The following is a 70679-nucleotide window of genomic DNA, read 5'->3' on the forward strand; positions in this document are numbered from 1 at the left end:
TGATATGTCTGAGCCTTCTACTCCTTTGTGTTTCTGCAAATCATTTGCAGATATGAGTTTTTTAAAGCAGGTATCCAATACTTAGGGAGTGGAAATAGTAATCATGTTGCTTATAACAACTGCAAACCTTGGGTGGAAAAGAGTTCACGACACTCCATCCTCCAAAACCCTTTAGCAATTCATGCAAATATCTTTCGTAATTCTTGACGGTCGAACCATTTTCCTATTTCCTTTACCCTCGCCCAGTAGGGCAATAGGAGTGCTTAAAACTCTTGCAGCAGCTGACTCTGCTCCATCCTTCTTCCTCTTCCAGCGTTCGGCACCCTTGCCTTTCGCTCTTAAGGTTGATGTCTCCCAATCTAATACCAATGCCCCATTATTTTCAATCTTTGCCTTGTATCATACTGACATGTTTATCAACTCATGAATGGATTTCTCAAACCTATTTAGAGTTCATGATAAAAGGTCGAATGAGGAATGAAGGGACTGAAGGATAACGTCAATGTGCATCTCTTTTTTCAAGATCAACATTGAGCTCCTTGAGCTTTCTCCACAGGGGATAGCATCTCAACCCCATATTTATGTACAGACGACCCTCAGTCATCTTGGCTCCGAAGAATGCCTCCATCATGGCATATCCAATATGCCGGTCCAGTGCTGCATAAGCTTGTTCTATGCGGAGTATTATCGAGCTAACAACGTCCAGCCTGTCATACTGCTCATTGGTCATGGAAGCAAGTATGATCCTGTCGATCTTGCGGGTGTCCTTATGCCTTTTTCCTAACGTCAAATGCTCTTTAGGAGAAGACTGCTTTTCCAAGTCCTATCAAAGTGGCTTATCCATGACATAAGTCAGGTTTCCAAAATCGAGGACAATCCTTAGATTTTGCAGCCAATTAATTTGTTAATATGTTCCATCAATTTAAACAAGTCTCAAAATAATAAAGGTAAGTGAATCTTAGACATATATTCAAAATGTAAAGCAGAAAGTACTAAGCAGATTATAGTAATATTGCGTTCAAATTAAGACTTAGTTTTTTAGTCATTAACCCCTCCCACTATTTCTACAAAAGCCCATCACTCTCAAGTGGGATTTCGAGAAACCATTTTCTAGAGAACTTGGGATCCACAAGCACAATCTACCATGCTCCACTTTTATGATTCACATGGCAAAAGACTCATGGGAGGTATCCAATACCATTCTCATCCCATGAGATTCCCAAGATATTTTGCCTCACATCTTCACAAGATCCCGAGGACTCCAAGCGAATTATGCTACTCAGTGTTATGCCCAACCCATCAACCAAATCACACTTCAACTATCGGTCTCCATGACTTGTGAGATAGGAAAACAGTGAGTGTGTTTCTTTGTTCACAATAACGGTGCAACTTGCCTCTATTCTAAGTATGCCACGACTAGTGAGACCATATTTGGGTAGCGATAGCTTCCTCATCACATTATTATGGATGGAAGGCCTGGACAAATTGAAAATCATTTCGATCCAAGTCTATTACGGGCCTAATATTTACTTATTGTTAGGCTTAATCCATCAATCAAATCACACCTCAATTGTTGCCCCCCACGACTCATGAGATAGAGAAATAATGAGCATGTTCCTTTATCACAATAATGGTACAGCTTGCCTGTATTCCAAATGTCCCATGACTTGTGAGACTACATTTGGGTAGTGATAGCTTTCTCACCATATTATTGCGAATAGAAAGCTAGACAAATCAAAACCATTTTGATCCAAGTCCAATGTGGGCCTAACACTTTAACTTGGTCCAACCAAGTGAGAGTTTGATTGTATATAGACCGAGACCTCATCACATTAGCGTTTTGCATGCATAAATATCAAATATTTAATACATTTAAATATACGCACCGCATGCAATGAAACATAGCATATCCCTATTGGATGATCACGAGCCCAACCTATGCGACCCCCTAAGCCCGTAGTGGGTATATGGCCTATCTAAGGTGATCCTATACTATTACAAAGATAATTACCTATTATCGTTCTAATGGACATTATAACTCCTCCTTTAGACTTCCTTCCACTGTAGGCCTTCTTGTCCATGGGTTTGCTATATTATATAAAATTAAAACCTCACCAAAAAATTATTCTACTCTCATTGCATTGGAAAGAGGCCCTGATCAAAGTCGGGCAGAGGACATAAGTGCGGAAAAAAGTAAGCCTTATTATTCCAAGATATAAAACGAGAGATAGAGCGATAAAATAAGGGACATATGGGCCCACCCAATAAAAATAAAATATTCACAATTGGTCAAGGGTCCGTGATCATCCGATGTCATTCAAGTAACATCCAAGTATAATAATTCTAAATAATCATGCTCAACACATATAACACATTGCATGCATTATACAACAATGATATCCAATTTATATGTAGAAAACACAAGTTTAAGATTGCAACTAAATGGATGACCAAGGCATATGCATCGAATGCACAAATATACACCAAATTAATTAAGTAATATAATTTTAGGAAAAAATCAATTTCATCCTAAAATTAAATCAGCAAATCAATAATTTTCAGAAAATATGCAGAATTCAAAAAATCTAATTTTTCGGACAAACATAGAAAAATGGCCTAGCCGTTCACCGTCAGGCTGCAGCACGCCTAGCTAGCCTTGCACGCTCGCGCGCCTACGCAGAGATCCTATATGGATACCACCTAGGTCCTTCATGGAGCCCATGTGGTGAACCTTTGCCTTTTAATTGGGTGATTTTAAGTCCTTAAGTTTCTTTATGGTCCTGTGAAACCTTATTAGAATTTGGTTTTTGGGGGTGCTTGTCGTCCCCCTAGGCCTCCTAACCCTTATGGGCCATCTCCTGAACTAACCCCTTTAGGGGCACCATGGGCTTGCATTTCTTTCTTTTTTTGGAATATTTAGGCCTCTTTGGGCTGATATATTTTTATGTACATCAATATTTATTTAATTTTTTTAAATATTTTTATTATTTTTTATTTTCAAAATTCAAGGGTGAAATGATTGTTACATTATAAAATAATAGAAAAATATCAATTGACTATCAAAATTATACTAATGGGTAACTTCAAATATCAATTCAGTTATTTGTATTACTCAAATATCAAAGTGATATTAATAAAAAAAATTGGGTACTAAAATAAAATTTACTTATTTTTTAAATTATAAATATAAAAAATAGTGAAATTAAATTCTTTAACTATTTAATGTATTTATTTAGCTTGTGAAGAATGAAAAAAAATAAAAATGAGTTGGAAAGAATAAAATTTTAAATAATAAGAGTGAGATGAGAGAGGAAACGTTAATGGAAAGAAGAGAGAGAGAGAGAGTCGTGGCTTCAATCCCCTACTCCCTAAAATCGCGTTCAGAAGTCGTGCTTCAATTCCAAAATCATTCCAAGTGTCTGTTCGACGACTGTGAGTCAGCCATCAACACCATGTTCCATCACCGGCAACTTCAATCCATCTGCCGCGTCGCCGCCACAAACCCTGGAATCTTGCACTCTATCACCACCGTCTCCTCAATAGGAACCGAATCCCAACTCCTCAATTCCTACACCGTCACACCACCAATCAAACCCTGGCCCCAAAAACTCACCCACAAACGCCTCTGCTCCATCATCACCAACCAGCAAAATCTCGATCTTGCTCTCCAAATTTTCCACTATGCCGGCAATTACCACCCTAATTTTCACCACAGTTACGAGACCTACCACGCCATTATCCACAAGCTCTCCCGCCAGCGCGCATTCGAACCCATATCCTCCCTTTTGAATGAATTGCGAAATTCGCGAATCAAATGCGGCGAAAATTTATTTATCACTCTTATTCGGTACTACGGTATTGCCAGTAGACCGAAAGAGGCGATCAAAATATTCCTTCGAATTAATGATTTTGGTGTTAAAAGGTCAGTTCGTTCATTAAACACTTTACTCAATGCTTTGGTTCAGAATAAGAAGTATGATTCTGTTTACTTTATGTTCAAGAATAGCCAGAAAAGGTTTGAAATTGTGCCCAATGTGTTTACGTGCAATATATTATTAAAAGCTTTGTGTAAAAAGGATGATGTGGAGGGTGCTGTTAAGGTGTTGGATGAAATGCCGGGCATGGGAATGATCCCGAATGTGGTGAGTTACACGACGATTATGGGAGGGTATGTGGATCGAGGAGATATGGTAGGAGCAAAGAGAGTTTTTTATCAGATTCTGGATCGAGGTTGGTTGCCGGATGCCACCACATACACGGTTCTGATGGATGGGTTTTGTAAGCTGGGGCGGTTTGTTGATGCAACTAAAGTGATGGATGAGATGGAGGAGAATGGGGTGGAGCCTAATGATGTTACATACAGTGTCATGATTGAGGCATTATGCAAAGAAAAGAAATCGGGAGAAGCAGTGAATATGGTTAGCGATATGCTTGACAAGAAGTACATTCCAAGCTCAGCATTATGCTGTAGGGTGATAGATGCCTTGTGCAGGGAAGGGAAGGTTGAGGAAGCATGTGAGTTGTGGAAGACGTTGTTGCTGAAGAACTGTACTCCAGACAACACGATATTAAGCACACTGATGCATTGGCTGTGCAAAGAAGGGAAGGTTTGGGAAGCAAGGAAGTTATTTGATGAGTTTGATAGGGGTTCTATTCCTAGTGTTTTGACATATAACACACTTATTGCCGGAATGTGCGACAGTGGGGAGTTGTGTGAGGCTGGGAGGTTGTGGGATGACATGGTAGAAAGGGGATGCCCTCCGAATTCTTTCACTTATAACATGCTGATCAAGGGGTTCTGCAAAGCAGGCCACGCAAAGGAAGGGGTCCGAGTCTTGGAGGAGATGCTGGATAGAGGGTGCTCGCCAAATGAATTCACTTACTCTGTCTTAATTGAAGCACTTTGTGACTCTGGATGTGAAGCAGATATTTCAAATGTGCTCGACATTGCTGCCTCTCATAAACTTGAAATCAATTATGATTCTTGGAGAGTTTTGGTAGAGAAATTTGTCACCAGTCATGCTAATGTATGTCCCAATTTGGATAGAATGTTGTCGGCAAATGCTGCATAGATGTTCCTGTTCAACTGAGTTCAGTTGACTTGAATGCTACCTAGAGGATGGTGATCTTGTTTCCTTCCCGATATAGATTTCTGCAACAACTTTCTCTGCCCATTCAATAACTGATCAAATTTTATAAAGATAATTAACTCCGTGCAATAATTGAAAACATTTCCCAATAGACAAAATATTTCACCTAACCAGACATTTATCCTTTCTCCACTGCACATATACAGTTGGGGTGCTTCTGCTGCTAATATCTTCACTTCTCCATCATCAATGGAGCCCAACAAGCAGGTTTCTCAATTCTCCCTCTATTCTTCTCTCACAGACACCCTCAAACACACACACACTCATACACAAATTATTTCAGTAGAAAAATGCCATGTCATGTTTCTATGTAACTAACATGGTTGTGGGATGGATACAACTGCAGAGGCATAGTCCAGTTGATTCTTCATCAGCTCCGAAACTTGTACTCTACTCTTACTGGCAGAGCTCTTGCTCTTGGCGTGTGCGCTTTGGGTTGAATCTTAAAGGTCCATTATATATCTTCCTTATCATCTGATATTTTTGCTATGCGGCGCCCCTAATTTGTTTTAGATTATAATTTCGATAATTTCTTGTTTATTTTATTTTTTTCCTGATAAAATATAGCTACATTTGATAAAGTGTGGCACTATTTCTGCCTTAGGACTTTCTTATGAGTACAGAGCTGTCAATCTTGCGAAAGGGGAACAGTTCACTTCAGGTGCCTTATTGTGTGTGTATTTTGTAATTTTTGGCCCTTGATTTACAATATATTTTGGTTTTTTCCCGTTTGTTATTTAATGTTCTTGAAAAGTAGATGATTTTATGTTGATCAATACTTAGAGGGCATGATGAATCTTGCGCCAGTAGTTATTATATTCTTGATCCTGAACTGGTGCTTTTGAAGTTGCAATTCTCAGAAACCAGATTAACAAGATTAAACTTGCACAATTACTGGAAATAGAAAACTCGGCATTTTGAGTTGCAAGTTGCTACCTTGCTCTCCTGGATTCGAAGACCTGTTTGTCTTAAGAATTACAGTTTTAAACTATGTTCAAGGATTTGAAACCATACTGTTATGTTTCTGTGGTTGTCTTGCTTTCATGATCTCGATGTCTTATAGTAATTGCGTTTGGCTTGCAGAGTTTGGGAAAGTAAATCCTCTTCGATACGTCCCAGTTTTGGTTGACGGGGATGTAGTTGTTTCAGACTCATATGCAATTCTACTGGTTGAGTACCTTTCTGTTCTGATAAAGTTGTTATGTTCTGTTTGTTTCTCAAATCAAAGATAATGCTGTCTAATAAGATGTGAATTCTTGTTCTTGTCCAGTGTTTAGAAGAGAAGTATCCTCAGAAACCACTTTTACCGGCTGATCCTCAACTAAGAGCAATCAATCTCCAGGTCAGGTTAGAGTTAACTAACCTCGAGAAATGTTCTGCTAATTATCTTCACTTACACTTACAGGACTTGGTTTGGTGTCATTTGAAGTACTCTGTCCCATATTTACGAGTTTGATACTTTTAAATGGATGTTTTTCTTGTTTGCTGGGGCATTCTTATTACGACATTGCATGACAGAATTGAAACGTGTGAAAAAAGAAAAATTTAAGAAAAGAACAAGAGTCAAATGCCAGAATACAGGAACTGTTACATGGTTTGGAGATGTATTATTCCTACTTCCCTGCTTATCCAATTTTTTTCTTAATTGGGTAGAATATCCCTACAACCATCAATTATATATAACTAGGCTCTTGTAAAACATTTGCAATTACTAGTTTGCCCATGAGAGTAACTTGCTCTACAGAAGAGCCAAAATGTAATGTTGGTCAGGCTGCACCGCTCCAACAAACTCGTCCGAGGTGCATGAGTATAAAAAATAATATCATTTCAGAGTGGGATGTTTCAGTTATGGATCGTTCTAGATCATGCCTTAGCTATATAGTTAGCTTTCTTTTGTCAAATTAGTTGAAATGAAAGATTGAACTGCATCCTTTTATGCCATCTTCTCATCATCATAGTAGTCCTTCTGAAAGTACAATTTATCACAGGCTGCTAGTATTGTGTCTTCCAGCATACAGCCTCTTCACATGTTATCGCTGCTGGTCAGTTTTTAATAGATATTTCTGCATTCTGACAATGACATCATAAATGTATCACTTGAGATCTAATGTTTGTTCATCGATGTGGCAGAAGTATGTCGAGGAAAAAGTGGGTCCTGAAGAGCAACAAGCATGGGCACATGTCCATATAGAAAAGGGCTTCCTTGGTGAAGTTCTTCAATGTTTCTTCTCATAAAATTATTTAATTTACTAATTTTCAGCCGCTTTTTCCATTTATTCTTCTATTAGGGTTGCCATTGTTGCATAGGCTGATTTGATAGGCTTTTGAAGTCCATAACATCTACCATTTATCTTCGAGCTACACTTGAGAGTTGAGTGAACTTCCACTAGGAGGATCAGGATATTATGCTGATACCCTTATGACCATTGTCCCATTTGTTTGCATAATTTACACGGACATGCAATGTTAGTGATGCTTTCATTACACTGTCTGGCTATTAGTGTACTGAAAGTATCACTAATCGAGATGTCAGTCTTATCAAACCATGGGACTCATTTCTTGTAATTTGGCCATAGTTGTGGTGTAATTGCAACTCTTCCTATTATAATTCATATGTAACATGCCCTCATTTTCGCAATATGTGATTCTTTTAAGAAGGTAAGACAAGAAGACATGATGATGAAACTATGGATCCATATTGGTTGAGGCTGATGTATAATATAGGACGGCCTGAGAGTTACAATGTGTTTGTTTATTCTGTTTCATAGACTTATATTGCTAATCATGTTAAGCATTTTTTGTCTCCATTCTATACTCTTTGGTTACTGAGGCTTTGAACTCTATCCAGCTCTTGAGAAGCTACTAAAAGATTGTGCCGGCCCATATGCTACAGGAGAAGAAGTTTTTTTGGTAATTTTCTTGCAGTTTCAACCTATTTGACGATGTGATATTAGAATTTTGTTTGAGAACTATGATTTCATGGTCCACTTCTAAGTATCCAAAACACTTAGAAAAATACTTGCAAAAAGATTATTGAACCAACTAACATCCTCGTTTATTCTGACTCATGCAAATATGTTGTAGCTGAAGTAAAAATCCTAGAAACCATGTTTTTTTTTCTTGGGGGAGGGGGGGGGGGGGGTTCACATGGAAACGTGACCTGCTGCTAAACAAAGACGATTTCGACTATCTGCAGGCTGACGTATTCTTGGCCCCTCAAATTGCGGTAGCTACAAAGCGGTTTAATGTCGATATGGTAAATCCTTTCCAGACACTCTCTTATCCATCTTATTCTTTTCATTGTTTTTGTGTTTCATGTTGTATGCTCGACAGCTGAAATATTTATAGTATCTGCTGCTTAATTCAATAATGTAAGAACAAAACTTCTCAAACGGCTATTTCTGCAGTCCAAGTTCCCGACTCTGCGTACGGTATACGAGTCGTGCAATGCATTGCCTGAATTCCAAGCTTCTTTGCCTGATAGACAACCTGATGCTGTGCAGTGAACTTGCGAACTGATACAGAGATGCAAACATAGAAGTTTTTTGCCTTCAGACATCCTATATCTATCAGAGTAAACTTGTATGAAAATTCCTGCTTCAAATTGGCAATGGCAGGTGCTTCCGGAAATGATTGTCATTTAAAGTATGTAGCCTTGAGAAAGTAATCTCCCTGAAATTGTGGATGCAAATATTAAGATAGACTGATTGAGAACTATATGTTTGATTTTTTATATGAAACATATATATTTATTATATATACTAGGAAGTATGGGCTGCGATGCACGAGTATAAATATATTTTATATTTTTAGAGGTAAATATATTATTTACAGTTAGCTGTAAAAATATTAAATTCATAATATTGTTAATGTTTCTGTCATTGAAATATTAGCATATACAATTATATTTTCAAACATTTGTTTGGGATAATTTCACTCATCTTTCCTGAGATTTGGTATAATTCTAAGTAGATCCCCAATGATTTGAGAAATTATATCTAGCAATCTTAAAGTTTGTTTCTGTTTAATAAATAAATACTTTCGTTAGTCAAAATTAATTGAATTTGTTGATATTAACAAAAAATCTGAATGAAATTTGATATTTATCTTTGATTTATTATTAATTTATTATAGGTCAAATAATTTTTTTTGATTAAACTATCCTTATAATGGTGATAATCTATCTCCTTATATGTATTAACTCGTAAAGATATATGTAGATATTTGATCATAAAAAGATTTATTTAGCCTGCAGTAAATCAATAATAAGTCAATTAGGAGGTAAATATAACTTTTTCCCCTATTTCTTTGTAATATTAGCTAATTCGGCAAATTTTGACTAATTGAGGGATTTATTTGTTTGATGGAATCAAATTTCAGGGTTGCTAGGTGTAATTTTTTAAACTAAGAGAAGTCTATGTGTAGTTACACCAAACTCATGAGTAGAAAGTGTAATTATCTCTAATTATTTTAATTGATAAGGAAATTATTTACTTCTATTATTTGCAAATCACTTTCTAATTTAATTGGTACGATTAAATAAAAAAGATATTCCCCAAAATTGAAATTTTACATTTTGAATTCACTAATAATTATATTTCATTTCTTGTATTAAATCAAATAAAAACAATAATATTAACAAATTGAATATTAAAATGAAATTGAATAGTCAAATTTCATATTTTGGATTGTTTTTATAAGAAATTTTAGTTTAATTTATGAACTATTATATTTTAAATGTTATTTATTTTTAATTTTATTAACATTGAATGATTTCAAATTAATAATTTACTTACTTTTGTTAATAAAAAATGTCATTTAATTGAAGTATGCTAATTATATTTCAATATAAACTTTTAAATATTGTCAAAGTGTTGGGCATATGTTTTATTAACTTTTAAATTTTGAAATATTAATGCATAATTTTTTTTTATCTTTATATTGCAATTTTTTATACTATTGCTACTTCATTTTGAAATATTTTAGGAAATTTATAGATTGGGTACTATTTATTTTTTTTTATAAGTCAATTTAAAGAAATAACTACGAAGTAAAAGAATAAAAAAAAATTATGAACATCTCATCTATATATATAATATAGTTCAATGAAAATTTTAATCTATTATAACAATTGAAATATTTTATTTGTGAAGAATGCAGTTATACAATTAAAATTTATTCTCCAATTAACATGTTAATGTGCCATTCTTTTATATATAAAAAAAACACTTATAAATATTATTTTGGGATAATTACATCCCCTTCTTCTGAGGTTTGGTGTAGTTGCACTTAGATCCTTTATGAATTGAGAAAATTACATCTAACATCTTTGAGATTTATTTTCTGTAAACAAATAAGTTCCTGAGTTGGTCAAAATTTACTGAATTTGTTATTATTAACAAAAAAATTGAATGAAAACTGATATTTACGTTGATTCACTTATTACCAACTTATTGCAAATCAAATATTTTTTTTTCAACTTAAACTACCCTTATAACGATGAAGATACACCTCCTAACATACATGAACGTTGAGACATATGAGGAAAATTCGGTGATAAAAAGATTTATGTGACACACAATAAGTAATAAGTCAATCATGGTAGATATAATTTTTTTATTAACATCAGCAAATTCGATGAATTTTAGCTAATAAATGAACATATTTGTTAGACGACAGCAAACCTCAGAAATGACAAGTAATCTCCCAAATCATAAAAAATTTAACTGTAATTACCTAAACTTTGGGGAGGGGAGCGAAGTTATCCCTATTATTTTTTGGTAGTTGTTCACTAATTTATCAACATATTGCGTATTTTGTAATATATTATGCAACGTTCTATTTCTCATTTTGTTACTTTTTATCAATATATTTTATTTTAATTTTTTTATGACTCATGATGTTATATTAATTGTTAGTTATTTTTTATAAAAATTAAATTTAAATTGACTAAACTCTTTTAAAACATCAAAATAATTATATATATTTTACTGCTCTATAAAATAAGGTTTTAAATTTAATTATTTATTATATTATTATTTACACTCCTCTTCAATATCAATGTCTTGAGATATGGTGAATAAAGTCGGTAAAAAGTGCAAGAACATATGATAATGTACTTGTAGAGTGCTTAGAGAATGTTTAAAGAATATTTAAAAAGTATTTAGAGAGTGAGAGAGATGATTTAAAGAGTAAGAGATGTGTGAGAGACGTTAGAGGATCTCATGAAGGTGTTTGGAAGTGCCCTGAGCATGAAAAAGTAAACTTGTAATTATAGGGGGGGTGCCCTCTTCCGATAGAACTGCACGTTTCCTCCATTTCCGGAAAAGTGGATGAATGTTGTTTGAATAAGTCATAATTTGATCTTATCTTCTACTAGAAGTGCTTTTAAATCCTATCTCCGAGTTTTGGGGAATTTTTCATCAGCAAGGACTCCTAACCGTCCAAGCTGCCAAGGAGTCCAGAGCTTTGGTGGCACCTTCCTTGTCTATGAGGAATCTCAGCCGCCAAGGGGATCCTCCTAGGGCTGATGTCTTCCAACGTGGCTATTGACGAGATGCCACGTAGGGAAGTAGGCTGTCATGTGTGTGGGCCTTTGGGCCGAATATTTGTCGGGCTTTGATCATGGTCCGAGTAGGGGGATGTCTTCAGCCTCCTCCTTTTTCCAATCTATTTTTTAGGGGGCACCCGGCAAGAACGCCCTCCTGTCTGCTTTCTAGGGGGCACCTGCCAAGACCACCCGTCTGTCTACTTTATAAGGGGCACCTGCCAAGACCGCCTATCAAGTGTTTTTTGACATTTCATTATTCGAGCCTCTCATGACTTGGACCTACTAAGATGCTACAGGCCTCTCGTTTCTTTCTTCTTTTTAAATCGTTTGAGCCACTTTAGGTTAATTTATTTTTATGCACATCAAGTAATACCTAAACAAAATATCTTAAATATTAATATAAAAAAAACATATCATATTTAGACAAACTTGTTTCTTGAAAGGCTTAACTTTCCAAGCTTAATATAAGGGGAAAAAAACTTATTACTATTTACAATATAATTAAGGCAAATTATAGGCACCTTACATGAGATTTGATAAAATTATAAATATTTTATTGTTATTTGAAGTATTATAAATACCTTCTTAATTTTAACGTCTGTCGAATAACGAGCTTATTTCGTTAATTTTCATTAGATTTCAATCTAATTTTTATGGTTAATCGATCAAAATATCTTTTTGAATTATCTATTATAATTTTATATATTCTTTAAAATTTTTAAAAATATTTTTATGAACTAATATATTCTATAAATTATTTATTTTATTCACCCTTAAGTTTAAAAAAAAAATTCAAATGTTTTCATTAAAAAAATCAATAAGATTAAAATAATAATTTTTACCTAACAATCTAGAAATTATATAAATATTTTTAATTTTAAAAAAAATCACAAATTTTTTAAATACTAAAAAGTATTTATTATTAATTTTCCCTATAATTAATTGATTGGTCAACTAAAAACATTTTCCAACAAACAAAACGATTCAGCTAAGCAGACATTTATCCTTCTTCCCCTGCACACAGTTGATGCTTCTCCATCATCCATGGAGCAGGTTTCTCAATTCTCACTCTACTCCTCTCTCTCTCTCTCACACACACACACACACACACACACACACACAGAGAGAGAGAGAGAGGAGGGAATTATTTCAGTAGAATAATGACATGTAATGTTTCTGTGTAATTTTTAACATGGGGTTGTTGGATGTGTACAAACTGCAGATGCATAGCTGCCCAGTTGATTCTTCGTCAGCTCCAAAGCTTGTTCTCTACTCTTACTGGCAGAGTTCTTGTTCTTGGCGTGTGCGTTTTGCCTTGAATCTTAAAGGTCCACTATATATCTTCCTTGTTATTTCATATTTTATTGGTATGCGGTGCCCCTAAATTGTTTTAGATTATAATTTCAAGAATTTCTTGTTTGCTTTATTTTTAGTTCAGATAGAATTGGCTATATTTGATAAAGTGTGGCTCTTTTTCTGGGTGCTTAGGACTTTCTTATGAGTACAGAGCTGTCAATCTTGCAAAAGGAGAGCAGTTCACTTCAGGTGCATTATTGCGGGTGTATTTTGTAATTCCAGGCCCTTAATTTTCAAAATTCAGCTCTTTTTTGTTTTTCTCGTTTATGATTTTGATGTTCTTGAAAAAAGTAGATGATTTTGTGTCGATCAATACTTAGAGGCCATGATGAATTTTGCCCCATTGTTATATTCTTGATCCTCAACTGGTGTTTCCGAAGTGGTAATACTCAGAAACCTGATCAACAGGAATGAACTTGTACAATTACTTGAACCTGCTATCTTGCTCTCCTTTAATTGGAAGACCTGTTTGTCTTAAGAACGGCAGTTTTAACTATGTTCGAGGATTTGAAACCATACTGTTATGCTTCTGTGGTTGTCTTGCTTTCAATGATCTTGATGTCTTTAGAAATTGCATTTGGCTTGCAGAGTTTGGGAGATTAAATCCCCTTCACTACGTCCCAGTTTTGGTTGACGGGGATGTAGTTGTTTCAGACTCTTATGCAATTCTACTGGTTGAGTACTTTTCTGTTCCGACATAAAGTTGTTATCTTCCTTTTGTTTCTCAAATCAAAGACAAATGCCACTAATAAGATGTGAATTCTTCTTGTTCTTGCTTAGTATTTAGAGGAGAAGTATCCACAGAAAGCACTTTTACCTGCTGATCCTCAACTAAGAGCAATCAATCTCCAGGTCAGTTTTGTACAGGGGTATGCTAAGAGTTAACTACCTCGAGAAATGTTCTGCGGATTATCTTCAGTTACAGGACTTGTTTTGTCCCATATTTATGAGTTTGATATCTTGCATGGATGTTTTTCTCATTCCTTGGGGCATTCTAGTTACGGAATTGCATGATAGATTTGCAAAATTTGAAATAAAATTAAAAAAAAAGAAAAAAGGAAGAAGAATCAAACGCAAGAATACATGAATTCTTACGTGGTTTGGAGATGAACTTTTCCTACATTCGCAGCTGATCTAATTTTTCTTACTAGGGTAGAATATCCCTACAATCATCAACCATATATAACTAGACGCCCATGCTTACTAATTTGGCCCTGACAGTCAAGTGCTTTACAAAAGAGCCAAAACGTAATGTTGGTCACGCTGCACACTCCAACAATCCTATGTAAGGAATATAATATCATTTCAGAAGGGGACGATTCACTTATGGCTCGTTTTATATCATGCCTTACCTCTATAGCTAGCTCTCTTTTATCAAATTAAATCATATGAAAAATTGAACTGCATCTTCCTTTTCCATCTGTCATGATCATAGCTGTTCTTCTGAAAGTACAATTTGTCACAGGCTGCAAGTATTGTGTCTTCCAGCATACAGCCTCTTCACATGTTATCGCTGCTGGTCTGTTTTCAATAGATATTGTTGCAATCTGACAATGACATCAGAAATGTATCACCTGATATCTAATGTTGTTCATCAACGTGGCAGAAGTATATCGAGGAAACGGTGGGCCCTGAAGAACCTCAAGCATGGGCACATGTCCATATAGAAAAGGGCTTACTTGGTGAAGTTCTTCAATCTTCCTTCCCATAAAATTATATAATTTACTAATTCTCCGCCTCTTTTTCCATTTATATTCTTCTGTAACTAATGGGAAAAAAGTGAGGTTTGAGATCTAAACACGTCAACTCTTGCACAAACTAAAAATTAGTCTTTTTCTCTTCAATTCCTTCTTTTCCCAAAAGTCCCCTTTACAATGAAATTAGGGGGTATTTATACTATGCTAGCAATCAATGAGAGGGGGTGTAAAATGAATTCTACCCCCTTACCTACCACTAATTTGTGGGTACAATTTACTTGTAAGGTTTAATCTAGTAATTACAAAATAATCTAAATTGTACAGCCCTAATCTTTTGTTGCCGCTTATGGAAAGGATTTAACTTTCCTCTTGAACCACTATTTGATTTATCTTCTTGTCTCCATCAATTATGGTTTCCGTTGTTGCATAGGTTCATTTGATAGGCTTTTGAAGCCCATTACATCTTATCTGAGAATTGAGTGAACTTCCACTAGTTGAGTTGGGACAATTACGCTGACAACCCTGTGATTATTGTCTAATTACAGACACTACCCCTTCTTTGAATAATTACACTGCCAGTGTTAGTGATGCTTTCATTACACTGATGGGGTATTAGTGTACCGAAAGTATCACTAATAGGGATGTCAGTATGATCAAAGAACGGGACTGATTTTTGTAATTTGACCATAGTTGCAGATGTGTAAATGCAACTATCCTGTAATAATTCATATGTTAGAAGTCTTCATTTTCCTAATTTAAAATTCTTTTAAGGAGGTAAGACAAGAAGACATATGAGATGAAACTACGGATCCTTATTTAGTGAAGGCTGATGTGGAGAATAGAACAGCTTGGACAGTTGCTATCATGCTATGTGTTTATTCTGTTTTTCATAGACTTATATTGCTAACATGTTAAGCATTTTTGCCTCCATTAATTAAACTCTTTCATTACTGAAAAGGGCTCTGAACTCTATCCAGCTCTTGAGAAGCTACTAAACAATTGTGCCGGCCCATATGCTACAGGAGAAGAAGTTTGTATGGTAATTTTCTTCCACTTTCAACCTATTTGACGACGTGATATTACAATTTTGTTTGAGAACTATGATTTCATGGTCCACTTTCTAAGTATCCAAAACACTTAGAAAAATACTTGTACGAAGTTTATTGAACCATCTTTGTTTATTCTGACTCATGCAAATATGTTGTAGCTGAAGTAACAATCCTAGAAACCATGTTCTTTTTTTCTGGGGGGCAGGGGGCGTCGAATATCAGTGACTAATGCTAAACGAAGACGATTTCGGCTATCTGCAGGCTGACGTATTCTTGGCCCCTCAAATTGCAGTAGCTACAAAGCGGTTTAATGTCGATATGGTAAATCCTTTCCAGACACTCTCCTAAGTTTTCTTAACCATATTATTCTTTTCACCATTTTTGTGTTTCATGTTGTATGCTTGACAACCGAAACATTTGTAGTATCTGCTGCTTAATTCAATAATGTAAGAACAAAACTTCTCAAATGGCTATTTCTGCAGTCCAAGTTCCCGATTCTGCGTATGGTATACGAGTCGTGCAATGCATTGCCTGAATTCCAAGCTTCTTTGCCTGACAGACAACCTGATGCTGTGCAGTGAACTTGCTGAATTAATACAGATATGGAAACATAGAAGTTTGCCTTCAGACATCCTATAACTATCAGAGTAAACTTATATGAAAATTCCAGCTTCAAATTGGCAACTGCAGCTGCAATTCTGGAAATGATTGCCATTTATAGTTAGTAGACTAAGAAAGAATTGTAATCTCCATGAAACTGTAGATGCAATAATTAAGTAAAGAAGATAGAAACATACAAAATACACACACACACACATATATATATTATATGGGAAGCCAACGCAGAACGATGAATGCATTATATATGTATACATGACAAGTACATGAATGTAGGAGATGTAATTGTTAGTTTGTCATGGTTAGATTTATTTCGGGTAGAAGTTTTTCCACATTTTATAATCTTGATCGTCTCATGCATATAGAAAAGTTTAGTGTGTCGATATAATTTACTTTAGGGGTGCCCAGTTTCATGGGTTGGAATTATAATTTCGGATAAATTACAACGATTTCTCCCAAGATTTGGTATAATTACGAACATTCTCTTATTATTTGAAAAATTACCAGCACCCTCTTGATTCTAATTAATGGACGTCTTACAATTAGTCCAATCTGTTAGGTTTTCATTTGTTTTTTGTCGTGACTGATCAAAATGCCCTCGTGGACTAAGAACTATAATTTTATTTATTTTTAGAAAATTTCAATTTTAATGGACTAAATGGATAATATTTTTTTAATAATTTTTCAAAATTTTCCATCCACCCTGGATCAATTTTTTTATAAATTCTTATTTTCTTTTGAAAAAAATACAGTATAGACAAAGTTGACAATTTATATCTCCATTTAAAAATACATAATTTTACCAAATATAAGAAGGGTATTTGTAATTTTTCAAATAATAAGGGATTATTCATAATTATGTCAAATCTCAAAACAGGTAATTATAATTTACCTTATAAATTTACCAAAAAATAAATAAATAAATATTTGTGTGATTAGATTTAACGCCAAAAAATTCAAACATAATTTACTCAAAAACTTAAGTGGAGCTCATATATACAATTGGACATGAATTAATGAGTCAATTACGTGTTGTTTGGTGTCCAAAAAGAATCAAATTTAATTTTAATCTCACCTACTTGCATTTATCTAATTCTTTATTTCACATCCAATGCCATATAATAACATTTCTTGTTTTTGTGATATATACCAATTATTATTGAGAAAACAAAAACATCAACTTCCATAGGGGTACAGACATTGATCTCAAAATCACACCAACTCCCATGTAATCTTTTTAGACTCATGAAGAATGACAAATCATATCATCTCTTAAATATTAAGAATACAAAAAAAAATATATGTATTGAAGATATCCGACAATGGATACTTAGTTTTGATTTATCTCCTTTTATTAGTATTTATACACTTTTTCATTTATAGTGAATGTTTTGGCCTATCGAGGTGACTGCCTAGTCTTTCATGTTGTATTGTACTGATGTACTACCATTTATTTAATGAAATTTATATTTGTCGGAAAAAAAAATGTAAATAGACTAAGATGGTGTTTGGTATGTATATATATATATATATATATATATATATATATTTAAACGAGCTTGAAAGAGAAAAAATAAAATGTCAGACGCTTATAAGAGGTGTTTGGTTAAGCCTTTTTGAAATATTTTATACGCTCATATATATATATCTTATAAGATGTTTTAAGAACTTAAAGATGTTTAATCTTATTCTAAAAACGAGTTTTTAGAGTGTTTGGATGAATAAGATACATTAGCTTATAAGACGTTAGAGTGTTTGGCAGAATGAACTTTTCATACTGCAGTAATGATCGAAAAAATCCATCAAACTATTAGAATTTAAAATTACATAAATAGATAATTTTGCTTTGGAGGAAAAAATCTCAGTTATCTGAAAGATGAAAATGAAACACTGTCAAAATTTTGAGTGTGTTTTTGTTTATTGGATATTAAAATTAAAGAGCTTATGAAAAATTATCAAAAAAAAAGTTAGGTGAAGTTAATTTTTTTAAAAAATAGCTTATCTAAATGATTTTCAAGAATTTTATAAGCTCAAAAAAAAAATATCAAATGATTAGAAATTCTTCACCGATAATATATTATATATAGATTTTATAACTTTATTTTATTCAGACGCTACAACGACTTCTCTTTAAATTAAGACATGATACCGTATAAATTCGAATAACATTTTATACGACGTACAAACTTACAAATAATATGCTCAACCATGCAAACACCATCTAATTCTTGTATAATAAATCTCAATCATGTATAAATTTATGTACGAATTATTACAAGACTATGACATGAAACTATTAAAAATAGGAAAAAAAACAAGATTTAATGTACAAATAAATTAATTTCCTAAAATTATAGGGATCAAATCATGACGTTTGATTTTATGGCCATAACGATAATGATATATCACTTTGGTAAGACATCATAATCAATCTATTATTCCTTGACATATATCGTACATTCAAACAACCTTATCCCACAACTAAAACTTTGTACGTATTTTATTAAATAAAAAATTGCATTATATATATATATATATATAATAAATTGGGCATTCAAATAATTAATATGCAAAAAAATACCATTAATATCATGACTTTGAATTCCATTAATAATTAGCTATTGATTTATTTTAGTTGTAGTTGTTGGTTAGTTATAGATACTGATATCAACGATTGATACTCAGTATAATAATGATTTAATGATTGAAATTTATGATGTAATTGAAATAATAATTTCGGATAATTTTACTCCCGTCTCCTGAAGTTTGTTGTAGTTACACATAGACCCCATGTGGTTTGAATAAAGGTTTGCTTCCATCTGGCAAATAAGTTCGTCAGTTAGTCAAAATTCACTAGATTTGCTGGTATTAACAAAAAGAACTAGATAAAATCCTATATTTACCCCTGATTTACTTATTCTCGATTTATTGCAGGTTAAATACATCTTTTTATAGACAAATTACCCTTATCCATATCCACACGTTAATGATGTAAGGAGGTATGCCTTTACCGTTATAAGGATACTGTATTTGGAAAAAAATTGTATGACTTGTAATAAGTCAGTTGAGGATAAATATCAATTTTTATTCGATATTTTTATTAATATCAACAAATTCAGTAAAATTTGACTAACAAATGGACCTATTTGTTGAACGAAAACAGACATCATGAGTGCTAAATGTAATTTTTTAAACTACAGAATATATACGCGTAATTACATCAAACCTCAAGTAGAGGGGTGTAATTATCCCTAATAATTTTTTATCTTTATAGGACTTTAGTTTGATTGAGTTTTTGAAGGCTGCTATGATGTTACGTTGTTGTACGAGAGTAATAATGTCTTAATCTAGACATATTATTCAAAACTTATGAAATATTAAGGAGTTAATAACATCAAAATATATATATATATATATATATATATATATTATGCTTCCATTTTAAAATACTTGGAGGGTTAGATGCAGTCTGATCCAACGACTGCATAATTAATTATAAGATAATTGATTATAACATAATTAATTTCAAATAATTGATTTTAGAAAAAAAATAATTATAGTATTTAGGTTCATAATTTTATAATTCATTATACAAATTCAAATTATAATTTAATTGCATAACTAACTTTATTTTCAAGATTATCGAAAACATTAATATATACATAATGGACATAATAAGCCATCAAATAAAAATAATTTTCATGGGATTAAAATATTTATCAAAAAAAAACGGATTAAACGACATGCAAGTACGAAATATAGGTTTGGCTTTAGCCCCTCCAAAATTATTATTTGCACTATGCGATAATAAAAGCTTGAACGACTTTAATTTTTTAAATACTGATCGTTGTGGTATGCTGTTTTTGTATTTATATATATATATATATTATTTTTTAAAATATATTATAAATAAAAATAAAATATATAAATCAATTAATAATATTTCAAAAAACAAAAAAAAACCAAGTTAAGGATATTGAAGGTGCAATAGAAAAAATTGGTGCAGTGGTTTGATAGTGTCTTTCTTTTTTAAATTAGCATTTAGATTAAAGTGGATTACATTACAAGAAAATAGAAAATTAGTGACAGGAAAAATTAAATGATAATTTTTATATTATCATTAATTATATATATTTTGGGACAAGATTGATTATTTTGTCACGATCGAAATTTCATGATTTTAATAATTACTATTATTTTGTAAAAATTATTATTGATATGAATTAATGACAAAAAAATTTGCACTAATTTGTCACTACATGAATTATGAAATAATTGGAACTAGTTTAATTTATATAGAGTTAATTACAATATTAGTCCTAAATTATAGGATTTTTTGCAGTTTCCTCCCATGCTTCTAGAAATATTAATTTTAGTCCAATACTTTTTATATTTTTCTACAAAATAGTACCATCGTTAATTATTTGACTGAAAAGCTACGTGCTTCTCATGTGGCTATTAGTGTGACTGTTGAAAAACTGGAAACAACAGGATTTTTTTTAAGGGGAGGATGGAATAAAGAGAAAATTGCAATATTAGTCCGGAACTATAGGGTCCTTTGCAAGTTTTGTCCCATGCTTCTAGAAATAGCTAAATTTAGTCCCATATTTTTATTTTTTTTCTTTGTGCAGAATTAGTCCCGCCGTTAATTATTTGATAGAAAGGCCATGTACTTAGCATGTACCTGTTAGTGTGATTGGTTGAGAGGGACGAAAACTAGCAATTGGGAGAGGGGGAGGGGGGGGGGGAATAGAGAAAATTGCAATATTACTGCCAAAGTATGTGTCCTTTGCAGGTTTCATCCTATACTTTTTGAAAATAGTCAATTTTAGTCCTACATTTTTTTTTTGTGGTAGTTAATGTGACCGATTGAAAGATGGGAAACTCGTAGCAACAAGTTTTGGAGCTAAAATATAAAAGTTGGGGACTAAAATTAACTATGTCCAAAAGCACATAACAAAATTTGCAAAAAAGCCCTCTTAAAAGGCTAATATTCCAATCAACTCAATCTTTAAATATAAGAATATTATTTTAATAATTTTATAGTTCGACTCAAACTTCCATTTCTACATCCGTCCCTACTATTGTTAGCTACTCATAATTCTCTCTCCTGTGTTCCTACTTTAATGGAGTTACTGTCTTTTCTTCATAGATCTACATGCATGGACAGCCATCTCTCTCTCTCTCTCTCTCTCTCTCTCTTGTTCTTGTTAATTTCTTTCCACAAATTTTCTAGACTTAAATCCTAAATTTTTAGATGCCCAAAAAGTCCAAAAATCTAATATCTCACATTTTTTCAATTTGTAATAGTTTCAGATGGAGAAATCTTGACAAGTGTTCCGATTTGTAAGGATGAACTGAGGAAGATTCTGATGAGGATGCCTTCTTTTTCTCTCAACCATAAAGATGAAGTGATTAATATTAAAGCACCCCATCTTGTTTTCCTGTCCGTCTTGATCAGTTTTTCCTTCTGCAGCTGGTAATTACTGCAAGACAATCTTCATCTGAGCACATTCAATCTTCTCCCTCTTCTCCTTCTTTCTCTCTCTATACTCTACAAACCCCCCAATATAGATACATATCTATATAGAGAGAGAGATACACACAAACAGAAGCGCACAAGAACACGTCGAACACAAAACAAGAATGCTGCCATATCAAACCCTTCAAGAAGCAGAGGCTTCTCTGGGCAGAAACCTCAGTTTTGCTGAGACATTATGGTTCAAATACTCTGCCCAGAAATCCGATTACCTTCTGTACTGCCATAACACGTTTTTCTTGTTCATTTTCTACTCGGTGCTGCCGTTGCCGTACATGTTCATCGAGCTCGTGCGTTCCCACAAGATTGATAGGTTCAAGATTCAGCCTAAAATCCAGAACTCTTTGGCTGATATGTTGGACTGCTACAAGAAGGTCATGGTGACGTTTGTTGTTGCTGTTGTTCCTCTTCAAATCTTTTCTTTTCCCGTCATTCAGGTATGTGTTTTCTGTTTATTGATTGAAAATTGATGTTCGATTCATTTCAAAGAAACAATGAAACAATGAAACTTTGTGGGGGTTTCATTTGTAGAGACTTGTTGCATGCATGTATTGCTTTTCTTCAGACATTTGACCGTGTAAAATTGCATCAATCTATTATTAGTAATTGTGGGTTTGATTTATATATAAACCTTTGTCGTTGTTTCATGAATTCTTGGAAAGTCTTACGGATGGTTCTTGATTGAATGCCCCATCTAACGTTGGTTCCTTATGAGATGAAGAAGATCAGAGGGTATTCAATCTATTATCATTCTTGAATAGATTTCATCTCAGAAAGGAATTCTCGAACCTAAGATATCAATGTTGTGTTCCTCATGGTTTTGGTTTTTGCTTGAGGCCGATTCTTAGATCACTTCTTTCTGGTTTTCGATACGTTTCTAGTCCGAAAGATATGAAGTATTATCCGTATTTGCTTGCAGATGATTGGGATAAGAACAAGTTTGCCACTACCATCCGGCTCCGATATTTTCTTGCAGCTGTTGGTATACTTTGTTGTTGAGGACTATGCTAATTACTGGCTGCATAGATTGCTCCACCAGAAATGGGGATACGAGAACATCCACCGTGTTCATCATGAATACACGGCTCCTATTGGATTTGCAGCCCCTTATGCACATTGGGCTGAGATCATAATCCTCGGCATGGCCTCGTTTCTTGGTCCAATGATTGCTCCTGGACACATGATCACATTCTGGCTGTGGATGATTGTGAGGCAAATGGAAGCCATTGAGACCCACAGTGGGTAAGAAGAGAAACTATAGTCAGATTCTTCATCAACCTATGTTTTTTCATCTCTTGATTCTATGAAATGTTTGCATTCTTGTTACATATTCAGGTATGATTTCCCCTGGAATCCTTTAAAGTACATCCCATTTTACGGAGGAGCTATTTTCCATGATTACCATCACTTTGTTGGAGGGAAAAGCCAGAGCAATTTTGCATCAGTATTCACATACTGTGATTACATCTATGGAACCAACAAGGTTTGTCGAATACAGTTTGTGATTTCTCTTTTCCAACATGTATTGCATAGAGTAGTAGTATTCAGTTGTCATCTCACCTTTACTGTTTCATTGCTGCTTCGTCATCCAGGGATACCGGTACAAGGAAGCTTTTGAAAAGGTATTAGCTAAACATCCTTATGTCAATACTATTATCCTTAACTTGAAGATGGTAACATCGTTCTTCGATAACGTCTAATCTATCCTAAACGATGTTTTCTTGCATTTTTAGCACATCCCATATGACATTCTTGATTTTCTGACAACTTCATGAACTCACAATGATGAAGTGAGATTTTGTACGTATATCTAATTGTGGCGTGTTGAATTGTGCAGAGGAGGAAAGAACTGAAGCAAATGTGAGTGAATTGCATGGAGAGTTTGCAGGTTGAATCCACACAAAGGTGCAAGAATCTGGGTAGAGTACACAGCAGCAAGCCAGGTGTTTCTTTCAGACACAAGATTAAAAGGGAATGTAATTTACCTAAGGGAGAGTGTTCCTTAGGTTAGGGTGTCAAGTCATATATGAGATGGAATTGCAGCACATCACCTGGCCATTCTTCTTTAAGTATACCTGTAATTACCTTGTAGTGATGGGTGCTATGACTGCTGCGTGCTAAATCATTTTAAAATAGTTTACAAGATATCTTTAAGTACAGAAGCCCGTCTAGCTCAGTCGGTAGAGCGCAAGGCTCTTAACCTTGTGGTCGTGGGTTCGAGCCCCACGGTGGGCGTTTTTGTGCTACTTATATAAACTCGTTTTTCTGCACTTTAACTCTTGCAATAAATAGATGAAAATAAATAAATCAAACTTGGAGAAAATAGAACTTGTTTTGCTTTTCTGATTTTTTTTGTTATCATTTTTTAGAAAACATAATTTTATAGATTTGAATTTAAATGTTTCTTTAAGTGTATTTAATTTTTAATATTGCTATTAAACAATGACTGTTGATATATCTTTTAATTATATTTAAAATGAAGGGATTTATTCAGGCAAGTGAAGTCTAAAATGTATACTTGAATTTAAAATTATGGTTTAAAAAGGCAGAGCTATCATTATCATTATCAAAAAAAAACAAAGATTCTAGATTGAGAGCTGAACACTTGCATATTTTTTAAATCTCAACATTTGTAAATTAAATTAAAAAATGATATAATATGTTTTTATTACAAAAACAACCCGAAATTTTATATTTGAATCATCATAAAACATGAAATTGTTCAGTCCAATGAATGGTGAAAATTCAGATACCAATCAGACTATTTATATCAATTTGAAATTAATGAATATATCAGTTTGAAATTAATAACAAAACTAACACATGTTTTGTATGAACAGACTGTACCCACCCACTCATAGTTTCTGGGATGTCTAAAGGGAATGCAATTCTTGATTACATTGAAGTTTAAATCATGTTCTTGGAGGAGACGAACACTACAAAAGATTGGATTTCACTTCTCTCTTGGCATTCCACCCAATTCAACGCTCATCCTTTTGGCTGCTGCTTCATATATGGATTTCACCCTACACGTTGTTCACACGTTTAGCATTGAGAAAAGTAGAAATAAAACGATGAAGCAATCGACATTAAGAAGAATTTCGGTGAAACTTGATTAACCTGGTGTTCGGCACAACTCTGACATACAAATACCATAACACCTTCAGATCTTAATGTCATCAACTGAGAGCTCCTTTGCTGATAAGGACTTAAGTTTCTGAGTAACATCCAATAAGAAAACAAGAAGGGAATTATATACCTATTGTTTCAAAATATCAGTTACATAAATGCATGTCAGTTCAAACCTTATGAGCAGTATCATTCATCTGTTTGTTTTCAGAGTCCTGTGTTGTCATATATATATATATATATATATATATATATCTATGGTGATAAATATTCGCATTTGGCTATTAAATGATTGTTGGGGGGGAAGGATCGGATGCAGGGAATGCAATATTTACCGTGATGTATTGAGATGGATCATCCAAACCAGTGGTACCAAGGACGACTTCCCTCCTTAATTTTGCTGTAAGCTTATGGCAAGCCCTAAGCTGAGGACAAATACCAACAATTAAGTTTTCAAAATTCCAACAATGTATAATAATTGCTGAAAAATGAAAGTGTAGTCGTATTACCTCAGACCTTGTTGCCCCACCAATTATGAAAACAAAAATCCTCTGGCCCATCTTCTTCAATTCACTAGGTGTAATTCTCAACACTGAATCACTAGAGATCATAGCAGGAGGATAAATGTCATTATGAGTTGTGTGTTTGGGACCATAGCTTTACTTGTACGAAGAGCTACCGAATGACAGACCAATATTATATGGATCATATACTGGATATTAATTCTAAAAGCAATCAATAACTTCATGAGAAACCAAAACATAGAAAGAGCTCCGGGTGTGTCTACCTTGAATATCCATCATCGGAGGATTTAGATTTGGCCCAGTTTGCAGTTCGTCTTGATCTCATAGATTGTGCATTAGATTGCCCAGATCTAACTGATTCACTCTGTGAGGCTCCAGTTTTCCCTTGGGTTCCATGACTGGGAGGACTAGGACTGTTCATGCAGTAATACTCATCTTTTGCCAATTCTCCTTTGCTCAAATTTTCAACCAACTCCTGAGAAAGAAATCAAGTAACTCTGATCATTCTATGCAATGCTACCAACCAGTTGCCCAATTAGTGTAAAAGAATAATGTTTATAAGTTTATGTTGTCTTCCAGGTTTCTTACAGGGGAAGGAGTGTTTTCTTACATTGAAACTCATTTTAGTCCATATATTCAGTAGTTTCTATCACAAATTTGCGTAACTGAGTAAAAAATCTGGCAATGCCCGAAAGAGATTGCAAGAATTTGCTTTTCAAACTAAAGAAACATATACATATGATCTTAAAACAAACCTCTATCATGGGATAAAACCGAAATAGTGCCCACGTCTCTTCCTCTCCTCCTGTTCGATCCTTCCTTGATGCATGCTTCCTCTAATAAGCAAAAGAAATTAGTGACTGTCAGGTCTCAGTTTTAGCCCATACCTTGCTTCAGTGCATAAATAAATAAGTGCATATTCTAGCAGACACATTTACCTTTGCTGAGTCAAACTTAAGTGAGAAAGTCCCTTTTGAACTCTTTCTCGAATCAGATCCCTCAATCAATTTCATATTTTTCACAGCTTTCATGTCCGAATCTGATAATTTTGCCAACTGAAGAAGCACAAGAAATAACCATACGAATTTAGCCAGAGCTATATTGGTTGTATCACTTGGAAGCTTCTGTTTATAAGATACAGGCCACCAATCATATGACATGGTATAAATGTCCCTCCCACAGCTCAGAAATTTAACAACACTTTGCTTTGGGACCTTTACCCATCCATTGAATGATCTCGGGCCTCCACAATTGCCAGTGAGACAGGAACTTGAGAATTTACATATGAATTAATTTATAACATTTTTACAGTTCTGGGGAACCGTAGAAGGCAAGAATTCATTAATCATCTATGGTGTCGGAAAGCAACTAAAGAAACCCATTTCAAAACTGATAATCAGGATCAATCTACTACTATCTTTTCAAAAGAAGTCTTAACGAAATATCTGATGGAAAATTGCCTTTATCTTGCATAAAATCTAATCCTAAATAGAGAAGGTATTCCTTTAATTTAAAATGATTTCCTAGTTAGTCTAGTTGATTAAGTTAAACTTTTTCACTCTAATGATAAATTCATGAATACTAGACTATCAGGACCTGATTTTCATGCAGAAGGAAAAGAAAGAAGTCGTAGAACATATATAAAGAATGACGAGTCCCCATATGCCTCATGCGCACGTTACATGCGATTAGGTGAACAAGCATTTCCAACCTGCATGAGTTTCAATGCTTTGTCACCCTCAAACTTTTCTGGATAAACAGCAGCATAAACCATCATAAGCCGGAGCTTGTTCTCATTCGTTCCTTCCTGCAGGGTAAAGAAATAATTATCTCTCATACTAGAGTTCAGAATGTAAGCTAGTGGCATATCAGAATATAGTTATTAAGATAATACCTGCTTTCTCAGAAAATTAATAACTTCCTTTGTTCCTGCATCACCAAATACAAGGTCCTGTTCCAGTTGTCCAAGTTCTCGAAGACCTGTATCTCTGATAATTTGATTAATCTTTCCAGCAATCTGATTCAAAGAGAAACAAAATCAGCATTTCTTGAAGTTTCTGGGGAAGCCTGCTTCTTTTTTTGTCCTCATAATCATTCTCAAACATTTCTATTTGGTTGGTCCTAAAAATGTACATTTGATGATCAGAAGGAAAATTAGAATGCACAATTGCAGAAAAACATTACGTAAACCCAAAATTGGTTAGGTAATTTAGCTGGGTGTTCAGACTTTCAAGAAATGGAAGTTCTATTGGCTTCAGTTGTTTTTCAGGTCAGATGATATATGGTTGAATGCTTCAGTAGGACTGCACTGACAGAATGAGGAAATAATTGGTAGATATAATGAAGAAGAAACAACCGCAACATGGAGAGAGAGTTTCTCCATCTGTTCATTATACTGCGGCAAAGCTTGAACCATTTTCTGAATGTCTCTAGTGGAAAGCTCACCAGCGTCTCTACATAGAAGAAAAGTTGAAAATCAGAGGGTGTCGAGGAAACTTATATGAAGACCTCATTTCCTCACTAGCAAGTATGAAGCTCTAATGAAGCCACACTTTGTAATATTTTAAACTGAATGAAATGTGACTAAAACTAATCCTCCGAAAAAAAGAAACTTTTTGTCTTGTTCTAAAGACAGAGTCTGTACACATAATTTTATCATACTCTGTCAATCAATTATAGTTCCAAATAAACAAAATGGAATATAGATAATGATGACATACCACCTCTAGAAACTCGATTGAATGCAAAAAAGAATCCAATCAACACCAGAGAATACTATTATTCTCAATTTCTGGTCCTCACTCAAGTCCAGTCACTACAGTGGGAAAGATACTTTCATATCAAAACAAGTAAATGTGCATATATAATCACCAACCTCTGTTGCAATTGCGCTGCTTTGTTTTTTGAAACAAAGTTTGCCATCTTGTCATGCAACCGTTCACTAGCCTGAAAATTTTAAGGTGAGAGAACCATTTACAGACGACTCATCTAAGAACTGACAAAGGAGATTTACATACGCCACTTCCAGGAAGGAAAAAGGAAAAGATTTCATGCATGAGTAAATACCTCTGCTATGTGAGTGTGCCGGAGCTCAAGCCAGACAAGATCATGATCTTCCAAAAGGACTTCCTTTCTTTCAGGTTGACCACCTGATTTGCTAGGAACCTAACATCCATTATATGTCACCTGAAGAGTCTAAAGAACTGAAAATAGTGTTCAGACACAAACATTTACCTCATGCACATATTTGTTCCCCTCCAGATTAAGCAGATCATGACACATAGCATCATAGGTCCATTCATGAATGACTGGAGCAATCTAAAACAGCAAACCATCATGAATTTAAAAGCAACAAAAATGAAGAACAAACCAATGGATAAGGTTGAATTTTGTCAAGATAAATTTATGACACCTGATCAACTGATCTGTCCACTATAAGTAATTCACATGTTTCTGTTTGCGGGAAGTTATGAATGGAAGATTTATATGTTGTAATTTGGTCCCAAACTGCTGCAGCAAGCTTTGTAGGAACTAGTTCACGAAATGAAGTCATTGAGTCACCATCAAGTTTGGCTGCTTTATACCGCACAAAAGGAAATTCCTGTAGTAGGAAATTATATGAAACCTTAACCAAATGTTGACGATAAATGAGGTGGAATGAGAGATGCCATACTTTTCACATATTTGCTCCCAGAGATCGACGAGAAAGATAGTTTCACAACTGTACTAAAATAAATAAAATACCAAAACTGCATGGCACTTCCATAATTTTTATATAAGATTATACTGGAGTAAGAGGTAATTTTTCCAACCAATTAAATTAAGGCTTAAACATCTTGATCTAATACATTACATCTTATCTAAAATAGAAGAAAAACAAAGCACATAGAGATACTGCCAATATATTAAAAATGAATTTTCTGCAAACAAGACTCTTTGGAAATATGACAGTCTTAGCTCTTGATATTTATTGGTAAATAAGAAATAGCACTTGGCTCCTATATCCGACAGAAAAGGAAGGCAAAGGCAGCTTCATGTCAGATCAACAGTTCATTCCTTACTTCAGGATGTAGAGGAAGGTTGAAGGGTCTGGCTAAAACATAAATGATGATCTTTTGGTACCTTTAATGAAGCAAAAACAGTAGCAATTCTTGTGGCCATTACATTCAAGCATCTATCAAATCGACGAGAATTTTCAGCATCATCACCATAGAGTTCTTCAAGTGCTTTGTCATGTTCTGTGATGAATCCCTGGAAATAAAATTGCTATGCTGATACAGTTTCTACCAAGCTGTGGAAATAAATAATAAATACTGGCACATATCACCAATCTGCGTGTGCATACTTCTTCAATATATAAAGTAATAGAAAATTACGATATATGGATAAGTGTAGTTTGCAAAGTCTGAAAAGTTAATTTAATTTAATCAGAAAAGAAGTAGAACAAGAAAGAAACATGGTGGAAAGAGGAGGAAAAGTAGGAAAAGTGGGACAGAATGACAAATATAAATTTGTTAAGGGAGAAAATTTGAACCTCTTCAATTCTAGAAGATATTAATGATTTTCGAAAGAAAAAAAGAGGGTGAAAATTACAAAACAGCAGCCCTGTACAAACTTCTTCGGTTAAGACTTAATCCTACTTTTGAGCTTGCTGCTTTTTACGTTTCCACTGTGCAAAGTATAAGAACAAAAAATAAAGACGAAAAATGAAGCATCGATTACCTGACTGTCTATAGAGAAGTACTCCAAATTCATCTGCAATTTTCCAAAGGTTTCAGTTTCTTTGTTTTTTTTCTTTTTTTCCCAAAAAAAAGGAAATCTGTTCTTATATAGGTATTTACTGGCAAAATGAGCAGTTGTTAACCTCTCTTAGTGCACCAATACGTGGTAAAACACTAGCATCCTTCTTAATGCGATTGACAAGGTCCTTTTGTATAGGTGTACTGAAGTATAGATATGCTCTGCAGACACATAAAAATCAAAAGGAAACAGGAAGCACTCAAACTCCATACAGAAGATAAAATGGACATTGATTTTTGGGATAAAAGATTTCTTAGACATACTTCCTGTACAACGGTTCTCTTCCTGACATGTCAGACAAAAACATGATCACGCTGAAAAGGATTTGAAGCTAAGCAGTCAGTCCCTATATTATTATAAGTCATTTTGAAACAAAAGTTACAGGTCTCTAATAACTGGAAATATTAATCAAGAACACAAGTACCTGGAATGACGTCAAAATAGGGTAACCGGATAGTTATTTTCAGTAAGATAACACAGTATAGAGAATGACAACAAATGAAGTTATAGTAAAGCATCATATATCCTCTCAAAAAAAAAAAAAAAAAAAAAGTAAAGCATCATATATTAACACAGGGTTGTTGGAGGAATCCGTTAAAAATTAACTTACATTTTCCTGAACCAATAAAATAGTAGAAGAGAATATAAAATTGTCAAAACATTTCAGTTGAAGTTAAACACATATAAGCTGCTTTTTCCTCACTATAGTAATGCCTAAAGATGGAAAAGATTCAATGACAGCCATACTTTTCCTTGGAAGGCTGAACGAAGTATATGGCATCCAGTTGAGGCAGAGGTTGTCTTCTTCTAAAAATGTCTTCCACCACTGAATAAAATGAAAAAGATATAGAGCTATCAATATGAAGCTAAAAAATGTAATACGAATATCTGAATTTTCTGACAATTAACTTACAACTGACTTCATGTCACACTGAATTATATCATATTATATCCTAACTGGTAGCGTAGTAACTGAAATTAGGGTAAAAATTCACAAATAAAAATGAAGATTGAGAGCTCTCCGGAAAGAATTTAAGATCTTCCAGTTCTGCCAAATTAAAAAAGGAGTACGGAAAGCTCTTTCAATTCTGTCAATTCCTTATTATAGGACAGAAATCCAATTGCGAAGACCGCAAAAGATTCACCCTAGTTAACATATAGCTTTTTTGTGAAACATAATTTTACAAATGCTTACAGGAAACTCCCTGGTCTGTTATATCCGACATTTTGCACGAGTGTGACATTACTCTTACAGTAACTTTATCCATTATGAGTACCTGAACAGAAACCAGGTTGCTAAGAAGGGTATATTGGAAAACTAAAGGGCCAAAAGAGAAGGGGTTTAGTGTCAGTAAAGAACGGCAAAACAATAGGACAATTAGAACATGAACAAAATAAACTAACTCCATTTCTTGTGCAAGCATCTTTTTGGAGCATGATGGCTAAATAACTATGGCATGTGCCCTAGAAGAATGAAAAGGGACTAATATGGGACAAATTGCATGTTCACATAGTCACCATCCTAACTAAAGAATATTGTCTTCATTCTCTCATTTCTGAAAGTGCTCCCACCGAATTTATTTTGGAGCAGATACGAAGTAGTGCAGTGAGACAAAGTCAATATACTTCCATATAACTTGGTGCAGTTCACCTTATTTCTTATGACCACTTTCAAAATAAGCACAGTATTGACAAAAGTTTCTATTAGTAGCTCAATTAGGAACAATTTACACAAACACATGAACTTAACATGGTAAAGGAGTGTAATAGTATAGGGTTTTATAATCAATTAACTTTCAGCATGTTGACTCAGACTCAGTATCTTTTGTTCCCATAATTCTGCTACCTCCATATATATAGAATGCATTCCTCCTGAGTGCAAATGTAGAATTCTATTTATATATACCACAAATTTGTACAGCCAAAGAAACTAAATTAAAGACAAACAAGTATGCTTAAAATGGTTTATTCATTTGCTTATAAAACAAATTATTACAACTCAGAGACCTGAAGTTCTTGTACCAAAAAAAAAAAAAAAAGAAAAAAGAAAGAGACTGCTGAAGTACAAGTATCTTATAATGCTGAAGGCAGTAATACAATGAACTAATTCTATTCCAAACTTGTGAAAAGTAAAACCATCTTCTGTATAAGGACAAAAGCTTTGAGCATAATAAAGCCTCAAAAGTTTGCTTGATAATAGTCGTAAAGTGCAGTGAGAAACATACCTTCCACGACGATCTTGAATCTCCCGGTTTGGATGTTTGGAGCATTTCATACAATAATCCTAAAAAGATTTATATCAAAACAATCATTTCAAATACTAGAACAATATCTTATAAACTTCTGAAGTGAAAAACAATTAAATAGAGCCATAAAACAACAAATCCTGTAAAGCAGATTACCATTGCAAGCAGCAATATCTACAGAGCTCTCATTCCACAGGCAATTTGGATCTGTTTCCCAAGCTAATTCAGTATGATATGATTCTCTACTCTTAGGGACCAGAGAAATTTTTAAGTCAAAAACTGCGTAGTATTTGGAACTATGTATTTCCCTTGCTAATTCCCGTAAAACGCATGCTAAATGCAGAACAATGTAGAGATAATCGCATAGCACTAATTCAAGAAAAACTTATAGAGTGTTGTTCATTTGCCACTCGCATTGCTCATGAGAAAGCAAAAGGCCAAAAAAAAAAAAGAAAAACAGAGAGATATCAAATAAGCAACTGAGAAATACGGTCAGGCGTGGCTTACGATCGCGGCTGACTTGGCGGAAAGTCTTGTAGTCTCCGCCGTGGGAAGAGGTCTCGGAATCCGAAACAGACATGCTTCAATGCTAATTTCCGGCGCCGGAGTTAGACGAATTGAGGGTTTAATTTTCAAGTATTCAATCCAGTTCTTGGAACCGGGAAGAGAGAGAATCGAATGTGGCAAGCGGTTTTGAAGGGAAAAGGTCGTTATGTTTGTGGGGGCGCATAATTTGCTCCAACTGTGTAGCTTTCTGATATTGTACTTTCCTCCCCGACATTTCCCCTATTTGCATCCATTCCCCTATTGTTTATTCTATTTATCAATTCTTCCCCTCATATTTCTTCTCCAACATATACATACATGTATTCTTTTAAATTTAATATAGATATCATGCATACATAAAGATTTCAAGGTGAAAAGTCATAATAATTCTGATTAGTATTAGCAGTAACATTTGTATATTATACCGATTGTTTGTCTACGTTTCAGTTATTATTTTTGTCTTGAAAGTTCTATTTATAAATTTATTAAAATAATTTTAATAAGTATGAAAAATAACACAAATCCTCGATAAAATAGAGCATGCATGTCAATATTTGTGTTGTAGTCATGCAAAAAGAAAAATAAAATATATTTTTTGTTTTCCAGTGAAATTGGTATTTTAATAGAGATTGGATCAAATGTGTTAATTTTTCTAAATTATTCTTCTCAATTATAAAGTTGAAATTGAAATAAATATTAAAAGTGCACAAGACTCCGCCATGTCAAGAATGACTGTCTACCCAACCCCACCTCCCCAAACGTCAACAACTGGAAATACCTAGCTCTCAGTACCTGGCTAAGAAATGACTCCAGATTAGAGATGATACTTCACCCTTGTTTCACCAGCAGTCCCGTGTTAAAATCCCTAAGATCCCAAAAGCCAAGTCTCCCCTCAGTCATCGGTTGACACAACTTCTGTCGAGCAACCTAATTAGCCTATATCTCGCCTCGATTATACAACCAAAAATTGATGCCGCCGACTCTAGACTTCTTAACAGACAATTAGGCAACCGGAAAGAAGGCATCGTATATGTAGCCATGGACTGAAGAACAACTTTAATAAGTATTCCTTTTACTTGCCTGGGATAACAACTTCTCATTCCAATCATTAATTTTACTCCACACTTGCCCTTGTTGCCCACCATCTCGCAGTTCCAGCACACCATCTCCTTCTTACCCTTGTTCTTTCCCCTGGACCTTGACCTTCCATGGTATTTACCCCGTGTGTCAGGTCTCCCTCTGGACTCTGTATGTAGTGCAGAGCCAGATGATCCACCCGTTTGCTTTCTACGGGTTTCCTCGTTCAACATCATGTCCCTGATGTTGTCGAACTTTATCTTCTCCTTCCAAGACGAAGTGCTTACCGAAGTAACAACCACATCCTAACTGTCAGGTAAAGATGAGAGCAAAATTAATGCTTTTACCTCATCATCAAACACGATATCCACAGATGCCAGCTGTGTCGTGAGTTGGTTGAAGTCATTGAGGTGATCGGCCACCGACTTCCTCTCCTCCATCTGCAACCTGAATAGTTTCTTCATCAGCATGACCTTGTTCATTGTTGAGGGTTTCTCGTACATATCGGCAAGAGTCTGTAGGACTTTCTTCGTGCTCTTCGCTCCCTTCACATGATAGGCGACATTCCGAGAGAGCGACAGGATTATTGCGCTCATCGCCTTTCGATCGAGCACCTTCCATTCTTCATCACTCGTCTTCTCGGACTTCTCTGCAAGTGGTTCGTATAGGTCCTTCCCGTACAGGTAGGCCTCCATCTGCATACGCCAAAATCCAAAGTCGGAACCATTGAACCGTTCGACTGGAAACTTTCCCTCCATCTTAACTCCTTGAACCAAGCTCTTGATACCAGTTGTTAGGAAATGGATCGGGTTAAGATGGACAACAGCTGGAATATGAAGGCGATAAAAGACACACAAATTTGTTAACCCAGTTTGGATATAAATCCTACGTTTGGGGGCGATACCAAGCCAGGAGAAAACACTCAAAGAGTAGGAAAATTGAGGAGTACAACGCACACACACTAGTATGTAAGTCTTCACCACACGTGAAGACAACACTCACTCTCGTTTCAACTCTTTCTCTCGATTTTTTCTCTCTACTCTATTCTACAAAACAATGCTAATAAGAGTAGTCTATATAGCCATGACTTATCCTTTTCCAACTCAACTTGGGATTTCTAAGTTGAATCGGGTTATCCTTCTCCAACTCAACTTGGGATTTCTAAGTTGAATCGAGTTATCCTTCTCCAACTCAACTTGGGATTTCTAAGTTGAATCGAGTTATCCTTCTCCAACTCAACTTGGGATTTCTAAGTTGAATCGGGTTATCCTTGATTTCTTCAAATCAATCTTCACAACTTAACATACCCAACCCTACCTCCCCAAACGTCAACAACTGGAAATACCTAGCTCTCAGTACCTAGCTAAGAAATGACTCTGGATTAGAGGTGATACTTCACCCTTTGTTTCACCAGCAGTGCCGTGTTAAAATCCCTAAGATCCCGAAAGCCAAGTCTCCCCTCAGCCATCGGTTGACACAACTTCTGTCGAGCAACCTAATTAGCCTATATCTCGCCTCGATTGTACAATCAAAAATTGATGCCGCCGACTCTAGACTTCTTAACAGACAATTAGGCAACCGGAAAGAAGGCATCGTATATGTAGCCATGTACTGAAGAACAACTTTAATAAGTATTCCTTTTACCTGCCTGGGATAACAACTTCTCATTCCAATCATTAATTTTACTCCACACTTGGTCCCTGCTGCTACTAACCCCCCCCCCCCCGAAACCTCCTCGCCACCACCGACAAATCCAAGTATTTTCATGACTGCCGACCAATCGAACCAACATGGTTGCCATCCGCTCTCACCACCATACTTGACTTGCACAAATTCACCTCCTACCTTGATGCGTGTGCATAAACAAAAAGAATCATCAAATTTCCCCTATTTGATCCACTTTAGCCTTACAAAATGACAATGTTGTTAGAATAGGTGATTAGAAAGTTAATTAGATTGGCTATTTTGTAATCTATTTAAATAATTTCTTTTTATTTTGTAATATTTAATTAATAAATAAGAGTAAGCATTCATTTGGCCTTATTTTGTTGTTCTTACTCATGTAATTTTCATACATTGCAACAAAGCCCACAGATCACCAATCAACCCAATGAAGTTGGTTTGCGAATTTGATGGCAACTATGAAACTAACTTTCGAGGTTGGATTTGAAATGTTTCAAGTCGAGAGCCCCGAGAATGGGTGTTGAGGGTTCTATTGAGACTTGCACTAAATATTGCGTCCAGTGATGGTTTGTCATGTTTCATAGGCGACAAACATATGATGTCTATGCAATTTTTGTGGGTGATTGACAAAGGTTGTCAAGTTGACTGAACTGACCGTGGAGAGTCGTCATATGGAAGCCCGTGAGGTTTGGTCTGTATGAATTAAACCCCTCGGGTCCAATAGTATGGGGTTTAATCCTCATATTTGAGGATCCACACAGTATCATATATGCAACGATTGTATCTAGGGCCTGGTAAAAGATGACCATGTTCTAATATGGTTATTATAAGTCTTATTCTAGTGCAGTCAGATGTGTATTAAGATTGGTGAGTTCCAAGAGAGGATTCGTCACCTATGATGAGATGATAGTGATTTTCTATGCGTTCAGATGTGCGTTGTGCTTCGGGAGTCTGTGGCCACAGTGGTTGACTAAATAGGAAAGTGCTTTTCTATGTTAATCAAGTGGAGAAACATAATCAGAATATTAAGCATATATGCCTAGTCCAAGATGAGAATAAATGATCAATTTCATGTCCTAAACTAAGACCGAGAGATGGCCGATGGAAGACCGTACCTGTATGACACTCGAAAGCCTTAAGGTTGACGCCATTTTTACCTATTTTCTAGTACCATAGACCGTTGCTAGACGACCACCCATTGTGACGGGTGCTTTTGGATTAAGTGTTAACCGAAAGCGATTAAATGCAAAATATATTGCCAATTAAATTGTATGTTGACACAAGCTCAAGTCTAGTTAAAAGTGAACCTATAGAGTCACACAAAACACCACTCAAGAAAGTAGTAGAATTAATTATGAATTAATTTTAAAAGGAATGAATTAATTTAATGAGTTTAAATTAAGTCGAGAGATTAAATGGTATGATCATTTAAATGGGAGAACCCATGTGATGGGAAGTCCAGGATTCAATTAATGAGATTAATTAAATTTGGTTTATGTTTAATTTATTTGATAAGATCAATTTTAATTAAACCGGATGAGTTAATTAATAGGATCAATTGATTAGAGTTTTGACTTGGTAATTTAATGAGATTAAATAAATTGGGTTAGGTTAAATTATTTGATAGATTAATTAATTGGGCTATGGATTAGGATTTATTTGATAAGACCAAATAAATTCCATTTGAGCTTTTAAGAATTGATTGGATTAACTCTACGGAGGCCCAAGCCTATAGTTTAATTTATTTTTGAATTAAGCCCAATAGGATAATATGTATAGTCCTAGCCTGAATATAAATATATATATATATATATATATATATATATTTATATGTGATATATATATGAGATTTTAAGGATGAGGGAATTGTTGTTTGAGTACTTATGGTACTAGTAGGTAGTGTACTATGGCGACACATATTGTACCTATTTTTGACTTGACATGCAATATATACATGTATACCTACAACAAGTACATGAGATGTCTCTTGTGTGTGTCTATAGTGTATAGGCTTGAGTGTATGTTATTTATATATGATACAAAAGACAACACTCCTGTCAAAACTTACCATCCTTACCTCTCATTCTCCATCTTTTTTCTCTCTATTCTTGTTCTTCTTGAACTAGTTTCAAGTTAGAGTAAGGTCCTTTTGAGTTTGATATACTAAGTTAATAATATAATCAAGTTTCTATACTACATACACTTTACCTCTAGCAAGGTTTGGTGTAGACCACTTTGTGGTGTAGTGTGTGTTTGACGTAGAGGAAATCTCGTTGGTCTTTGTGTGAGCATGAGGTTGGAGGAGAAAAGCTTGAAGAAAGTCCTCAAATCGGAAAGGTAAAATTTCGTGATTACATTTTCGTCACTCTTTATTACAGAAGCCACTTGTTTTGTTTCAAGCTTGTTTTATGCTTGTTGAGTACTGAATGTCCGGGATTAAAGGACTAGTTCCCTTTCGGTTTATAATTTAAATTTGCTTATTTTCATACTTCCGTTGCATTTTTACCAAGTTTCAGGCCATACTTATTCTTTCAAATTTGTCATCGGCAAATGACAAACGAGATATCCATGGTGTACTAGCCGCTATTGACACCCCACTCGAACGTCCACTCCTTTTAGCCTGCTGAAGTAAATACAAGACGCTTTTGAACAGAAAATGAACAAATAGGAGGATAATGGGTAGCTTTGATGGATATTACATTCTGGCTTCAAATAGCCAAATTGGGATCCTTTCAAGGTAAGCGAATGAGAAACACTTGTCACAAATAACATGATAAGATTTAACAAACTGACACTCAAAACCTAATCTAAGAAGAACATGCCTAAGGAACGACCATTCAGCCCTATCATATGCTTCGCTCATGTCTAGTTCTAGGGCCACACAACTATCCCTTGTGATTGAGATGAGAATTTAAGATGATGATTTAACTCAAATGCAAGAAGTACATTATTAATAGTCAAGTGACCCGGGATAAAAGCAGATTGAGTTTGGGATATAATAGTGTCTAGCACACCTTTAAGGCGATTAACAATGCATTTTAAAGGCAATTTTTACAATGACATTGCATAAACTAATTGGATGGAACTAAGACACTACTTGGAGGTTAGAACACTTAGGAATTAATATGACATGACTATAGTTCACTTTATGCAGCAATACTTGACGATTAAGAATATGAAGCCCAATTTTAGTTACACTAATCCAACAATATCCCAAAATTTTTGAAAGAACAACGGAGGCATACCATCTGGACGGGGTGATTTTAGTGGGGACATACTGAATGTAGGGAATTTGACTTCATCGGTTGTGAATGGCTCAATAAGGGTAGAATTCATCTCTGGGGTCATCCGCTGATGCACTACAACCAACACTTCACTCATAACAGTGTCAGATGGTCGAACAGATGAGAAAATGGACCGGAAATACTCTAGAAGAATTCCTGAATGTCGTCCTCCTTATCACGCAAAATACCCTAAGCATCCATTAGCCTGGAGATAACATTTTCTCTTCATCTTGTCGATGCCCTAGAGTGAAAAAACCTCGTATTACCATCCCCATCAGCTAACTAATGAGCTTTACCTCTGTGCTACCACCTTAGAAATTCTTGGTGTTCGATGTCCACTATCTACTCTCTTATTTGTTGCAATTCCTGATATGCAGCAGTATCCAACTGCCCCCTTTAACCTCGCATACCTTTGCTCCAACTTCTTCAACTCTCTCTACTGTCGAACAAAAACCTATTGGTTCCATCACAGCAACTCAAGTTGAGTGGCTTGAATTTTCAGTCAAAGATTGGTGTGTACATCCTCCTCTGAATTCATTAGCCACGCGTTGCGGACCACATTTTTGACGTTCCATTGATTGAAACCATCTACTCTCAAAATGAAATAGAGGTTTCCAGCGCAGCTGACCTGAATACTGATGTGGCATTATATCCAAAATCTATACGCTATGATAAGATTGAGGAGCTGAATGTGACTCCCACTTGTACTCCGAAGCAACAGAAGTCACGTCCTTGTACGCCCTATCCAACCGAGCCCACACCATTCCAGGAGATTGTCGACAGTTTCACTGTGTGAAATTACTGAGCTGCCACGAGTGGTCTCAGTGCTCCCTTTCTCTTATGATTGAATAGGATTTCATTGAAGTCCTTGGCACACAGCCACAAAGTACGAGTTTTTCCAAACTTCTTGTCAACCCTGCACCTTCGGCTCTCCATAAACCCCAGTGAATCTCTAATTCTAGTCCCCGTCTGATCTATTACATCACTATCAATGTGATTCCAGGAGAAAGAACATAGTTGACAAGCTACATCCTTCTTCCACATCAGAGTAAGACCACCTGCCCGACCTACTGCGGGCATGCAGACCCCATACATCTCCAATTTATTACAAATCTACTCAAAATGCCACTACCCACACTTTATTTCTGAAAGAAACACCACTGCAAGACCAACTTCTCAGAGAGTCTCTCAAAGCTTCTGAACTGCCAATGCCATCCCCAACACCTAACGGTTCCACAATACAGCCTTCACTATTCCCAATGGGGCTGCTCCACAACCTCCACCAAGATATACTAGTGTTAAATCCTCATCTCTTGGTACCCTCTTCGCTCTTGGCTCCCCATTGACTGAACCACCTTGTCTCTTCCTCGTCAGATTCCCCTAGCGACTCACACCACCCACTATTCTTCTACCACAACCACCTTAAGAACCCGCCAAGTCCCACATGAAAATCAATCGGGACAACAACTAAAGTTTCAATTGAGTCTCCTTCACCCAGCACGTACTTGACTATAGTGATGATGTTCGGGACGACCCAGTTTTTTGAAGGCCCAACCCAACACAAAAAAAATGGGATAATTACACTCTCCCTCTGAAGTTTTGTGTAATTGCACGTAGACCCCCTATGGTTTGGAAAATTACATCTAGCATTATTGAGATTTGCTTCCGTCTAACAAATAAGTCCCCCCGTTAGTCAAAATTCACCGAATTTGCTTATATTAACAAAAAAAAAAAAAAAAAATCTAAACTAACCCCTAATGACTTATTGCAAGTCAAATAAATCTTTTTATGATAAAATTATCCTCATATGTCTTTACACATTAATGCATATGAAGAGGTATATCTTCACCATTATAAGGGTAGTTTAGTCCAAAAAAAATTATTTGACCTGTAACAAGTCAGTAATTAGTCAATTGGGGGTAAATACCTACTTTCATTCAGTTTTTTTAATTAATATAAACAAATTCAGTGAATTTTGACTAATGGATGGACTTATTTGTTAGACGAAGACAAACCTCAGGGGTGCTATATGTAATTTTTCAAACCACAAGAGGTTTACGTGTAATTACACCAGATCTCAGAGAAAAAAAGTATAATTATCCAAAAAAAAAAATTGATATTCTTAAACACAATAGAAAAAATAAAATTTTAATATATATACTTCTTCGTCAACTATTATCATCTTTCTTTTCATAATATCTTTAGGCCATGATTAGTTTATAGGAATGGAGTAGGAATAAAATTTATATTCTCAAGTCCATTCTTATATATAGGTATAAGTAAAGGAAAGGAAATAGCGATTCCATAAGAATTCATATTCCTTCAAGAAAGGCATTAGTGATTTGGAAAAAATATTATTTTAGTCCGTTAAGTATGCTTAATTTTAATTTTAGTTCGATAACTATGTCCATTTTTATTTAGGTCCAGTAACTTACGAAATTGCTTACTTTTAGTCCTCTGGCAGATTTTCAGATAATTTTACCTATGAGTGCATATGGACTAAAACTGCCTTTCAAAAATTGCATAGGGGTAAAATTGTCCGATAATTTGCCAGAGGACTAAAATCAAGCAATTTTGTAAGTTACTGGACCTAAACAAAAATGGACATAGTTATTGAACTAAAATTAAAATTAGACATACTTGGCGGACTAAAATAATACTTTTTCCTTGGTGATTCCATCATTAGAACATGGTATTAGCTATTCCTATGAAGTCGGGAGTGGACCTTTTTTTTCTTGTTTTCTTGACAAAATTATCCTTGTGATTATATTATACAAGGCATTAATATTTTTCGGAGTATTTTACCGAGTATGGTTTCTTTTATTAACTCAAAAATTATTTTGAATTAATAACAATACTAGGAACAAAAAATATTAATTCATTGATTTGGATATTTATTTGTTATTGTTATTAATTCAAAATATTTCTTTGGTCGAGTATTGACACGTAATTGTAATAGCATTATAATTAAATAGATTAATTCATTTAATTGTCCAAATTAATATAATTTTCATTGCAGAAAATACTATCTATGTGTAGATTCGATCAATAAATCATTTCTTAAGTAAATAAGTAAATTTTTTCATATATTCTTCTTTAATAATATATAAGATATTTTATAAATTACTTATAACCTTCTATAAGTAATTTTTTAAAATTTTACTATTATACAATGCAGTCAACATATTAATATATATATATATATACATGTGAATGAAATCAATTAAAAAGAATAACAATTTCATTGCCTTCTAATTCATTATGTATACCAATCATATAAATACTATTCAAATAAAATTTCTTTTTTATCGTTATTCCGTTCTTAAATTTGTTTCACTCCCACTTAAATTTCATTCCTATATAACAATCATCTTCTTAAACAATTTTAAGATTTCACAATTTTCTGTTGCCGGAACATAGATTGAATTTCAGTATTCCATTCAACATACACACGTTGATTTATACACGTAACGTATTTATATTGAATGGAATAAAAAATAAAATAGAGTCTACAATAAAAAATATAATCGGGAGTCTCGTTGTTGAATATGGCACTGGTTGTTGATGAAGTGTACACGACTATCTTGGGTGTAACATCATTAATGTCATTGTGGGACACAAATGTGTGATAAAAGATGCTTTACCCTGAAATATATGACGTACGGATACTTTAAAAAATTATTCAGTGTAGTGTCGAACATGTGACAGATATAGACACGGTTCGGACATGTGTCGGATACATGGATAGTATATATGAGGAAAAAAAAATCGAACAGGTGTCAGAAATGCTTAAGGATTATTTTTTTTATAATTTCAAAAAAGTTTTAGGTTGTCTTAAAAAAACAATAGTTTTGACTTAATAAGAAAATGAAAAAAATTAATCCACTCCTCTAATACTAAAAGTTCTTGGATGAAATTACTAAAAATTCAAGAGATGGTCAAAATAATTTAACTAATGTGGATGATTAAAATTTTTTCATTGCGTACTTTTTAAAATAAACTGATTATGGATACTTTTTAAACTACATTTGGTTAAGAATTCAGATGTAAAGCATGTTTATTTTATATTTTATTTTGATATTTTAATTTTATGAGAAATTAAAAATATATATACTAAAACATATATTACATATAATTGTATTAGTGCCGTGTTGTGTCATAATTTTATTAAATTTTTCATATCACTATGTTGGTATCATATCGTATCCTTGTCACCGTATTGTATCACAACCATCATAGTCAAAAACCTATTCCACCAGTTACGCACATTCCCCAGCTAAATTTTTACAGGTTACTTATTTTTTCACCATGTATTTATTTCTAATGCGTTGCAAAAGTGATGAAGTCATGCACGAGATATTTAAACCCAAATCAAGTTTGATCGGAGTAAATTAATTATAAAGTAATTGCAATATATTTATCATATGATTAATCACCTTTTTTGAAATGTATACCGGTCATACGCAACGTGTATTACGCATATCATACATTTAGTTCTAATTCAACCAAAATTCAATGTGAATAAGAGTTTCCCTGACTGCCAACAACTAAATTGACTTATTTCAAACCAGATGAAATTTCCGCCTTTGAATGGAACCTACCAATATTACTTGTAATATAATTAAATTGAATTCAAATAAAAATTATTCCTGAATAAAACCTATCATTATCATTGATTGGTGGGATCTGAGTGGAAAGTCAAATTTGAATCCTCAACTTTTATATGTAATTAGGATGAGAAAATTCCTACCTAAACCAAGTTTGTCCTTAACCAATCACACTTTTTTTTTTTTTTTTTATTGGGTTTCTGCTTTTATCTTATTGGAAGGGGTTATAAGAGAAGTGGAGAAGAGACTACGGGCATTCTTATGGCAGTGTACATCTGATCGTGAATATGCTAAGGTAGCTTGGGAGCATGTTTTTCGACCCATTGATGAAGGAGCTCAGGGGCTTTGGGATATTCTTGCACTTAACCGTGCACCCATGGATCTCAAATTTTGGAAAGTTATATGCGGTGATCGATCATCTATATGAGTGCACTGGATATACCATACATGTTTAGGGGATATGACGATATAGACGACTCCGGAACGAGGCGGTTCTTGGGGATGGCGTAAACTTCTTTGCCTACGACCCCTACTTCGACCTTTTGTTCGAGTATCGAACTGGGGATGGGATTACCTTCTCATTATGGCATGACCCTTGGCATGAATTGGAACCACTTATTTAGCAATTTCCACATGGCCATTACCTCATGGATACTCAATTGATGGATACAATTGCAACTGTAATTGAGGATGAGCAATGGCAATGGCGCCATATTACGGATATTCATTGTCCACAAATCCTCCATACTCTCCCACATATCCATGGGGGCATTGACGTTCTATGGGCAACAAAAATGTGGCGAGGAAAAAATATTGTATTTCGACTTCTTATCGTGCACTATTTGGCTCTTTTGTATACCATGTATGGCGCGAGCGCAATCTTCGATGATTTGATGGAGGAATACGCGGGGCACCTTCCGTAGGAAAACTTATTATTGAGGATATCCGACAACAGATACTTAGTGTTGATTTACCTCCGTCTATTAGTACTTGTATATTTTTTTGTTTATGGCGGATCCCTTGACCTGTCGAGTGACTGCCTAGCCTTTCATGTTGTATAGTACCGATGTACTACCATTTATTTAATAAAATTTATATTTATCGAAAAAAAAGAAAGTAGTATTTTTCGTCCCGCAATTTAGTATTTTTTCGCTTTTTGATCCTATTGATTACAAGATTATCACTTTTGGTCCCATAAATTTAAAAAATAACTCTTTTGATCTCATGACACATTTCCTTCAGAGATTTAACGAGAAGGGCAAACGACCTTTAAGTGGTTAGGATTAAAAGTACTAACTTTTGAAAGTTATTGGACTATAGATGAGGCTTTTGTAATTAAGACGTAATATTTTTTGTTAAAATATATAACAATTATCATGAGATAAAAAATAAATACTATTTTTTAAAATTACGGAACAAAAACAAATAATTTTGTAACCAATAGAACCAAAATATTATTTCCACCAATAAATATTATAAATTTATCATGTGATTCATCCCTCCCTCAATCGATCTGGATTGGGACAGCAGCCCTACTTTTTGTCAAAGGATGACAATGCACATGGCCTGGATAGCTAACTGCTACACTTTTATTTATGCTTCAAATTCAACTCATAAGTACAGATAATTTTAAAAATTTCTGACAAAAAGTTTATTGCCAATCCAATCCAAGACATAAACCTAAACTGTAATCGTTTATTAAGTACTTCAAGAACTTGCAATTTGCATTACTCATTCATGTTTAATATATATATATATATGTATAACATAAAGCGTGATTCAGAGAGAGAAAGAGAGTGAGAGATGGAAGAGAAGAGAGAGAAGAAGGGAAGAATATGTGTGACTGGAGGAACAGGCTATCTGGGATCTTGGACGGTAAAGAGGCTGCTTCAGGATGGCTACTCTGTCAACGCCACCGTCAGGATGGATTCAGGTTTCTTCATACATATCTGATTTCTTCTCCTTCTATTTTACAAAATTTTTAAATTTGGGAATTTCCCCTGGCCAGTGATAGAAAACATTCCTATTAATTAACAGAGGGCAAAAGGGACATTAGCTACCTCACAAACCTGCCAGGCGCGTCAGAAAGGTTACAGATCTTCGACGCGGATCTGGACCGGCCCGGCAGCTTCGCACCTGCCATCGATGGATGCGTCGGAGTCTTTCACGTCGCCCACCCTCTCGATTTCGACGAAAAGGAAACCGAAGAAATCAAGACCAGAAGAACTACCGGCGGAACACTAGGCATATTACAGGCATGTCTGGATTCGAAGACTGTGAGGCGCGTCGTGTATACTTCGACCTCCGGCACCATGGCTTTCAACGACAAGGTTACCGGTTCAGACACCATCGACGAAGACTCCTGGACTGACGTCGACTTCATTCGACGTTTCGGTTCGTTTGGTGGAGCTTATGTGGTGACGAAAACGTTGACGGAGAGAATTGCAATGGAGTTTGCAGAGAAACATGGACTGGATCTTGTGGTTGTGGCTCCTTCCTGGATTCATGGGCCCTTCATCTGCCCTCGATTTCCTGATTCCGTCTACATTTGCATGGCCTTGATTCTTGGTATGTGACTATGTTCTCCTTTGTTTATTGGATATACAAATGAATAGCACATGCTCTTTAATTATAAAAGAAATAATTATATTAGTAACCCTTAATCTATAATCTATTTATATAAATTATTCATGTATTTTTATATAATTATAGAAATTACTCCTTACAGTAAAAAAAAAAGAGATAATTTGTATAATATTATTGACGTTTTCGGGGGCTATGTGTATAATTTTTAAAAAATTATAGGCGATTTGTGCAAATGATGTTAAACATTCAGATGGGTGTATGTGTAATTTACCAAAATACTTCAAATACTTCAGAGGGGGTCTAAGTGTAATTAACTCTTTATATACTTAAAAAATATTATATATATCAAATAAAATACAAGATAATTATTAGGAATATTAACCGTTTGGTTGTGTTTTCATTTTCATTTTTAGTTTCCAACAATTGAAAATGTGTAGAAATGCTTTATTGGTTTTTGTGCGAAAATTGAGAATATGTTTGGATTAGTTGTTTTCAAATATAGGTATATAGGTGTGAGAATGCTAAATATAGGTATATGTATTTTTGATGTGACAGATGACCAAATTGATTGAACATGTAAAATTATAAAATAATCAAAGTGAGTCTTGCCATTTGAAATAATTTTAATTGATTTGAAACAAGAAAAGACATGTTGACAAGATAAGACAAGTATGACAAACCTATGTGACCTATAATTTCAAAAAATTGAGAATTAAAATAGGAATGCATTACCAATGAAAGTGGTTTGACCAAACAAAATCCCAACTACTCAAATAGTAAAAAGTGGAAAAAATCTTATTGAAAACACAACCAAACGGGCACTTATATTTACACCCTCTTACCTATGATCTATTTACGAAGCCAATCACATAGTTTGCATAATTGAAGAAACCACAAAAAATCAGGGGAGGTTTGTATTTTTAAAAGTCAGGGTGGCTTGTGTAAATAATATTGACGTATCTCGTTGATGTGTGTATAATTTTTTAAAAAACATGAATGATTTGTGTAAATAGACTAGAGATCAGGGGTGCAGATATAATTATCCCTAAATTATTTACCACATTGGTTTCTTTATCTAATACTATGTATCGTTGCAGGTGATGAGAAGTTCTACCAGAGTATGACTAAGACAAGTTTAGTGCATGTGGACGATGTGGTTAGAGCTCATATTCATCTTTTCGAGTATCCAGAAGCAAAAGGGAGATACATTTGCTCTGCTATTGACCTTACAATAGCAAACTTGCATGAATTTTTATCTGCTAGATACCCTCAATACAACATACCAACGGCTGAGTAAGTGTTTTCAACTCTTTAATTTCACGTATTTGCCCTTTTATATTGGGTTTAATTATATTTAGACCCCATCTGAAAAGGTAAAATTACACTATCCTCTAAAAAAAATTTAAAATTACGATTACATCCCTTTGGAAATTTTTTATTTAAACCTGACACCCTTTTGTTAGGGTTTGGACAAAAATTTTCTAACTCTAATAAAATAAATACATAAATTTTTAATTTTGCCTATCATTTAATATTTTCATGTATATTTTTGTACGTATAAAGGGTTGAATATAATATATATATATATATATATATATATAGATATGGAGTAACATTAATTTCATTATACAAAATTAGTACATAGGAATATGAAATTAGGGGTACATTTGAAACTTCATGTAATGTTTTTTGCTAACATCAGTAATTTTTGCTCAAACGCTAACGAACTAAGATTAGGTGTAAACAATGAATTTTTAGAAGGGGTGTACGTGTAACTTTAAAACTTTTCTGGGAAAAAGTATAATTTTAAATTTTTAGGAGTCTAAGTGTAATTAACCCTTTATTTTTGTTTAAAAGGATGTTTCTTTCAACTTACCTAAAAAGACACCGTAAGAAATATGGGTTTTTGTTAATACTAATTATCCTCCATATATAGTTATTAATCATTGCTTCTGTAAACGAGGCCAGAATATTATATCTAGCTAAAACTAATGATAATATTTTAGTCATAGATAAAATAATAATAAATATTAATTAATCGTGGTTAAAATTAAATTTTTCGAATCAATTATGTTTGACTATGATAAATAATATCAATTTATCATAATAATTTATAATGCACAATATATTATATATATATATATATATATATATTGTAGTAAGTTCGAATAAGCTACACATTTTATAAGATACCTTTTGAGCTTATAAGACATTTGATCTTAAGCTTTTAAAGTATTTTGGTAAATTAAAAGGGAAAAGTATTATTTTAGTCCGCTAAGTATGCCTAATTTTAATTTTAGTTTGATAACTATATCCATTTTTGTTTAGGTCCAGTAACTTACGAAATAGCTTACTTTTAGTCCTTTGGCAGATTTTCGGACAATTTTACCCCTATTCAACTTTTGAAAGACAGTTTTAGTCCATATGCACTAATAAGGGTGAAATTATCCGAAAATCTGCCAGAGGACTAAAAGTAAGCAATTTCATAAGTTACTGGACCTAAACAAAAATGGACAAGTTATCGGACTAAAATTAAAGTTAGGCATACTTAGCTGACTAAAATAATACTTTTTCCAATTTAAAATCCTTAATTTCAAATTTATCGATCCAAATATAACTTCAAATGATTATAGGATGTTTTGAAACAACTTATATGCTCAATCAAACGGGAAATTTTAACCTGTATTGAATCTTTTTCGGACTTGAACTAATTATAGTACAAGTGCAATGCATTTGCGTATAATTGGTGCAATGCATTTGCGTATAATTGGTGTATAGTTTAAAAAAGAATAAGCAACCCCTTGTGATATAACAAATGAGCAAATTACCCCCTTATGAATAATAAATAGCAATATACCTCCCTGTATTTTTTAAAATACAATAATTTACCTCCCTATGATTTTTAAAATAAAACAATTTATCTCCTTGTATAATGAGGTAAATTGCTTTATTTTAAAAAGTACAGGAGGATAAATTGCTATATTTTTTTTATAAGGGGGTAATATGCTCATTTTCAATATCACAGGGGGATAAATTGTTAATTATCCATTTAAAAAATTCTTAATTACATAACAAGTATATCATACTTACTCTCTAACCGAAAAATCTGATCCAAGCAACCTATTGTTCTATGCAGTTTGTTGAAGGGTTTAGCACCTATTCCATTTCCTAGGCTCTCAAGCAAAAAGCTCCTGGAAGCTGGATTCAATTATGAATACGGGCTCGAGGAGATGTACGACGGAGCTATAGAATCTTGCAAGGAGAAGGGTCTTCTCTAGTTTGATGTTTTTTATTTGAACAAAATTTAATGTTGTCTACATTTTAAAGACTATGAGCTAAAAATCATGGTAAATTGATATTATTAATTATAATTAAATAAAATTGATGTAAAAACTTAGTTTGTTTATTATAGCAAATATTTTTGTCATGGTTCTTAGCATGGTAAATATTTTAGCCATACTTACAAATATTGCAGTCAACAAACGTTGTGTGATCTTGGTCAATGATTATTTACTGCGACTATTTAGTTTTATTGATGATAATTAGCTATGATTGAATGTTTTGTTTCTCGTAATATTTGTTTTTGTTTCTGTATTGCTTGTTATTTCTTGATTTTTGGGTTTGGGTTTGGGTTGGGGGGGTTTATATACGCTCGATTTTTTTTTTTAGTTTCATATATCTTAAAAGTTTAATCTGTTAAAAATGAGAACTATTAATATTTTAATAATTTGGGATAATTACATTTATATTCCTTCACCTATGGTCTATTTATACAAATCATTCCTATCTTTTGCATAATTATAGAAACTACCACTGACAGCCAAAAAATAGGGGAGTGGTGTAATGACACTACAAAAAAAGGCGAGATTTGGAACGGGGTAGAAAACCGTTCCATATTGGAACGGGCTTTGAAACACAAGTGGAATAGATATTGATAAATAACGTCATGATTCATATTTTCTTTGGGTTATAGTTTTGGAACGGACAAATTGTTCCAACATGTATTCCAAACTAACAGCTACAAAATTCGTTCTAAAGACCATTTCAAAATAGTAATGGTTAATGTTTGAAACTCTGTTCGGAATACATTATTAGAATTAGAAATTGTCTTGCAATGACCGTTCCTATATGTGTGATAATGAGTGTCCAAAAGATGAAAATTAGAAAATTTATTTTAAAATAAGGTACAATTTGGAACAATTTTTGACAAAAACCATTCCAAGTTATGAATTTTATTTAAGAAGTAATGTGTTTCAAAAATCATTCCAAAATCCGCTACAAATTGGAATGATTTTTGGAGCAGATTTTATGTACAATTTGCATAATAATATTTTCGCACAAATAAAATTATTTTTTCAAACAAAATACATAATACTTATCCTTTTAGGAATGATCCAAAACCAACAAACCGTTCCAAACACTGTCCCAACTTTGAACGGACTTTAAAAAAAATAATTACTAAATACATTACAATATCCTAAATGAAAAAGAGGAAAAATCAAAATTTAGGAACGGTCAATTTTATTCTAACTGTTCCAAAATCAGTTCCAAAAAATTTAATTTCGCATGAAATGAAAAATGGAGGGAAAATCAAACTTAGGAACGATTTTTAAATATTTGACCGTTCCTAAGATGAATTTAAAGAAAATCGTGCCTAAATGTATAAAATAGTCGTTCCTAAAATGATTAACAAAAAATCGTTCCTAAATGAGTTCCAAAATCATTCCTAAATATGTCCACAAATCCTTCATTCACTTTTCGATTACGATATCTCAACATCTGGGAGCCTTATTAATTCCAAATTTAAACGCATAACAATACTTTCCATATGTGAACATAACTAGCGGTTTGATCTAAAATCAAATGGTCAGATGGACAATTGCATCGTTTTTAACCTCATTTATTGTGTATCAGATATGATATGTCAGTATCCGTATGACAAAATGTCCAAACTTCATCAAATGTAGTATTTTTTCGATTTAATAATATCCAACGGTCTGATTAAAATTTTAAAAGTCTGATTAGGCGATCTAATACAACAGTATAAGATGCTATTCACATCTATGTAAAACTAACGATCTTATATATGCAAATATACTTGATCTTCTGAACATGTATCAATTTAATTCAAAGTACTATATGTTTTTAATGACCTTAATTAATTTATAGTCCATTTTTTCTAATCATTAATATGTCTGGGATAACTTTTTCTATATTTTTTATTTTTTTGATTTTTTTGGAAAAATAATTTTGGCACACAATTAGGAGTGATTTTTTTAAAACTAGGAACGGTTTTGTTAAAAATGCTCCAAGACGACGTCCTTTTTGGATTAAACGACATCGTTTTTGTTTTTAGAGACGGTTGAAAAATAGGACCGGTTATTGTAACAGATGCTCGTCAACTGAAACGATGTCGTCTTGGTTATTTGGAATGATTTTTGGAGGTTTTTCAAAAAAGTATCCATTCCAAAACCCGTTCTAAAAATCAATATATATACAACACTTAGCAATTTTTTTCTTTTCCCTCTCCCTTTCTCTCCCTCATCTCCCTCACTCTCGTCCTCTGTCTCTTTCCCCGACCTCTCGCCTCCCCACACGGTCAACCACCGTCACCCCTTCTTCGACACTAATAGAAGTAAGTTACCTATTTTTTTTCTTTTTTCTCTCTATTTTTGTGATCCCCTCCATTTTTTCTTTGTTTTCCTCTTCCATTTTTCTTCATTTTTCCCCCCAACTTTACTTTATTCCCCCCCCCCCCCATTTTCTGAAAATATTTTCGTACATATTTGACAAAAATATTCTTAGAATATATTTCTGAAAATTTTTCTAAAACTTTTCTGTAATTTTTAGAAATTTTTTCATATTATTTGTAAATTTACCAATTTTTTATCTTCTAAAATTTTTAATACATTTATGTAATTTTTAAAAAAATTTAAAGTTTTTCTTAATTTTATGAGATTTTCAAAGATTTTCTGTAATTTTATGAGATTTTAGCAAGGGTTTCTCTGACTTGCTTTTGCTTGGAATACCCGTACCCCTTTTTCCTCTTCTCCCAATCGGGTACCTGGTCGAGTTATTCGGGTGGCAATTTAATATCCAAACCCGAACCCGGTTGGGAATGAAATCATAAAAAAATTCGACAAACTTGATCCGATTTGCCTTTACCCGATCGGATCAGGTCGAGACCCAAAAAACCCGACCCGTTCACCCAACCCTATTTGGAACACATTATTATAATTAGGAATGATTTGTAGTGACCATTCCTATATGTGTGATAATGGATGTCCAAAAGATGATAGTTAAAAAATGTATTCCAAAATGAGGTTCAGAAGATGACAATTTGGAACGGTTTTGGTATACCCTTAATCAATTATGCGAAAAAACTGTTCCAAATTATTAGTTTTATTTAAGAAGTAATGTGTTTCAAATATCGTTCCAAAACCCGGTACAAATTAGAACGGTTTCTTTGTATTATTTGTTTAGTATTACTGAGACCGTTCCAAATGAAACACAACGGCTATATTTCGACGGACCGTAGTTGCGTTTCAAGAGGATGAGACAATACTTACTCCACAAGTTGTGTCGGACAACCATAATTCTGACCTGCATGACCCAAATAGTATACAATTAGTCATTGAGCTTTTTGTTGCTAATTAACAAGGAGTAGGTACACCTCGATTGAGGAATTGTGAATCTAATGATGAGTCTGACGAAGATAGCTTTGACAAGGATTACGAGATTGATGAAGACAATAATTATGATTGACAGTTAGCATTTCTGTAACAAGTGTTTGTGTATTTTACTGATAGAATATAATATAAATTAAAAAATTACCAATATTGGTAGAAAATTACAGATAATAATTTATATACAATTTGCAAAATAATTGTCCATGTCGATAATTTTTTTTAAAAAACAAAACACAATAATTTTTTATTTAGGAATGATAAAAAAATTCAGAACCTGTTCCAAAGTCCGTTCCAACTTTGAACGGACATTAATAAAAAAAGCCGTTCCTAAATATATTACAATATCCTAAATAAAAGAGGGAAAATCAAAATATAAGAGCAGTCAATTTATTTTAACAATTCCAAAATAAGTTCCAAAAAATTTAATTTCACGCCAAAGGAAAACTGGAGGGAAAATCAAACTTAGGAACTATTTTTTAATATTTGACCGTTCCAAAAAATGAATTTAAATAAAACCGTTACTAAATGTATAAAATATCTATTCCTAATGATTAAGAAAATATAGTTCATAAATGAGTTCCAAATACCGTCCCTAAATATGTCCACAAATTCCTCATTCACTTCTCGATTATTATATCTTAACATCTGGGACCCTAATTAATTCCAAACTTAAACACATAATAATACATTCCATATATGAACATATCTAGAGGTCTGATCTAAAATTAAATGGTCTGATGGACAGTTGCATCGTTTTTAACCTTGTTGCTTGTGTATCAGATATGATATCTTAGTATCCGTATAACAAAAATGTCCAAAACTTTATATAATGTAGTATTTTGTCAATTTAATAATATCCAACAGTCTGATTAAGCGATCCAACATAACAGTATAAGATGCTACTTACATCTATGTAAAACTAACAATCTAGATATACAAATATGATTGATCTTGTGAACATGCATCAATTTAATTCAAAGCATTATATGTTTTCACTGGTCTTAATTAATTTATGGTCTACTTTTTTTTCTAATCATTAACATGTATGAGACGATTTTTTCTATATTTTTTTATTTTTTTGAGTTTTTTGGAAAATAATTTTGGCAAACAATTAAGAACGACTCTTAAAAAATAGGAATGATTTCGTTAGAAATATAACAAAACGACGTTGTTTTTGCATCAAACGACATCGTTTTGATTTTTTTAGGAATGGTTTTTTGGATGGTTAGAAAATAGGAATGATTTTTTAGAGAATGCTCGTCAACAAAAACGATGTCATTTTGGTTATTTAGAACAGTTTTTGGGTTGCACTACAAGAAAACAGACTTTCAGAGACGGATTTTTTTGTCTCTGAAGCCTATATTTCCGTCGCTAATAGTATTAGCGACCGATAAATTCCATCAGAAAATCTATTGCTGAAAGCCCAATGGCTAATTCCGTCGTTGAATCTGTCACTGTATTTTTTACGGAATATTATCCGCCTTAAAATCTGTTTCATTTAACAAACAAACTTAGACAAACCGTCTTTAAATCCGTAGTTGATCTGTCTCAAAGTTCGTCGCAAAAGATTATCTTATCTTGTCTCTGATTATGTCACTGAATCCGTCTTTAATTTTATTTCGGTGGCTGATTCTGTCGCTGAATCCATCTTTAATTTTATAGCTGAAGACAAAGCTCCATTTTAATTCAATCCCTAATTCTTTTAAGTAAAGCTGAAATAAAATGAGACTAAATACGTGGACAAAATGAAATATCACAATTATAACAAATGAAAAAAGCATCAACTAAAGCCATACAAAAATTAAGAAACCAATTGATATACTTAAAGTGGAAGTATGAGAAATACTATTGTTGTCTACCAAGAAGACTTGCAAAAATTCTTCATGTTCACAATTATACACCAAATACAATCATAAAAATATTTGAAACATCGCATCATTCAAGAGCTTGTACTCTTTATTTAAATACAAGGATAATCACTATTTAAGCTCCAATACTCTTTAATTTGTACCAAAATCAGAAATTACCTAACGCTTTGCACCAAAATCTTGTTGCTCACTGGGTCCAGATCCACCTGCAAACCGGCGATTGCTATATCCCACCTCTTGAATTAATTTGCGTACCATTTCTTCAAGCTCCACTGCCCTTCTTTGTGCATCTTCTGCCCTCCTCCACATCTTCTTTCCTCTTCCGCGACTCCTCAAGAGCCTGCTTCAGCATCTTTTTACTCTCTGCTTCTTGTCTTAAAAGTTCTTCTTGCATCTTCATAGTTAACTCATTATATTTTTCATCCATTACTTTCATTAACTCAGTATATCTTTTTTCAGATTCCCTAGGTGTTGAAGTAACAAAATTCTACTAAATCTGTCAGAGGATTGACTACGCCCAAATCCATATATCTGGCCTTTAGATGGCCTTCCGATTACTTCACACCATGACTGCATGTCAAATGAATGCTCAGTGGATTCGTTACTACCACCTATTTTTGCGATATAATCTTCCTACATATTGTGACATACAAAGAATATCATGTAGTGAGAATCTAACTTATTATATTTGTGAAACAATAATGAAAAGAAAAAGACTATAAAAGGTACTTACATTAACTTTTTTTGATTTATTATCTACAAAGTCTCTAATTCCTTGATTTCTTCTGTGCGTTCTATGAAACAACTCCAATTCACTTACTCCACGGCCAAGCTCTTTTTCCTAAAATCATATAAATAACATTATCAATAAATGGATTTGACTATATTAATAAACTTCAAATTCTTTAAAAGAAAGAATTTGATGAAGTAAGTTCAGAACATTCAGAAACAGGACAAGAATTCAAGTGAAACTACAATATGCCAAGGCATAAGAAATTTACACATGCACAGACTGACTGAAGGACTTAACACATAAGTTGTAACTTGCAACTCCGCTGGATTAGGTGCACTTGCACCCTAATTTCAATTTCAAGAATACATTGTTTAAGCTCATAGATCACTCCACGAGGTGAAATATTGTTTACAATTTATTCATTCTTTAAACTAATGAACCTATTATGAAAATCCCATAGCAACACATAATGTTAGTGAAATTTCATTGACATTTTAAGTGTTCAGGTTATTAGATGAGTAGTAACGTGCATGCTCGTAAAACCTTGTACTCGCACACGTTGAAATTGAGACCGAAGTGTAATGGGTAAAAGAGATGTTGCATATAAAATATTTCATGCATGAGAGGAGACACAAACTTTTTCATCCTATTTTATTTAATTGATCTTGAGGAAATATTTTGGCAGCTAGCTTCGATGACCTAGAAAAATGGAAAGATCATAACTTGATGCTAGCAGCCTGATCTCTCACTTAGGAGTCAATTAGGAGTCTAGATTAGAATTTTGAATCGTGAAAGCAAATAGAGAGTCAATTAGGAGTCTAGAGAAGCAGCACATAAGAGGAAGTGATACAACACTAATCAGTGTTCTCTCAATAAGCACTGTAGCGTGCAGGTTGTTGGTTTGGGTGAGTGCAGAGATGTTGACCACGGAAGCAGATGTTACGCAATGACGTCATGCAAGAACAGAAAGTATTTTTAGTATCTTTAATTGTGTTGCTTTAATTATATAAATGTTGAGCAGCCTACAGCATTAACTAGTTCTCAAGACAACTTGCAAAAGGGAGTATGCTACTGCTTGTGCTGTAAGCAATTGTGGATTGAGTTAAGGATGTAGAACCATAAAGATTGGAGGAGAGGAGTAATGACAACTTTTACACAACTCAGGTCCAAAAGTACTCGATCTTTGTCACAACACAACATTTTCCAGCGATTCTTCAATGTACACTCAGAGACAAACTCAGAAACTTCTCTCCACAGCAAAAGAAAATGTACAAAAAGGAGATTGAATTGGTTTAAGCATTTAATAACAGAAAAGCAACTCCATCGTTAATAAATCATGAGCCAAAAAGATTAAGGCAGGCAAGTATTCAGTACTTGAAGAAAACATACAACAATCTCTTTCAAGTAATTTATCAAATAAGTAGCAAGCACTCAAATGTTTTCTCTAATTTCAAGTTGCCACTCAATCATCAACTTATATGATTACATACAGAAATCATCAATATTAAGCTAATCAAAGAAGGTAAAAAATAGGGGAAAAATGAAACATAAAGAGGAGATTGAAAGCGATAACTAAGTAAAAGAAAAACTATCCTTTTTGTTCAAATGGCTCTTTCCTCCACCGGCCACCCACGAATAGCTGCGCAATACATTGGCGAGTTGTTGACGGCGGCACAACGAGAAAGAAGAAGAGCTTCAGCTTCGTACGTGACTGCAATTTGGGGAAAACTTGCAATTGGGGATTTTGAGGTTTAATTTTATTTTTACTAACAATAATAATTTTTAAAAAGTAATATCTATAAAAAAAAAGAAAAAAGAAAACAAAATTTATCTTTAATTTTTATTTATAAAAATATGAAATAAAGATGGAAATAATGACATAATCAAAGACGGAAATAAAAAAAATATTTTTTTGAATCCATCTTTAATTCCGTCTTAGATTTTGAGAATCTAAGACGGAAATATTCCGTCTTAAATTTTTTGTTTCATTATTAAGTCAAAGACAGAATCAAAGATGGAATACTTTTTATATTTTTAATTTTTTTCCAAAAATTCATACTCGTAAAAAATTCAGTCAATATAAAGATTTATTTTATAATTTTAAGACGGAAACGTTTTCCGTCATTAAATCCGTTCTTGAAAGGTTAAATTTTTTTACGGATATATTTCCGTCTCTGATAGCCTGCTCTCTTGTAGTGTTGGTTTTTTAAAAAATGCTCGTTTCAAAGCCGGTTCCAAAAATTAATATATATAAAAAATTTAGCAGATTTTTTTCTTTCCTTCTCCCTTTCTCTCCCCCACTGTCCATCACTCTCTCAGCCCGACTCCTCGCCGCCGTAAAACCGCCTTCACCCTTAGTAGAGGTAAGGCACCGTTTATTTCATTTTGCTACCTATTTTTGTGATCCCCGCCCACCCCATTTTCTTCTTTTTTGCTTCCCCATTTTTTTTCTCTTTTTTCCCCCAACTTTACTTCATTTTTCCCACATCCCCCCCCCCCCCCCCCAATTTTCTGAAAATATTTGAACGGACGTTTGACAAAAAAAAATTAAAATTATTTTCAGAATATATTTCTCAAAAAATTTCAAAAAATATAACAGAATTCTTTTCTAAAAATTTTAGGTAATTTATATAAATTTTTTAATATTTTTGTAAATTTATCAAACTTTTATCTTCTGAAATTTGTAATACATTTCTGTAATTTAAAAAAAATCAAAAAATTTAGGCAATTTTTTTTTTCTGTAATTTTTTAAATTTTTAATACATTTCTGAAATTTTTAAAAAATTTCATAAGTTTGGTAATTTTAATAATTTTCTGTAATTTTTAAAACTTTTTTGTAACTTTTTGGTAATTTTAAAATTTTCTGTAAAGTTTTGGTGATTATTAAAAAATTTCTGTAAAAAAATTTATTTTACGCCATTTCTGTAGTTATAGAAATATATAGTTGTATAAGAATTTCTGTAATTATAGAAATTTGTGTAATTTCAAGAAATTAATTGTATAGTTGTGTAATTTATGAAATTGTTGTGTAGTTTAGTAATTGTATAGTATAACTATTTTGCAATTTGTTGTATAATTCTATAATTTATGCAATTCTTGTGTGTATTTTATCATAGTGCTTAAATGTTTTGTCAAATTTATTGTATAGATGTGCAATTTATTGTATAAATAGGCTAATTGATGTAATATTATTTTTTACATGACATTAGCCTAATATTCCCAATAAAGTAATTTTTACATCATAATGTAAATAATCACAAGAACTAGACCAATATATAATCTCAATAATAACATTATTTAAATAATAGTATAAATAATAAAAAATATTAGCCCAATATTCCCAATAAAATAATTTTTATATCATATATAATCCCAATAATAACATTAATAATATAAATAATAAAAAATATTAGCTCAATATTCCCAATAAAATAATTTTTACACTATAATGTAAATAATCACAAAACCTAGATATATCGTCCCAATAATAATATTTATTTAAATGATAATGTAAATAATAAAAAATATTAGACCAATATTCCCAATAATTACATTTTTACATAATAATGTAATCCCAATAATAATTTTGTTTACAAAATAATGTCAACAATAGCAATATTAAGGTTATATTTCAAATTAAAATACAATTACGTAATCATTAGAAATAGAAAACAAATTGAGAACAATATTTCTATTAATTAATAATTATTTAAAAATATATAGTTCCTTTGTAACTACATACAAACAGATCACATATGCCTTTAAGCTTGTTTAGGTCATCAAGTGAATTTTGTCAATTAAACTAGTTAGTTTATCCATCTTCATCTGTCAACAAATGATAAATTTATAACAAAAGGTTCACATGATAGACTAAACAAGTTTAAAGTAATGTTTGGCAATGTATATGTACACAAGAGAATTATAAATTTTACCATAATTAATGAGTACAGTAATCATAGCTTCATGATAATATTTTCGATGTGTAAGAATTAATATATTCTTTTTATATTATCGCATATTTAGACTAATACTTCTAAATAATTTGTTTAGATCATGTCTAGTGCTACGCCTCCTATACCACGGGGTCGTGGCCTGCCACTTCCAGCTGTGCCATCGGATGCTTCCCAGGTTGGGGATGCAGTCCTTCGACCACCTCCACCACCTGACACGACCGCACCGTCCCTACCCCGCAGACTCCAGATGATGTTGGACCATCTGGAGCTACATCGGCAGTTAATGAACCGATACGAGTCTTCCAAGAATAAGGTGAATCGAGCGACGAACCCTACGGTGTCCTCGATTGTGTACTGGGGGGGGGGGGTCTTCCTTTGTTCGCATGGACAAGAGGAAGTTGGTAAGTAAATAACATTATTTTATAAGCTCTATCATTATTGTATAAATAAGATGCTAACTGTTTTTTTTCTTCTATAGAAGGCAGAATTCGGTCGGGCGCCCAAGCAGATGGAATTATTTGAGAGGTGCTACAAGAAAAAAGAGGACGGCAGCTGGAGCGGGTCGAGAGTAGCGGAGGTGGTGATAAGTAGCTAGACTATTAATATTATTTTTTTAAAAAATTTAATTCTTGATTAAAAGTACTAATAATTTTATTTATTTTGTAGGAGACGTTCCACAAGCTACTGGAGGATCGTTAGCCTTAGCTTATGGCCTAGGTCCATCATGGCCCACGTCTCCAACCGGACCTTCGCACAGACACCACCAAACTCGGCCATGGAGGACCGAATCGGTATCCTCGAGACGATGATGGCCATGATGGGAGATGCGCGCCTCCTCCTCGACCGCAGTACAGCCTCCGACAGACCTCCAACCTCAAATCAGGACGATATGGATGTCGCTAACGAGGAGGGGTTAGATTATGTTTAATTTTTTTTTAATTTTTGTAATTAGATAACTTTTTATATTAATATAATATTTTTTAATTATTTATGTTTCATAATATTTATTACATTCCATTATTTAATATTTATTCAATTAACTAAATCCATAAATATAATTAATTAAAAATTTATTAAATTAATTTAATTATATATGAAAATTTATTAAAATATATAAAATTATTTATTTATTCAAATTTATAAAATATAAATAAAATTATAAATAAATTAAAAAATTAAAAAATTAGGAACGATTTTAATAATGGTAAACAAAATATGACAAATTTAAATAAATGACCGTTCCAAATATCGTTACTAAAATAATTTTAAACATGTGTTCTTAAACTGCACCGACCGTTCCAAATACCATTGCTACAACCATTTCAAACAAGTGTTCCTAAATAGTGACTGAGCATTCCTAATACCATTGCCATTTCCGTTTCACATACGTGTCCCAAACTAAGAAAGATCATTCCTAATACCATTACTAAAATAGTTCTATATATGTCTTCCTAATTAACTTACCGTTCCTAAATCCATTGCAGGATACAATTCCAAAAACTGTTTCTAAATTTATCATCAATATAAATAAAAATATTTCCAAAATTCAGACACGAGTATTATAAAGACCGTTCCAAAACTTTTCCAACAAAAATAATGTAACTATTGAAAATTCCACCAAAACCATTCCAATTCAAAAAATAAAAAAAAATTCCAAATACAATATTAGGAACGATTTTTATAGAGTGTCACAATTTTCGTCCCAAGTAGGAACGATTTTGCCTCAACCGTTCTAAATGTTTGTAACGGTTTTTAAGGACGAATTTCAAACCGTTTCAAAATTCACTCGAAATAAGCTATGTGTTCTAGAAATCGTTCTAAAGACAAAAATAAAAAAAATATATATTCCTAAACCCACTCTAAATTCCGCCTTTTTTTATAGTGTGATGAAGTGGTGCGATTTGATTAGTCCTTCATAATTTGTTTGGCATTAATTATTTCCTTAATTGGGAAGATTGTGATTTGGAATTACCAAATCATGGATATTTTTTAAATTACCTTAAAAACTTCAATTTAGTACATGACAATATGATTTTATCTAATCAATTAATATTTTGTTTTATAAAAAATTTAATATTGAAGGCAAAATTTACTGCATATGTCAATGTCTAATTGCCAATAAAATTTTGCGTCCCATAAAATATTTAATAACTTTCCCCTGATAATTTACAATTAACCAATTAATCAAGAATTGAGCTTAGAAAAAAGAACACTAATGAAAAAAATTGAAAAATTATAAAAAGAAAATTATCCACTTAATCCATAAAAATAAATTAAAAAATTTCAAAAAATAAATAAATTATAGTTCTTAGTTCACAAAGGCATTTTCGTCAATTCACCAAAAGAAATAAAAAAACCTAATAGAAACTAACGGATTGGGCTAATTGTTAGACGACCGTTAAAATCAAAAGAGTATTGATAATTTTTCAAACAATAAAAATATATTTGTAATTATATCGAATCTCAGATGAGGTGATTGTAATTTACCTACATAAATTCAAGAAATACCAATGCATAGTGGAGCCAAGACAAATTCAATATTAATACTTAACATGGATATCATCAGATAGTGGGACTAAGCAAATGAATGAAATATTTCAACCATTTTAATTAAAATCCATTAACATATAACCGTTAAGAAAAGTATGGTATGTTTGATATAGTTTAGTGGGAGGCAAAAATTATTGTTCATTGTCAAATCATGTCTCTTTTATATATATTTATATATATATATGAGTATGTATATAATTCTTTTAGTTGTAAGGCCTATAATTAGTGTAGAATTATTTTGATAAAAAATAAATGAGGCACTGTTTCAAAATATCTCAAAACACCACCAAAACTTCCAAAACAAATCAAGATAAATATTATCCATGCTTTGGCCCATCTTCAATATGGGTAAAAAATGAAACCAAACACTATGATGAGTTCTAAAATATCTTACATTTATCGTGTGATTGCCGTAATATGACTAAAATTAATGGGGCTGAATTTCCGAGGAGCTTTTCTCAAAAGAGGACAACATGCCGGCTAGGTAGATAGCTAGCTGCTGCTTTGTATATTTATTTGTTTAAGCAAATGGAGTGGCTCTTGTGATTAGGAGAGAGAGTGAGAGATGGAAGAGGAGAGAGAGAAGAAGGGAAGAATATGTGTGACCGGAGGGACAGGCTATCTCGGATCTTGGACGGTGAAGAGGCTGCTTCAGGATGGCTACTCTGTCAACGCCACCGTCAGGATGGATCCAGGTTTCTTCATGTCTCTTTCACCTCTCTTTATATTTACTTTCGTCTAATAAATAAATTTATTTTTTAATTAAAATTTATCAAATTTATTGATATTTAAAAAAAAAAGAGAATGGGATAAAAATTTATATTTTACCTTTGATTGATTTATTATTAATTTATTACGGGTTAAATAGATCTTTTTATGAGCAAATTACATCTGTACGTTTGCAGACGTTACAGTATGTGAAGAAGTATATTTTCACTGTCATAAAAATAGTTTAGTTGAAAAAAAAATTATTTGACCTACAATAAATCAGTAATAAGTCAATCGAGGGTAAATATCAATTTTCATTCAGTTCTTTCTGTTAATATTGTTTAACTCAGTGAATTTTGACTAACGAAGGGACTTATTTGTTATATGAAAGCAAATCTCAAGGGTGCTTAATATAATTTTTCAAAGGAATAGGGGTTTACTTGTAGTTACACCAAATTTTGGATGGGAGTTTAATTATTCTTATTATTTATTAATTCTTCATGAATTATTGATTACCGAGTGATGTTATTAATTTAGACCTGTCAATGGGAAAGCAATACTCAACCTCGAACTCATTGTAACAGCTAATACCCAAACTCTAATTCTATATTTTCACATTAGACTCACCTATTGGGAAAAATTATACTTTTAGTCCGTAGAATAGAGAGTCCAATACTTTTAGTCTTCTACTTTATGGAATTTTCAAAATGCCCAAAAATGAAAAAATTCGACACATTTAGTCCACTACTTTACGAGACCATCAAAATGATCTCAAAATTAAAATAACTCGACACATTTCGTCCTTTATTTTACGGGATTTATGGGACTAAATCTATCGAATTTTTTTTTTAAAAAAAATTGGGTAAATCAAAAGATTAAAAGTGTTGAATCCCTTAATCAATAGGGACTAAAACTGTAATTTCACCCTCCCATTGAATTAAGTATTTTGCATATGGAATTTTCACCCTAAAAGACCCATAGATATGAATATCGGAAACAAAAAAATTTAATTCTCAAATGCATATTTATTTGAATTTAGAGAATAAGAAAATCATCAAATAAAAGCTGAACACAACTTCAAATTATTAAATTTTTTTATCCTAAGTTAATATAAAATATGTTTTTCATAACTTTTTTCTTTTTTCACTGGTTCTTCAATTTTATTTTATTTTTTTCCTACATGAGATGAGATATATCACTTTTATTCATGTGGACACATTTTATAGGATAAATTATATTGATTATCTTTAACGTTAGATCTAATTATATAAATATTTTCATCATTCGTAAAATTGTATGTACATTTTTTGTGAAGCTTGAAGGAATTTGATGTGATTACTTGTTTTAGCCGCAGGGTTGTACTTATAGAAAAAGTTATCGTTGAATATGTGACGTACTTGTAATTACAATTACAATTTTAAGGGACGTATTTACAATTAGGATAATTACAGTATCCTCCTTTGAGCTTTGATCTAATTTACATAGATCCCTGTAATTTAAAAAATTACATCTAGTAGCCTTACAATAACATATATATATATATATATGCTTTAATTAGTAAAAATTCACCAAATTTGTTAATATTAGCAAAAGTAATCTATATTTATTGGCCTATTGTAGATTAAACAAATCGTTTATAACTAAAGTATTCTTATACTTCTTCACACAATAATATATGTAAAATATAAATCTTTACCATTTTTTGTTAGAAAAGATGTATTTGACTTGCAGCAGGTGAGTAATAAGTAAATTGGGGTAAATATGAGTTCTTATTTATCTTTTTTACTATTAATTAACAAATTCGGTGAATTTTAACAGATTGAGGAGTAATCTATTTGTTAGACAGACGCAAATGTCAGAGTAATCAGATATAACTTTTCAACCACAGGAGATATACATGTAATTACACCAAAGTTCAGGGGATGACAATATAATTATCCCTTTATGATTTTACAAATGGACAAAATTTTAGTCCCACAAGATTGAAGGTTCAAATTAAACTTTTAGTCATTTACTTTATAAAATTTTTAAAATAGTCCAAAATTAAAAGAAAGGTCCCATAAATCTTGTAATGCAGAGGTTTTCTCAATTTCGAGATTATTTTGAAAATTTTATAAATTAAAAGGTTAAATTGTATTTTTTTTTTAATTTTAGAATCATTTTAAATAAAAGAGTAAAAGTATTCAAAAACCCGTATTTTATGTGATTAAAAATATAATTTTATCTTTGCAAATTGTAAGAGAGATTAATTGATTAACAGAGGGCAAAAGGGACATTAGTTACCTCACGAGTCTACCAGGCGCATCAGAAAGGTTACAGATCTTCGACGCGGATCTGGACCGGCCCGACAGCTTCGCACCGGCCATCGGCGGATGCGTCGGAGTCTTTCACGTCGCCCACCCACTCGATTTTGACGAAAAAGAAGCGGAGGAAGTGAAGGTGAAAAGAACTACCAGCGGAACACTAGGCATATTACAGGCATGTCTGGATTCGTCAACTGTGAGGCGCGTCGTGTATACTTCCACCGTCGGCACCATCCTTTTCAATGACAAGGCTGTCGGTTCAGACAGTCCCGCAGACGAAGATTCCTGGACTGACCTCGACTTCATTCGACGTTTGGAATCGTTCAGCGGACCTTATGTGGTGACGAAAACGTTGACGGAGAGAATAGCAATGGAGTTTGCAGAGAAACATGGACTGGATCTTGTGGTTGTGGCTCCTTCCTGGATTCATGGGCCCTTCATCTGCCCTCGATTTCCTGATTCCGTCTACATCTGCATGGCCTTGATTCTTGGTATGTCCTTTTATTTTAGTAGATATTACAAAGAGTTCTGTTATGATTTTGTGTAATAATAAATATAAAGATTATAAAATAACTTTTGATTTTAGCAATCGTTTCACAATTCATTAGTATTCGTTAGATTTTTATTCATTTTTCTATAATGAATTAACTAAAATGTCCTGGTAGATTATAAATTATAATTTTATTTATTTTTTAGAAAGTTTTTAATAGATTAAGTGCATGATTTTTATTATAACTTTTAGAAATTTTGCATTCACGTGGTTCGATTTTTTAACATTTTTATGTATAATATAACAAGGGCGAAGTTGACAATTTCAATCCTCTATCCGATGATTATATAATTACAGGATAAAATGCATAAAACTCCCTTGTGTTTTAAAAAATTTGCAAAAGATCCCCCTATTTTCAGACTAGGCTAAAAGCTCCCATGTGTTTTGTAAAACTCAGCTCAATCGCCCCTTCTTCGTTAAATCCAACTAATGGTGTTAATTTTTTAAAAAATAATCGTTATACCCTTACTTGTATTATTTCTTATTTTTAATGACCGTTGGATTTTGTTTTGTCAAACATTAATCAATAGATCTAATCAATTAATCTCAACTGTTAGATTTAAAAAAAATAAAAGGTTTAGATTCAATAAACTAACTTATATTATATATAAATAATTTAATTTGAAAATATATTATAATTATATATTAAAAAAAATACTAACTACCCCACCCACCCCCTTGTCCCTGTTGCCTCCCCCCACCACCCCACCCCCACCCCCACCCCCACCCCCATAAATTCTTTACAAAATTGAGTGGGACCGTTCTTGTTAGAATCGTCTTGAAGAGATGAGTCTGATAGTGGTGGTTTGAAATCAAGATTCGACCGGACGGAGACGAATCAACGGCAAACATGTTTGGCAATTGTTGCTTGAGCTCACTCTCTATGATTGACGAAAACTCAAATTGAAGGTATGAAAGTATTCGTCTTGAAGAGAGAATTCTAACGGCACCATTGGCCGTCGGAAATTCGTCCGGACAGTGCCGGGCGAAAAAGGGGCGAAATCGTAGTTTTTCTTTCTATTTTTTAATTTTTTAATTAATTTTAATTATATTAATTAAAATATATTTTAGTTAATTAAGAATATTTTAAATAATTATAATAATTAAATATTTTTGGCTAATTAATAATAATTATAATAATAATTATTGTAATTAAATATATATATTGTAATTAAATATATATTTTAATTAATTAATTTTAGATTTAATAATAATAATTATAAAATTATTTAAATTCAAATATAATATTTAATATTAAATAAATTAAATATAATCTAATATTTTAATTTAAATTTAATACTTATTTTTTAGGGTTTGAAATAATAAAAAGAAGACACAAAACAAGCAAAAAAGTCCTTTGTATATTATTTAGACCCATAGAGCGGTATTTTAGTCCAAAGTATCATTAAATATAACCTAAATCGCAGAAATGACTGCCAAACACCGCAGATGCAAGTCTCCTCCACTTCCTGTTAGTTGCTAACAGGTGGGGATTTTTAGCCTATTCTGAAAATAAGGGGGTGTTTTTTGCATACTTTTTAAAACACAGAAGGGTTTAATGCATTTTGTCCTATAATTACATGAAACATATCAGATGATTTTTGTAATTTTTTAAATAATAAAATGATGTTTATAATTCTGTCAAATCTCGAATAGCTTATTGTTATTTACCCTTTCTTTTAACAACACACATTAACTACTGTGGGAGGCAATAGTTACTCGCATATATACAACACCGGACAATAAAATGTGTTGTGAATTATAATCTTGCCCAACAATAAATTGATTTTGGGCACATGCATACACACAGTCAGCATATTTTTATTTTATTCCTCGAAAAGAAGAAACTAAAAAAAATATATATAAAGTGCCACAAAAACTAACAGTTGGCGGTCGAGTGTAGAAAAAAATGATAGGGGGATAAATTGCAAACTGCCTCAAATGTTGGGACGTGTCTGCTATTAATTCTAATTAATATTATATGTGCACATAATTCAAGGTGCTTTTATCTCGTACTACTGTCGCAGGTGAAGAAAAGTTCTACGCGAGCATGACTAAGACAAGTTTAGTGCACGTAGACGATGTGGCTAGAGCCCATATTCACCTTTTCGAGTATCCAAAAGCAAAAGGGAGATACATTTGCTCCGCTACCGACATTACAATAGCAAAATTGCATGAATTTTTATCCACTGCCTACCTTCAATACGATATACCAACAATTGAGTAAGTTCCCCCGCCCCTCCTTCCTTGCTCTTTTCTGTTTTTTTAAGAGATGTTTCGTCGAACTTATAAGTCATTCGTCTTATAAGATTAATCTGGCTCAAATTATGCTACCTCAATCAACCACCTGGATTTGGCCACATAATCTTCCTAAATCTGTGATGGGTCCGGAGGAATGAAACAAGTACGTCAGACTAGTCGGGTTTGTCCCCAACGAAGACCCTCCGACTCCCAAGTTAGTTGCTGGTCGAAATAGAAATATGCGATCTGAAGTCAAAAAGTCAAAGCAATAAATGACAATTATTTCGATTGAGTTAGATCTGAAGTCTTTGTAGGGTCCAATTTAATATTGTAGATCAGTCCACGTGTTCTAATCTGAGCCTTCCTAGCTTCAATCAGTCTGGTGCTTAGCCATCTTCAAATTTCGAGTCAACCCGCGGTAAGACCCGTCCTGCGACCGCGCGGATCTTGGCGAAATGTCTATTACGCCATTAATGAAGGGCTATTTTGTTTTTCAATAAGTAAACCCCCATCAAAGATATATTCAAAATTTATAGGATATATTTTTATCTTATTTCAAAAGTAAATTGATAAATTGAACTAACAAACACCCTTGTAATAAAAAGTCTGATTTATGCAGTCTCATTTGTACGTAGTGTGTGCAGTTCCTCAAAGGGTTCAGCAGCTATGTCATTTCCATGGCCTTCAAGCAAAAAGCTCTTGGGGACTGGATTCAAGTATGAAAAGGGGCTGGAGGAGATGTACGATGGAGCTATAAAATCCTGCAAGGAGAAGGGTTTTCTCTAGTTTGATGATTTGTTTGTTTTTATATTTTACTCTGTATACTCTAAAGTTTTAATAATCTTATGCATTTTAAAATTTTAATATGTTAAAAGATGAGAATTGTTAATATCAACACCTCTCTTTACATATCGATATATATATGTATAGGGTAAAATATAACGAGCTTCTTGATGAGGTCTGGCGTGATTATATAAACTCTTTTGTTGTTTAAAAAATTACTAATATCTTCTAATTTTAACAATCGTCTAACAATTAGCTCAATTCGTCAGTTTTCATTTATTTTTGTGTGAACTTATCAAAATACCCTTATGAAATATGAATTATAATTTTATTTATTTTTAAAAGAATTTTGAAATACTTTTATGGACTAAGTGAGTAATTTTTTTATAATTTTTTTTTTAAAAAAATCATCCATTTCGTTCTACTTTTTTTATAATTTTTAATTCTTTTTTTTTTGTGAAAAAAAAAGAAAGATATAGCAAGGGCAAGATTTACAATTTCAAACCTATATCCAAGGATTATATAATTTCATCAAATATCAAAAGAATATATGTAATTTTCAAACAATAAAGGGGTATTCATAATTATGTCAAACTTTAGGGGAACTTATTGTAATTTGCCCTATATATAGACTTTAATTTACTTAAACTCACCCTGAAAATATCAAATTAGATTTTTTTTTTCAAAAATATTTTAAAATTACACTTATTATAAAAAAATTCCCATTTACACCGACCCCTTCCATTAGGGGTTTATAAGGGGTTTGATTAAATATATGAGTTAGTTGACAAATTAAATATATAGTTGAGAAGTTTAGAAAGTTTAGTTATTTTTTAGAAACACGGAACGAAGGTTTAATATAAATAAAAGATTAAACGACTGGGAAAAAGGTACGAATATTATTTAATATCTTATTTGGTCATTTGCGATATTCTTTATGTATTGAATATATGTATAATACTTTATTATAGGAGGTGAAGATAAAATAGAGGGTTGAGCAGTTGTTGCTGTTAACGGAATTATTTTGAGATTGAGGTAAATATAGCTAATTGGATTTATATATATTTATATGTGTAGTATTATATATATTATATATATTGATTTCTTATATTTGATCGTGAACTTGGATTTATATTTAGGTAATATTGCAATTTTCGTCCTGTATGCATGGGGGTTGGCGAATTTGGTCCTCTAACTTTCGCGGTGGCAATTTTGGTCTTGTCTGTTTCAAATGTTCGATTTTGGTCCTCCAGCACATTTTATCACCATTTTGCTCTTCTAGAAAATAATTAACTCTAGTCCACTACATGCTCCAAGTTAGGCCCAATATGCTTTCGGAATAAATTAAGCCCTCATATATTCAAATCTTGTTCTGACCTTCTTGTTCCCAGGTATTCCAAGTTCTCGATTTTATGGATTTTTTTCAACCACACTACCACAGTAGATGGTTCTTAGGTACATGACTCCTTCAGCAACAATCAACACAACCCTATTTTGTTTCCTACCTTAGGGTGTAAAAGACACACAAATCTAGGGATTTATTAGAATTTTGTGTGTGTCCACTGTGTCTTATTCCTTCTTGCTTACGGCTAGAAGTTTGGTTATCTTCACCCCCAGTGGGGTCTCCAACAAAGGGATTCCCTCTCTCCGAACTTGTTTCCTTTCTGTGCAGAGGGGTACTCAATCATCTTCTAGCCACGATGGAGGCGAATGGTGGAATTGCGAGGTGTATCCATTAGACATCATAGGCCTCGTGTGTCACACCTTCTCTTTGCTAATAATACACTCATTTTTTTGTCAAGCTACACTAGACGCCATGCTCTGTGTGGGATGAATTTTGAAGCATTTGAGGAGGCGTCT

At 33.1% G+C, this 70679-nt stretch overlaps 7 protein-coding genes, 1 long non-coding RNA gene and 1 other non-coding gene across 18 annotated transcripts; 7 read left to right on the forward strand and 2 right to left on the reverse strand.

Moving 5' to 3' along the window:
• The first annotated feature begins 3348 nt into the window (after positions 1-3348).
• Positions 3349-5145, forward strand: LOC148784983 (Pentatricopeptide repeat (PPR-like) superfamily protein). The gene has a single exon (XM_088875738.1). It carries the CDS (start codon positions 3453-3455, stop codon positions 5070-5072), a length of 1620 nt encoding a protein of 539 aa, XP_088731864.1. The 5' UTR covers positions 3349-3452; the 3' UTR covers positions 5073-5145.
• On the forward strand, positions 3788-8907 carry LOC105173230 (glutathione S-transferase zeta class). 3 transcript variants are annotated; one of them, XM_011094912.3, is made up of 11 exons: positions 3788-3922; positions 5297-5357; positions 5497-5599; positions 5755-5811; positions 6234-6319; positions 6421-6492; positions 7139-7192; positions 7281-7356; positions 7999-8060; positions 8347-8406; positions 8558-8907. In XM_011094912.3, exons 2-11 carry the CDS (start codon positions 5340-5342, stop codon positions 8654-8656), a joined length of 687 nt encoding a protein of 228 aa, XP_011093214.3. In that variant the 5' UTR covers positions 3788-3922; positions 5297-5339; the 3' UTR covers positions 8657-8907. The 3 variants fall into 3 exon arrangements, with proteins under 3 accessions (XP_011093214.3, XP_088731865.1, XP_088731866.1); XM_088875739.1 differs by lacking the exon at positions 3788-3922 and adding an exon at positions 4982-5122; XM_088875740.1 differs by lacking the exons at positions 3788-3922; positions 5755-5811 and adding an exon at positions 4982-5122.
• Positions 8908-12712: 3805 nt separating this feature from the next.
• On the forward strand, positions 12713-16731 carry LOC105173232 (glutathione S-transferase zeta class). Of its 4 annotated transcripts, XM_011094914.3 has the most exons (10): positions 12713-12753; positions 12923-13028; positions 13189-13245; positions 13645-13730; positions 13837-13908; positions 14522-14575; positions 14663-14738; positions 15731-15792; positions 16064-16123; positions 16285-16731. In XM_011094914.3, the coding sequence occupies exons 1-10, from the start codon at positions 12745-12747 to the stop codon at positions 16381-16383; spliced, it is 681 nt and encodes a 226-aa protein (XP_011093216.1). In that variant the 5' UTR covers positions 12713-12744; the 3' UTR covers positions 16384-16731. The 4 variants fall into 4 exon arrangements, 3 of the variants coding, with proteins under 3 accessions (XP_011093216.1, XP_088731862.1, XP_088731863.1); XR_016062872.1 differs by lacking the exons at positions 12713-12753; positions 12923-13028; positions 13189-13245 and having other exon boundaries at positions 13288-13730; positions 16008-16123; positions 16285-16306; XM_088875736.1 differs by lacking the exons at positions 12713-12753; positions 12923-13028; positions 13189-13245 and having other exon boundaries at positions 13288-13730.
• Positions 16732-21491: 4760 nt separating this feature from the next.
• Positions 21492-24121, forward strand: LOC105173233 (methylsterol monooxygenase 1-1). Its single transcript, XM_011094916.3, has 5 exons — positions 21492-22396; positions 22879-23201; positions 23295-23442; positions 23552-23581; positions 23797-24121. Exons 1-5 carry the CDS (start codon positions 22067-22069, stop codon positions 23821-23823), a joined length of 858 nt encoding a protein of 285 aa, XP_011093218.1. The 5' UTR covers positions 21492-22066; the 3' UTR covers positions 23824-24121.
• On the forward strand, positions 24122-24194 carry TRNAK-CUU (transfer RNA lysine (anticodon CUU)). The gene has a single exon. It is a non-coding gene; the product is annotated as a tRNA-Lys (tRNA).
• Positions 24195-24694: 500 nt separating this feature from the next.
• LOC105173234 (protein transport Sec1a) lies at positions 24695-33369 on the reverse strand. Of its 5 annotated transcripts, none has more exons than XM_011094917.3 (22): positions 33166-33369; positions 32638-32696; positions 31608-31689; positions 31160-31238; positions 30676-30726; positions 30477-30573; positions 30335-30367; positions 29735-29863; positions 29025-29213; positions 28847-28930; positions 28679-28777; positions 28488-28558; positions 27969-28065; positions 27507-27629; positions 27324-27419; positions 26551-26667; positions 26368-26448; positions 25876-26087; positions 25598-25688; positions 25424-25513; positions 25080-25176; positions 24695-24985 (listed from the first exon to the last, which is right to left on the reverse strand). In XM_011094917.3, exons 1-21 carry the CDS (start codon positions 33236-33238, stop codon positions 25123-25125), a joined length of 2007 nt encoding a protein of 668 aa, XP_011093219.1. In that variant the 5' UTR covers positions 33239-33369; the 3' UTR covers positions 24695-24985; positions 25080-25122. The 5 variants fall into 5 exon arrangements, with proteins under 5 accessions (XP_011093219.1, XP_020553350.1, XP_088731962.1 ...); XM_020697691.2 differs by lacking the exon at positions 33166-33369 and adding an exon at positions 32815-33159; XM_088875836.1 differs by lacking the exon at positions 31608-31689 and having other exon boundaries at positions 33166-33247.
• A 12115-nt stretch (positions 33370-45484) lies between these two features.
• On the forward strand, positions 45485-49868 carry LOC105173269 (vestitone reductase-like). The gene is made up of 4 exons (XM_088875288.1): positions 45485-45788; positions 45893-46423; positions 47539-47734; positions 49578-49868. Exons 1-4 carry the CDS (start codon positions 45659-45661, stop codon positions 49717-49719), a joined length of 999 nt encoding a protein of 332 aa, XP_088731414.1. The 5' UTR covers positions 45485-45658; the 3' UTR covers positions 49720-49868.
• Positions 49869-54931: 5063 nt separating this feature from the next.
• On the reverse strand, positions 54932-57454 carry LOC148784984 (uncharacterized). The gene is made up of 2 exons (XR_016062910.1): positions 55732-57454; positions 54932-55631 (listed from the first exon to the last, which is right to left on the reverse strand). It is a non-coding gene; the product is annotated as an uncharacterized LOC148784984 (long non-coding RNA).
• A 5207-nt stretch (positions 57455-62661) lies between these two features.
• LOC105173235 (vestitone reductase-like) lies at positions 62662-68868 on the forward strand. Its single transcript, XM_088875742.1, has 4 exons — positions 62662-62929; positions 65203-65736; positions 67823-68018; positions 68672-68868. The coding sequence occupies exons 1-4, from the start codon at positions 62800-62802 to the stop codon at positions 68820-68822; spliced, it is 1011 nt and encodes a 336-aa protein (XP_088731868.1). The 5' UTR covers positions 62662-62799; the 3' UTR covers positions 68823-68868.
• Positions 68869-70679: the final 1811 nt, after the last annotated feature.

The sequence above is a fragment of the Sesamum indicum genome, linkage group LG11, assembly GCF_026168435.1.
Source record: "Sesamum indicum cultivar Baizhima isolate 11 linkage group LG11, ASM2616843v1, whole genome shotgun sequence".
Classification (NCBI taxonomy): domain Eukaryota; kingdom Viridiplantae; phylum Streptophyta; class Magnoliopsida; order Lamiales; family Pedaliaceae; genus Sesamum; species Sesamum indicum.

What these genes read in the sequence shown, in the direction of transcription:
- LOC148784983 (XM_088875738.1), top strand. Translation starts at nt 3,453, where the DNA reads ATGTTCCATCACCGGCAACTTCAATCCATCTGCCGCGTCGCCGCCACA.
- LOC105173230 (XM_088875739.1), top strand. An exon ending in TAAGAGCAATCAATCTCCAG is followed by an intron (nt 6,493 to 7,138) that starts GTCAGGTTAGAG and finishes AATTTATCACAG; the next exon opens with GCTGCTAGTATTGTGTCTTC. An exon ending in AGCGGTTTAATGTCGATATG is followed by an intron (nt 8,407 to 8,557) that starts GTAAATCCTTTC and finishes CTATTTCTGCAG; the next exon opens with TCCAAGTTCCCGACTCTGCG.
- LOC105173232 (XM_088875736.1), top strand. Translation starts at nt 13,467, where the DNA reads ATGAACTTGTACAATTACTTGAACCTGCTATCTTGCTCTCCTTTAATT. An exon ending in ACTCTTATGCAATTCTACTG is followed by an intron (nt 13,731 to 13,836) that starts GTTGAGTACTTT and finishes GTTCTTGCTTAG; the next exon opens with TATTTAGAGGAGAAGTATCC. An exon ending in AGCGGTTTAATGTCGATATG is followed by an intron (nt 16,124 to 16,284) that starts GTAAATCCTTTC and finishes CTATTTCTGCAG; the next exon opens with TCCAAGTTCCCGATTCTGCG.
- LOC105173233 (XM_011094916.3), top strand. Translation starts at nt 22,067, where the DNA reads ATGCTGCCATATCAAACCCTTCAAGAAGCAGAGGCTTCTCTGGGCAGA. An exon ending in TTTCTTTTCCCGTCATTCAG is followed by an intron (nt 22,397 to 22,878) that starts GTATGTGTTTTC and finishes ATTTGCTTGCAG; the next exon opens with ATGATTGGGATAAGAACAAG. An exon ending in ACATCTATGGAACCAACAAG is followed by an intron (nt 23,443 to 23,551) that starts GTTTGTCGAATA and finishes TTCGTCATCCAG; the next exon opens with GGATACCGGTACAAGGAAGC.
- LOC105173234 (XM_011094917.3), bottom strand. Translation starts at nt 33,238, where the DNA reads ATGTCTGTTTCGGATTCCGAGACCTCTTCCCACGGCGGAGACTACAAG. An exon ending in GGCACACTCACATAGCAGAG is followed by an intron (nt 28,559 to 28,678) that starts GTATTTACTCAT and finishes TAAAATTTTCAG; the next exon opens with GCTAGTGAACGGTTGCATGA. An exon ending in GTGGGGCAACAAGGTCTGAG is followed by an intron (nt 25,514 to 25,597) that starts GTAATACGACTA and finishes ATTTGTCCTCAG; the next exon opens with CTTAGGGCTTGCCATAAGCT.
- LOC105173269 (XM_088875288.1), top strand. Translation starts at nt 45,659, where the DNA reads ATGGAAGAGAAGAGAGAGAAGAAGGGAAGAATATGTGTGACTGGAGGA. An exon ending in CACCGTCAGGATGGATTCAG is followed by an intron (nt 45,789 to 45,892) that starts GTTTCTTCATAC and finishes ATTAATTAACAG; the next exon opens with AGGGCAAAAGGGACATTAGC. An exon ending in TACAACATACCAACGGCTGA is followed by an intron (nt 47,735 to 49,577) that starts GTAAGTGTTTTC and finishes TGTTCTATGCAG; the next exon opens with TTTGTTGAAGGGTTTAGCAC.
- LOC105173235 (XM_088875742.1), top strand. Translation starts at nt 62,800, where the DNA reads ATGGAAGAGGAGAGAGAGAAGAAGGGAAGAATATGTGTGACCGGAGGG. An exon ending in CTGCATGGCCTTGATTCTTG is followed by an intron (nt 65,737 to 67,822) that starts GTATGTCCTTTT and finishes CTACTGTCGCAG; the next exon opens with GTGAAGAAAAGTTCTACGCG. An exon ending in TACGATATACCAACAATTGA is followed by an intron (nt 68,019 to 68,671) that starts GTAAGTTCCCCC and finishes ATTTGTACGTAG; the next exon opens with TGTGTGCAGTTCCTCAAAGG.